Source organism: Dasypus novemcinctus, chromosome 10 (assembly GCF_030445035.2).
Source record: "Dasypus novemcinctus isolate mDasNov1 chromosome 10, mDasNov1.1.hap2, whole genome shotgun sequence".
In the NCBI taxonomy this organism is placed as follows: Eukaryota; Metazoa; Chordata; class Mammalia; order Cingulata; family Dasypodidae; genus Dasypus; species Dasypus novemcinctus.
The window spans coordinates 94908205-94980293 of record NC_080682.1 but is presented as its reverse complement, the minus strand read 5'-3'; the positions used below and the strand labels follow the sequence as shown (position 1 = coordinate 94980293).

The 72089-nt window shown below is 36.7% G+C and overlaps 2 protein-coding genes across 2 annotated transcripts; both read right to left on the bottom strand.

Moving 5' to 3' along the window:
* Window positions 1-53997: 53997 nt before the first annotated feature.
* On the bottom strand, window positions 53998-54948 carry LOC101444580 (olfactory receptor 52A1). Its single transcript, XM_004477756.1, has one exon. The coding sequence runs from the start codon at window positions 54946-54948 to the stop codon at window positions 53998-54000; it is 951 nt and encodes a 316-aa protein (XP_004477813.1).
* Window positions 54949-65344: 10396 nt separating this feature from the next.
* Window positions 65345-66295, bottom strand: LOC101444119 (olfactory receptor 52A5). The gene has a single exon (XM_004477755.2). It carries the CDS (start codon window positions 66293-66295, stop codon window positions 65345-65347), a length of 951 nt encoding a protein of 316 aa, XP_004477812.2.
* Window positions 66296-72089: the final 5794 nt, after the last annotated feature.

Genomic DNA, 72089 nt, shown 5'->3' with positions numbered 1-72089 from the left:
CCTATCCCCCATTTTATCCCTTCCTTGTCCAATACTTACCTCCAGCTTATCATAGATTTCACCCATGTAGGTGTCAGTTTACATCCTTCCTCTGTCCCCAATTTCCTTTATGCCTATCATCCAGTCTCTAGCTCTCTGAGGCAACTTGGTTTACTTATTTCATATCACTGAGGTCATGTAGAATTTGTCCTTGAATGCCTAGGTTGCTTCACTCGACATTAGGTCCTCAAGGTTCATCCATGTTATCATATGTGTTTGTAGGGTATTCATTCTTAAAGCTGATTAGTATTCCATTGTATGTATATACCACATTTTATTTCTCCATTATCTGTTGATGGGCATTTGGGTTGATTCCAACTTTTGGCAGTAGTGAACAATGCTGCTATGAACATTGGTGTGCATATATCAGATTGTGTTCTTGTTTTCAGTTCTATTGGGTATACACCCAGCAGTGGAATTGCTAGGTCATATGGCAAATCTATAGCTAGTTTTTTGAGAAACCACCAAAGTGTTCGCCAGAATGGCTGGATTCTTTTGCATTCCCACCAGCAGTGGATGAGTGTTCCTATTCCTCCCTATTCTCTCCAGCATTTGTAGTCCTCTGATTTTTCATGGCTGCCAATCTTATGGGAGTAAAATAGTATCTCATTGTAGTTTTGCTTTGCATTTCCCTGATAGCTAGGGATTTGGAGCATTTTTTTCATGTGCATTTTAGCCATTTGTATTTCTTCTTTGGAGAAGTGTCTGTATAAATCGTTTTCCCATTTTTTTAAATGGGTTGTTTGGCTTTTTATTTTCAAGATATAGGAGTTCTTTATATATGCAGGTTATAAGTTTCCTATTTTTGGTATAAGTTACCAAATATTTTCTCGCATTGTTTAGGCTCTCTTTTCACTTTCTTGACTAACTCCTTTGAGGTGCAGAAGGTTTTAATTTTGAGGAAGTCCCATTTATCTATTTGTTCTTTTGCTGATCGTGCTTTTGGTGTGAAGTTCATGAAGCCATTTCTTATTACAAGATCCTGTAGATGCTTCTCTACACTGTTTTGCAAAGTCTTTATGGTATTGGAGCTCATGTTTAGGTCTTTGATCCATCTTGAGTTGATTTTTGTATAAGGCATGAGTGGTAACCCTCTTTGATTCTTTTACATATGGATATCCAGTTCTCCAGGCACCATTTGTTGAATAGGCCATTCTCTCCTAGTTGAGAGGGTTTAGTGGCTTTAGCGAATATTATAAGACTATATATATGACGATCTATATCAGAACTCTCAATTCGGTTCCATTGGTCTGTGTGTCTCTCCTTGTGCCAATACCATGCTGTTTTCACCACTGTAGCTTTGTAGTATGATTTGAAGTCAGGTAGTCTGATTCCTCCAATTTCATTATTCTTTTTCAATATGTCTTTGGCTATTCGGGGCCTCTTTCTTTTCCAAATAAATTTCATAGTGAGTTTTTCTAGTTCCTTAAAGAATTTTTATTGGGATTGCATTGAATGTGTAGATCAGGTTTGGTAGGATAGACATCTTCATAATATTTAGTCTTCCTATACATGAACAGGGAGTATTCTTCCATTTTTTGGTCTTCTTTGATTTCCTCGAACATTGTTGTGTAGTTCTCCGTATATAACTTTTTCACATCTTTAGTTAAATGCTTTCCTAGGTATTTGATTCTTTATTTAGCATTTTAAATGGTATTTGTTTCTTGATTTCCTCCTGAGCTTGCTCATTATTGGTGTACAGAAATGCTACTGATTTTGAACATTGATCTTATAACCTGTGACTTTACTAAACTCGTTTATGAGTTCGAGACGCTTTCTTGTAGACCTCTCAGGGTTTTCTATGCATAGGTTCATGTCATCTGCAAATAATGAAATTTTGACTTCTTCCTTTCCAATCTGAATGCCTTTTATATCTGGTTCTTGCCTCAGTGCTCGAGCAAGTACTTCTAAGACAATGTTAAATAGAAGAGGTGAGAGAGGGCATCCTTGTCTTGTTCCTGATCTTAGAGGGAAAGATTTTAGGATTTCACCATTGTAAATCATGTTAGCTGTGGGTTTTTCATATATACTCTTTATCATGTTCAGAAAATTTCCTTGTTTTCCAATCTTTTGCAGTGTTTTTATCAAGAAAGTGTGCTGTATTTTGTCAAATGCTTTTTCTGCATCTATAGATATAACCATGTGATTTTTTTTTTCTTCAGTCTGTTTGTATGGTGTGTCACATTGATTGGTTTTCTTATGTTGAACCATTCTTGCATACCCGGAATGAATCCCCTTTGGTCATGTGTATAATTCATTTAATGTGTTTTTGAATATGGTTAGCAAGTGTTTGGTTGAGGATTTTTGTGTCTAGGTTCATTAGAGAAACTGGTCTGTAATTTTCTTTTCTTGTGGTGTCTTTCTTTGGCTTTGGTACTAGAGTAATGTTGGCATCATAGAATGAGTTAGGTAATGTTCCTTCTGTTTCGATTTTTGGAAGAGTTTCAGAAGATTGGCCTTAGTTCTTTCCAGAATGTTTTTTAGAATTCACCTGTGAAGCCATCTGGCCCTGGGCTCTTCTTAGTTGGGAGGTTTTTAATGACTGATTCTATCTCTTTACTTGTGATTGGTTGGTTGAGATCATCAATTTCTTCTTTCGTCAATATAGGCTGCTTATGTGTTTCTAGGAATTTGTCCATTTCCTCTGAATTGTCATTTTTGTTGGAATATAGTTTTTCAAAGTATCCCCTTAAGATAGTCTTTATATCTGTGGGATCATTGGTGATATCTCCTTTTTCATTTCTTATTTTTATATTTGCATCTTCTCTCTTTTTTTCTTTGTTAGTCTAGCTAAGGGTTTGTCAATTTTATTGATCTTCTCAAAGAACCAGCTCTTGGTTTTGTTTATCTTTTCAAGTGCTTTCTTATTTTCTATTTCATTTAGTTCTGCTCTTATCTTTGTTATTTCTTTCTTTCTTCTTCCTGCGGGGTTACTTTGTTGTTTTTTCACTAATTCCTCCAAAATGTGCAGTTAGTTCTTCAATTTTTGCTCTTTCTTCTTTTTTGACGTATGAATTTATGGCTAAAATTACCCTCCCAGTACTGCTTTTGCTGCATCCCATAAGTTTTGGCATGTTGTGTTATCATTTTCATTAGTTTCAAGGTAGTTATTAATTTCTTTTGAGATTTGCTTTTTGACCCACTGTTTTTCTAAGAGTATGCTGTTTAATTTCCATATCTTGGTGTGAAATATTGGCCTCTGGCCCTTGCAGATTTCCAGCTTCATTCCACTGTGGTCAGAGAAATTATTTTGTATGATTTCGATCTTTCTGAATTCATTGAGCCTTTCTTTGTGGCCTAGTTTTTGGTCTATCTTGGAGAATGATCCATGTGCACTTGAGAAAATTGTATATCTTGGTGTATTCAGGTGTAATGATCTATATATGTCTAATAGGTCCAGCTCCTCTAATATACTGTTCAAAGTTTTTGTTTCTTTATTGATTCTCTTTTGAGATGTTCTGTCCAAAGTTGATAGTGGTGTATTAAAGTCCCCCACTATAATTGTGGAGGCATCTATTCTTTCACTTTGTTTTCCCAGTGTTTTCCTCACGTATTTGGAGGCGCTCTTGTTAGGAGCATAAATATTTATGATTGTTCATTCTTCTTGAATGATTATCCCTTTCACTAATATGTAGTACCCATCTTTGTCTCTCACAATCATTTCACATTTAAAGTCTATTTTGTCTGATATTAATATAGCTACTCCTGCCTATTTTTGGTAATTGTTTACTTGTAAGATTGTTTTCCAGTCATTCACTTTCAACCTCCTTGAATCCCTGGGTCTAAAATGTGTTTCTTGTAGACAGCATATAGATGGGTCATATTTCCGTATCCAATCTTCCAGTCTGAATCTTTTGACAGGTGAATCTAATCCATTGACATTCAGTGTTATTACTTTCAAGGAATGAATTATTTATGTTAGCTATATTTTCTTTGGATTTGTGTTTGTCATTTTTTGTTTGTTTTTTCCTTCTCTTTTTGTTTTTTTTTGTTGTTGTTGTTGCTCTGGCACTCTCCTCCAACTCTGCCTCTCCTGTCATTTTCTTTCTTCCTGCAGAACTCCCTTTGGTATTTCTTGAAGGGCAGGGTTCCCGTTGGCATACTCTTTTAATTTCTGTTCATCTCTGAATATTTTGAACTCTCCATCATTTTTGAGTGCTAGCTTAGCCGGGTAGAGTATTCTTGGTTGGAAATTTTTTTCTTTTAGTACCTTGACTATATTATACCACTGCCTTCTTGCCTCCATGGTTTCAGATGAGAAATCAGCACTTTATCATATGGAGCCTCCCTTGTATGTGATGGTTCTCTTTTCTCTGACTGCTTTTAGAATTTTCTCTTTATCTTGATCATTGGATAATTTGACAAGTATATGTCTTAGGGTAGGCCTGTTGGGATTTCTGGTGCTTGGGGTGCGTTTGTGCTTCCTGGACATGTACATCCATCTCCCTCAGTAGATTTGGGAAGTTTTCAGCCATTATTTCCAACACACTTTCTGTCCCCTTTCCCTTCTGGGATGCCCATAATGTGTATGTTTGTGCATTTTGCATTGTCATTCAGGTCCCTAAGTTCCTGCTTGTTCTCTTCTATCTTTTTATCAACCAGTTCTACTATCTGTTTGATTTCAGATGGACTGTCTTCCACGTTGCTAATTCTCTCCTCTGCCTCTTCTAATGTGCTGCTATTTGCTGAGAGTATATTTTTGATTTCTTGAACTGTGGAGTTCATCACCATCATATCTGTTATCTTTTTGTGTATGTCTGCAATTTCCTCTCCAAGTGTTTTCTTCATATTGTTAATCTCTTCCCTTACTTCATTAAGTTGGTCTCTAATATATGTTTTGAGATCTTTAATTACTTGTCTGATGTTCTGCTCCTCTTCCTGGTTTTTAGCTTGTTCATTGGATTCGGCCATGTTTTCCTGATTATTGGTTTGGTTTGTAGTTTTTTGTTGCTGTCTGGTCATCATTTTATCTTGATGGGTTTAATCAGTTGCTTAGCTTCTTTGTCTAGTCTTGGGGATTAATCAGTGGTTGTTCTTGTGTAAGTGTTACGTCATCTCTTTGTCACTTTGCTCTTCTTACTCTACTTCCTTGTTGCTGACTAAGTTCACTTTGAAGGGAAATATTAGGGCCAGGGAAAGCAAAATGAGTAAGAAAAGAAAATGTATAAAGTAGTATTGGTAATAAATGTTAACAGAGCAACAATGTGAGATCTAGGAGAATGGATATTAGACTCATATAATTTGTGTAAAGTTATAGCAGTAAGTAGAGTACCTATAAGGAGATAGCCAACTGAATATGGGGAGGAATATAGTATGAATTAAAAGTCCAGAGTTTTCCTGAGAGAGGGAAAGAGAAAAGAAAGACAATAATATCAAGAGTGGATAAAAGACATAAACCAGAACAAAGGTACCAGAAATAAAAAGTCAGGCAATTTGGGGGCCAAAGAAAGGGAGGTGGAATGTAAGAGAAACAGTAGATGATGGAGGATAGAAAGATGTAGGGGAAAGGGAAAAGTGTAGGTGGCCAAAATCAATACACACACAAAAGAGGAAATGGAGGGTGAGGAAGCACAGCAAATGTGAAGCGCTCCCTGCAGCACCAAGTATATAAAGAAAAGAAAATAAAAAAGAAGAAAAAGAGAGAAAAGAAAAGAAAGAGAAGAGAAAAGGGGGGGGCAAAGAAAAGGGGGAGAAACAAGCAAGAAAAAGAAGAAGAGAAAATAAAACTAAGTAAATGAAGAAGAACCTTGGGGGATAAAACAGGAGAAAAGACCAGGAGACAATGCAATATTAGCAACCATGACAAAAACAAACAAACAAACAAAACAACCAATGTTTCAAGCTAGAAATCCTCTTTGCAGTTAAATAAAATGCTTAGGGATCTGACATTCCCCCTTTCTCCCTTCCTCACTTCTCTCTCCCCCAGGGCAGCATGAAAGCTCCCTGAGAGGTCTGGTAGGAGATTCAAGTGGGTCCTTGTGGAACCAACTCAACACAGAAGACCATGACTCTTTATTTCAGGCATGAGAGCACCTACACCTCACCAGAATCCCCAAATATGCTATTGGAAGCTTGGATAGCACCTCCTACAGTCCCTCCCCCTTAGATGTGCTGGGGGAGGTCTAATTGATTTTCTGACTCCACTTTCTCCCAGACCAAGTTTCCTATCCCAGCACATTTAGGTAGATTGGGCTTTCTCAGCAGATTCGCCTCTCCTTTCTTCCCAGACTCTCCCCAAGTGAGCTGCTACCCTTCTCCAAGCTCAAGGAGAGAGAGAGAAAAAAAACAACAACAAAAATCACAGAGGGCTAGGGTAATCAAGGACTTCTGATGGACCCCAGGGCATGGTGGATTCGGGGATGGGAAGCCCGTGATATTGTGGGCTCAAGGTGTGTGAATCTCTGGAGTGTGTGCCACCAGGGTTTAAGGGATACAGATCTGGGAACCACGCATCTGGTTAACACAGGGCCTGGGAACATCGCAGGACAACAAAGCCTTTCAGGCATTGCAGTGGCTGGGCCACCAGCCCTAGGGAGAGCGGCCTGCCCACAACTTCTGACCTCCATGTCAGAAACCCAAAATTCCACCTCTCACAAGAATCTCTTCTGTCACTGTCTCACCAAATCGACATCCAGACACCTCCTGCCCTGCAAGCCCTCAAACAGCCTGCTCACATTTTGGGAACCCTGCAGCACAACAAAGCCTTCAGGGGTCACTGTGGCCAGGCCACCAGCCCTAGGGGAAAGGGTTTCACCTACAACTTCTGACTTCTGTGTCAGAAACCCAAAATTCCACCTCTTGCAAGATTCTCTTCTGTCACAGTCTCACGGAATCGACATCCAGACACTTCCTGCCATGAAAGCCCCTGAAACAGCCTGCTCAGGGTTTGGGAACACCGCAGCACAACAAAGATCCCAGGGATTGCTGTGGCAGGGCTGCCAGTCTCAGGGGGAAGTGTCCCACCCACAACCTCTGACCTTCATGCAAGAAACCCAAAATTCTACCTCTTGCAAGAATCTCCTCTGTCACTGTCCCACCAAATCGATGTCCAGACACCTCTTGCCCTAGAAACATCCAAAGCAGCCTGGTCCAGCAGGACTCTAATCCTACACAGCCGCTTCTTTTAGTAGAGATTATGAGGTGCACTCACTCAGGCACCATCTTGCCCTGCCTCCTGAAATTTCTAATACTCTTTTCTCCCACGAAATTTTCAGACCCTTGTGTTGCCTACTTTATTTTTCTCATGCCTTGTCTGATTGTCAAAACCTCTGTCATTCATATGCCCCTCAGCAGTAGTGCTCTGTGGAAAATTCTGAATTTTCAGTCTCTTGTCTTACACCTAGAAATGAGAAAAAGTCACCAGAAAAATGTGGCTTTATAAAGTCAGCTTTTTCTATCCTCTGATATCCTCCAAAATTGTAATTCTCCAGCTCTTCACAGCCTTCAAACTTATTTTTAAATATTTATCTAGCTTTTTTACTTGCTCAGTATTGAAACTTAGCTATCAAGTCCTTCCTAACTTTCTTGTGTTTCTTTTCATTTGCATTTGATACACAAACATTTTTATCAACCTTATTTTAAAAATTATTAATGTGTTTGTGTTAGCTTAGAAAATGTGGCCAATCACAAAGTTTATAGAGTGCTTTTTAAATATAGAAAAGTATTTCTGATGCCTATTTATATGAAAGAATAATTAACAAGTTAACCAAAAATATGTCACATACTATGAAAAATCCAAAGAACTTTCCCCTTTGAATAATACATTTGTATGTAAATTGATACATTTTATTGTAAAAGCTCAAACAAACCAAAGTGTTTCTTTCTCTCCCTTCCATTGTTTCATCAGAATTAACCACTGTTAAGTGATATGATATTCATCCATTTTATATACCTGAATTCATGTAAAGATATTTTAAATAAAATAGGATCATTTCATGAGCATTTTTTGCAGCAATATTTCAGCTAATGTTGATGATCATTTCATGAGCATTTTTTGCAGCAATATTTCACCTAATGTTGTAATATGGACAACACTGTAAATTAAAACTGTTGGGAACTCATTTTTAAAAATTCTACCATATTGTATATAAGAGAAATATAGTGACTAATTTGATCATTTTCTTTTTAATACTAAGTTTCACTCATATTAATGATGCAATAAACATTTGTGTATATCCACAGCTGTCTAAGTATTTTTGCTTACTGTATTAATAGAATTAGAATTTGGATTAAAAATCTGTCCTGTAAATTTCATAGATAGTATCATTTCATCTAAGATATTTTACATGCTCAAACTTCCATAAACAAAATTCTCTATTCTGTATTATCAAACTTAAGAAAAATAATAATTTTGTTAGTCACAGTTTGTATCCCATTGTCACAAAACCAATGAATTTTATCACTAATCTTTAATTCATATAAGGTTTTGTTTTTGTTCAACAACTGAACAACGCTAATTATTTATTTCTAAATAGAGCTTCTAAGCAATTTATTTCCTTTTCATAATATCCTGGGTTTTTTTTTCATTTAATATGTTACCACAAATACATGTGTAATTTCTGTTCTTATTTTCTGACTTTTTTTCTCCCAACCTTCACTCTTTAATTATTGCAGGTCCATAGAATATTTTGATAATTTAAAGCTCATATAGTCCATATGTATTGGCATTTGCCATTGCAGCTCATAATTCTGAGACAAAACTGAATTGACTATAGTAGTTCATTTTCCAGTAATATTCCCTGAAGACCAATTAGATAGGGCAATAGATATCAATTAGTACCAACTGAGATGTTTCTTTAGTTCTTGTGAGGTTTATAGACCCCACTAAGAAAATACCTAAAATATATATATATATAATAAGAAAAATGAAGAAAATCAAAGTGGAACAGTAAAAATTCAAAGTAAATAAGACCTAAAATAAAGCAGTAATGTGTGTCTCTTTCCTTATTGATTATCTGTTTTTATAGTTCACAAAGAGGACAGGGACTCAAACTCAGTTGCCCTAACAACCCAACATGGTTGAATCAAAATCCTACCTTGATTTTAATCAAGTACATGAAAAGTCTTTGAATTTGAATCAATCAAAAGGTATCATGCCAAGAGGAACAGACAAGTTTACAAACATAATATTTCTTTTTAGAATTGAGAAACAATATCAAACTGCCACAACATGTAAAATGTTATTAATAGGGAAGAATGGAAGGGTTCATATATGGGAAACCACTATATTTACTATGTGGCTTTTTTGAAGCCTAAAGCTTCTTTGGAGCTAAAGTGACAAAAATAATACACTGGGAGAAAATATAGAAGAAACTGTCACTGTACATAAAAGATAACAGAACTTAAAGTGGTGAACAACACAATGAAAAATTATTAAAATTTTATTATTTTTTGTGTTTTGTTATTTTTATTGTTACTAATTTATTTTTATTTGTTGTTTTGGCCTTGTTTATGGGGAAGTTTTGGGTCACAGAAGGGTCACACTGGCAGGGAAAGATCACTGGCTTGAGGTGTCAGTGATGGGAGTATGTGTGGGAAGAGTGCAACTGGGTATGCCTCTATGCCCTATGAATATGTTTGAGTGGTCATGGGGCATAATCTTGGTGGGTAGAGATGCAACAATAACTGAAAGCATATTTTATTCCCCTTCTGGGAAGTCCTGCTACATTCTTTAGTACAGAGGCAAAAATCCACAGAGAATGGTCAGTGCCTAACAATGGAGGACAGACGATTATGCCAGGCCATTGATATTGATGGTTGCAATTATGAGGCTTTTCTTATGAAACTAAAACTTAGCCTAGTATTATATATTGCCTAAGAGTTACCTCTTGAAAACTTCCTTGTTGCTCATATGTGGCCTCTTTATAAGCCAATCTCAGCATATAAACATACTACTTTCCCCCAGCATGTGACATGACTCCCAGGGATGAGCCTCCCTTGCACCAAGGGATTATTACCATGTATTAATGAGCAATGTATTTGGGAAAAAAAAAAACCTTGAACAAAAGGGAAAAATATTAAATACAAAGGAGTTTATATGACTAAGAGATTTCTAAGTGAGTCAGGAGTCATTCCAGAGGTTATGCTTATGCAAGATTAAGAAGGATCTCATTGACTGCCACAGTAGACAGTGTCTCAAACAATGGGGCTCCTGAGAGCTCTGGAGACATCTACAGTACAGGCAGGACTGGCAATCTCAGGAATTCAGCACCCTGTCAGTGGGCCTTACCTTGGAATATATGTTCCCCATTGTATCAGAGTTTCCCTACATATGGTTCTTCTACCCCTTTTATTTGAACTTGTAATTAGCACAACACTTAATAAAATGTATGTCCCAGAGACTTAACTCTTTGTTCTGTTCATATGCTGGTTGAGCCCTAAATCTCAGCAGAGTTGCAACACCTATTCTCCATTTCATTGGGCATGCCCAGGACAACTAACAAAAGGATGATGATGGAAGCTGCCCATCCCCCCCAAAAGAAGAGCATATCTACAACTGCAAACAATACAGTTGCATCCATCTTCTCCATAGGATCTAAGTCCTCTCTCAATTAGAAAAAGACTGGACATCAACATCCCCAAATCCTCAAGATTGAGGAATGAACGAATACAAGGATGTCTTGAAACTATTGACTTTTATTATTCTAGCAATTGAAGGACATTTTATCATTGATATAAAGATAGTGGTCACGAGAAGTTCTGAGGGGAGGGAGAATTAAGACTAGATGGGGCATACGGGCATTTTTTGGACTTTGGAATTGTCCTGCATTATACTGCAAGGATGGGTACAAGCTATTGTACACTTTGTACACCTATAAAATTGTGGAGGACAAAGTGTGTACTATAATGTAAATTATATTCCACAGTTAGTAGCAATGCCTCAATATGTGATCATTAATTGTAACAAATATACCACACTAATATAAAATGTTAATGTGGGAAAATGTGCGAGAGTCACAGAGGGTATATGGGAACCCCTATATTTTCAGCATAACAATTATTTAATTTAAAGCTTTTTTAAAAATTAAAAAGTAAATTTTAAAAAGAGCCAAATTTAAAAAAAAATAGTTTTGCCTGAAGTGAAATAACTAGTTTTTCACAAAAGAGAATATGGTATAGAAATCAAGATTCAAATGGATATAAAAAGATGTAGAAAGTTTGTGAAAGCTTGCATAAGGGAGTATATTTTGTCCTATAATAAATGGCTGGTTTTCATAAAATCAGGTGGAAATATGCAGTATAAGAGTTGAATGGGTATGGAAATTTGTAGAAGAGTTAGAGGAAATTAATTGCATAAGCTTATTGAAAGTTGACATTTGTCTTAACCCAATTTTTAAAAATTACTCATCAATTTTGAGTTGTAAGATATCACACTACTTTTGTAATAATCTATATATATACATATTAAGAACAAAGAATCCGTACCTTAACAGAATGGCTTTGTCATATCCTTCATGGTATTTGAAAATATAGAACCACTGCTATTTTGGAAGTTAAGTCATTTTCAAATTCTACTAACTTGTCATTGTTAAATATTTAAATACATAGAGGGTGTTTAAATATAATGTTCAGAACTGAAAACTTTTAATATTCCAATAAAATATTTTAGAATATCTTTTATTTGTTCTATCACCTTGTAAAAACTGAGGAGCTTAAATATGTATACTTATGAAAATTAATGTTATCTATATATTTTAATTTACAATGGAAAAATATAACACTTGTGCAAACTGTGGAAAACTTTAAATGGTATGTTATTTTAACATTTTTAATTTTTTTTAATTTTTAAATTTTTATTTAACTGCCATTTTTGTAAAGATATGTAGATCAGAAAAATTGTTACATAAAAATATGAGGTTCCCATATACTCCCCACCCCACCCCACCGCACTACCTCCCACATCAGCCACCTTCATCACTGTGGCACAGTCATTGCATTTGGTGAATACATTTTGGAGCAGTGTTACACTGCATGGATTATACTTTACATTGTAGTTTACACTCTCCCCCAGTCCATTTAGTTGGTTAAATTTCAGTCACAATTTGTTCTGCTCAGAAATTTGTTATATGTGTGTGTCTTCAATTTTTTTTTTAAGTTTATTGAAGTATATCACTCATACATGAACATACATAAGCAATAAGTGTACAGTAATAATGTTTACCTTTTGTACAAAAAAATCTGGTTTGTCATAAAATACAGTGCATAATTATAGTATTTATTTCCTAAGACTTTTGCAAATGTATGGACTTATGTTTACCACTAAAGGAAATCACTTAATACTTACAAAGATCCATTTTAATTTATACTCTGACATTTTAAGGAATCGCTCTCATTGGTGAAAGTAATATATTCTTAGGGCCAGGATATTAATGTTCTAATAAACATGTAAACATATTCAGATGGTGATAACAATAGTAATAGGAAGATAATCTTGATTAAAAGCCAGGCATAAGGCCTGAACAAGCTCTCTTGCTCTCTTGTGCTCTTTTGCCTCTGGACCTGGACTCCAGCTGCCTCTCCCCTGCTTGGATCACCAGGCAAGTAAAACCTGGGCATTTATAACCTATAATGGGAAAGTGTAGCCTGTAAATCAGCCTTCTTTATGACTTTTCAGCTCCTTCCTCTCTACCTGGAGCCCCTGATTGGTTTTTTTTCTTCCATTTATTTTCTCTCCCTACCTAAATTAATTACTGCCCTAATTCACCTGACATGCTCTTGAAATTCATTTCTCTAGCACAGTCAAAGAACCTAAATAAATTCCAGTAACAATAGAAACTCCCAATTGACTGAAATAGTGGCACTTCGCATGATAAATCTTTTAAAAAGAAACATGCCAGTAAGTGAGCCCTGAATTTCAAAGCTTGTACTCATGAAAATTATTTCTGCAATAAGAAAGCTAAACCTAAAAATAATTCATGCCTAAAAGTCATCTCTAAAGAGCCTCTTTATTTCTCAAATGTGACCTGCCTCTCTAAGTCAAACTCTATGTCTATACATAGACAGGACTTCTATGAATAAAGTTTTTTTCCCCCTGGCAGCATAAGAATTAACTTCCAGAGGTTATTTCTGGAAATGTAGGACTTGACAACTCTCAGGGATGTTCCTCCCAAAAATGTGGGATTAGACTGAAGGGGGAAAAAAAATAGGGCAGGATAGTTTTGCTACCAGATTTTATTTAGGTTCTTGGCTGTGCTGCAGAAATTAATTTTAAGAGCATGCCAGGTGAGTTAGCTCAGTAATTTATTCAGGTAGGGAGGGAAGAGAAATGGGAGAAAATAACAAAGCAGTGGTCCCAGGTAGAAAGGAAGGGGGTGAAAAGGGATAAAGAGGGCTGATTTACAAGCTACAACTCCCCATTATAGATTATAAATCTCCAGGTTTATTTGCAGGGCCACATGATAGAGGAAAAATGGTGAGAGTGGCACACAGAGGGCAGGAACAGGTCCAGGGGCAAGAGAGCAGGGCAAGAGCATGCTCAGGCCTGTAACAGGCTTTTAAACTGTTAATTATTCCACCCCTTAGCTAATGGCAGGGTAGCAGTTCTAGCTGTTTGCTGTTTTGATTGACTACCTCACCCATCAATCCCCTAGTGAGGACCCAATGATAAAGTCCCTAGGGAACATCTGGGGCTTTTCTTTGCATCCAGAAGAAGTCTTTGTTCTGGATAGCAGAATCCCGAGAGTAGGCGTCTTCTAGCAGCCATCTTGGGGGTTACTGATATCCATGTGGACTTTTGCCAGGTTCCAGATCCACCTATTAATTCCCTATCTTACTAGCCTGCTTCAGTTTTAATGGCTAAGAGATTACAACTAGAGTTATAGAGTTGAGAAGTTATTCTTGAGGTTACTCTTATGAAGGTTTCAGCCACTACATGAAAAAAAAGAAAGAAAGAAAGAAAGAAAGGCATAGCAGAAGAGACTAAAACAATTCTTCTGAGCTTCAGCTAAGAAAAGCTATAATATCATTTCCCCAAGGTAACATGGTTATTTAAATCTATAATTCTCAATTTCTCTATTAAGTTTATTTTTAAGTAAGTCTCTCAATTACTCCCACGTCAGACAAGCCATGAAACCCAGAGGTCAAAATGACAACCAGCTTCCTCTCTCCTCCATAATGTCCATGCCCCTTCTCAGCATGAAGAAGCCAGAGAGATCCCATGTTTAGATTATCACCAAGATTTACAATTTTACAAAACAGAGGGGGAGGAGTTGTAACTAAGGGTTAAGAATTAAAAAACAATTATGATTACTAAATCATTATATAGATGCCTTTATATTATAAAATAGCAAAAGGTTAAACCTGAAATACTGAAGCTGGCTAGAGTGGTTCCAACCCTTTTCATGGTTGCCTAGACTTAACCTCCCCCTTGTGTATGCTAACTCTTTTGATGACAATTTTAGTTTGAACTCACCATTGTGTGTACTTACTACTGAGACGGTAACCACTCCCCACCTCTGTTTAATTTCCATATGAAAGACCTTGTAACTGACCTTTTTTTGCATTACTCTTTCCTTGTTCCTTGTGACTGACACTGGTATGTTACCCCACCCCGATCCATCCTGTTCAGCCCCTTAATGTTTATTAATGAAGGAATCTGTGCTCAGCTCCATCCCAATTATTCATTAGCACCCTAATGATATAAAACATTAGAATTTCCACAAATCAGAGAGTCAGTTTTGGGCCAGAAAGCCACTGTGCTCCATTGTTTATGCAACCAATGAAACTCTCTCTTTGAAACCCTCACATCTCAGGAATTGGCTTTAAAGATGCAGCAGGAGAAAATAATCCACTTTTTCTTGGTATCAAATACCCCAAAATCACTCATGTTTCTATACATTGGCCATGAATAATTGGAAAAGAAATTAAGAAAATTCAATTTACAATAGTGTAACCGGATTATGTCTAGGTTCTTGACTATGCTGCAGAAATGAATTTCAAGAGCATATCGGGTTAGTTAGGTCAGTAACTTATTATGGTAGTGAGAGAAGAGAAATGGGAGAAAATAACAGATTATGTATCCCAGATAGAGAGGAAGTGTCTGGAAAGTGGTAAAGCAGGCTAATATAAAGACTATAATTTCCCATTATGGATTACAAATTCCCAGGTTTTATTTGCATGTTGATCCATGCAAGAGGACATGGTAAAAGCAGGGTACAGAAGGAAAGAACAGGGGTGAAAGGCAAGAGAAAGCAAGCTCAGCCTTTGCACTTGATTTTTAAACCATTAATTATTCTGCCCCTTTGCAAATGGTGAGCGAGGAGTTCCCAACTGTTTGCTGTTTTGATTGATTACCTCACCATCAATCCTCAAGGAGGTCACCATAATAGGGATCCTGGGGAATATCCAGGGCTTCTCCTGGCTTCCTGAGGAAATCTTGTTCTGAATTGGATTACTCATGAGAATATTCCAGCAGACATTTTAGGGTTATTGATGTCCACATGGACTTCTTGCCAGGTTCCACATCCATCAATTGATGTCCTATGTTACTACTGGTTTCAATAACATCCAAAGATAAAAGATAACCAATGAGGTGATAGACTTTTTATTGAAAATTACAAAACACTGATGAAATAAATTAAACAAGACCTAAATAAATGGAAAGTTGCTGCATAATTATGGATTGGACAATTTAATATTGTTAAAATGTCAGTACTACCCAAACTGATCTACTGATTTAACACAAATTCCCTCTCAAATTCCAATGAACTTCTTTGAAGCAATGGGAAATTCAGTTTTCAAATTCAAATGAATCTTCAAGGGACCCTGAACAAGGTGTCCTTCAATAGGTGAACAGATAAGCAAAAGGCAATTCCATAGAATGGAAATTAAATGTAATTCAATGACAAAAAGAAATGCCATAATAAACAATGAGACTACATGGAGGAATCTTAACTGCACATTGTGATGTGAAAGAAACCAGACATTATACATATGTCAAATCCGACTGACCTGTACAACACAAAGAATAAACATTAATGTAACCTATGTACTTTATAAAAATATTGTATAAATATAAATACATCAATTGCAACAAATACACCACATGTTATTAGTGGGGAAAATGTGGTGGGTAGAGAAAGATGGGATATATGGAAGCAATGTTATTTCTCAGCAATTAAATTAAAAGGAATATTAAGGTGTTTTCTGATATACACTAGGAAGGTAATAATAATAAAAAAGAAAGTGTGGTTTCAAACGCTGAGCAGGCTATTTTGGGAGCTTGCAGGGCAGGAGGTGTCTGGATGTCAATTTGGTGAGACAGTGACAGAAGAGATTCTTGTGAGAGGTGGAATTTTGGGTTTCTGACATGGAGGTCAGAAGTTGTGGGCAGGCCCCTCTCCCTAGGGCTGGTGGCCCAGCCACTGCAATCCCTGAAGGCTTTGTTGTCCTGCGATGTTCCCAGGCCCTGTGTTAACCAGATGCGTGGTTCCCGGATCTGTATCCCTTAAACCCTGGTGGCACACACTCCAGAGATTCACACACCTTGAGCCTGCAATATCACGGGCTTCCCATCCCCAAATCCACCATGCCCTGGGGTCCATCAGAAGTCCTTGATTACCCTAGCCCTCTGTGATTTTTGTTGTTGTTGTTTTTCTCTCTCTCTCCTTGAGCTTGGAGAAGGGTAGCAGCTCACTTGGGGAGAGTCTGGGAAGAAAGGAGAGGCGAATCTGCTGAGAAGGCCCAATCTATCTAAATGTGCTGAGATAGGAAACTTGGTCTGGGAGAAAGTGGAGTCAGAAAATCAATTAGACCTCCCCCAGCACATCTAAGGGGGAGGGACTGTAGGAGGTGCTATCCAAGCTTCCAATAGCATATTTGGGGATTCTGGTGAGGTGTAGGTGCTCCCATGCCTGAAATAAAGAGTCATGGTCTTCTGTGTTGAGTTGGTTCCACAAGGACCCACTTGAATCTCCTACCAGACCTCTCAGGGAGCTTTCCTGCTGCCCTGGGGGAGAGAGAAGTGAGGAAGGGAGAAAGGGGGAATGTCAGATCCCTAAGCATTTTATTTAACTGCAAAGAGGATTTCTAGCTTGAAACATTGGTTGTTTTGTTTGTTTGTTTGTTTTTGTCACGGTTGCTAATATTGCATTGTCTCCTGGTCTTTTCTCCTGTTTTATCCCCCAAGGTTCTTCTTCATTTACTTAGTTTTATTTTCTCTTCTTCTTTTTCTTGCTTGTTTCTCCCCCTTTTCTTTGCCCCCCCCCCTTTTCTCTTCTCTTTCTTTTCTTTTCTCTCTTTTTCTTCTTTTTTATTTTCTTTTCTTTATATACTTGGTGCTGCAGGGAGCGCTTCACATTTGCTGTGCTTCCTCACCCTCCATTTCCTCTTTTGTGTGTGTATTGATTTTGGCCACCTACACTATTCCCTTTCCCCTACATCTTTCTAACCTCCATCATCTACTGTTTCTCTTACATTCCACCGCCCTTTCTTTGGCCCCCAAATTGCCTGACTTTTTATTTCTGGTACCTTTGTTCTGGTTTATGTCTTTTATCCACTCTTGATATTATTGTCTTTCTTTTCTCTTTCCCTCTCTCAGGAAAACTCTGGACTTTTAATTCATACTATATTCCTCCCCATATTCAGTTGGCTATCTCCTTATAGGTACTCTACTTACTGCTATAACTTTACACAACTTATATGAGTCTAATATCTATTCTCCTAGATCTCACATTGTTGCTCTGTTAACATTTATTACCAATACTACTTTATACATTTTCTTTTCTTACTCATTTTGCTTTCCCTGGCCCTAATATTTCCCTTCAAAGTGAACTTAGTCAGTAACAAGGAAGTAGAGTAAGAATGACAAAGTGACAAAGAGATGATGTAACACTTACACAAGAACAACCACTGATTAATCCCCAAGACTAGACAAAGAAGCTAAGCAACTGATTAAACCCATCAAGATAAAATGATGACCAGACAGCAACAAAAAACTACAAACCAAACCAATAATCAGGAAAACATGGCCGAATCCAATGAACAAGCTAAAAACCAGGAAGAGGAGCAGAACATCAGACAAGTAATTAAAGATCTCAAAACATATATTAGAGACCAACTTAATGAAGTAAGGGAAGAGATTAACAATATGAAGAAAACACTTGGAGAGGAAATTGCAGACATACACAAAAAGATAACAGATATGATGGTGATGAACTCCACAGTTCAAGAAATCAAAAATATACTCTCAGCAAATAGCAGCACATTAGAAGAGGCAAAGGAGAGAATTAGCAACATGGAAGACAGTCCATCTGAAATCAAACAGATAGTAGAACTGATTGATAAAAAGATAGAAGAGAACAAGCAGGAACTTAGGGACCTGAATGACAATGCAAAACGCACAAACATACACATTATGGGCATCCCAGAAGGGAAAGGGGACAGAAAGTGTGTTGGAAATAATGGCTGAAAACTTCCCAAATCTACTGAGGGAGATGGATGCACATGTCCAGGAAGCACAAATGCACCCCAAGCACCAGAAATCCCAACAGGCCTACCCTAAGACATATACTTGTCAAATTATCCAATGATCAAGATAAAGAGAAAATTCTAAAAGCAGCCAGAGAAAAGAGAACCATCACATACAAGGGAGGCTCCATATGATAAAGTGCTGATTTCTCATCTGAAACCATGGAGGCAAGAAGGCAGTGGTATAATATAGTCAAGGTACTAAAAGAAAAAAATTTCCAACCAAGAATACTCTACCCGGCTAAGCTAGCACTCAAAAATGATGGAGAGTTCAAAATATTCAGAGATGAACAGAAATTAAAAGAGTATGCCAACGGGAACCCTGCCCTTCAAGAAATACCAAAGGGAGTTCTGCAGGAAGAAAGAAAATGACAGGAGAGGCAGAGTTGGAGGAGAGTGCCAGAGCAACAAAAAATAAAACAAAAAGAGAAGGAAAAAACAAACAAAAAATGACAAACACAAATCCAAAGAAAATATAGCTAACATAAATAATTCATTCCTTGAAAGTAATAACACTGAATGTCAATGGATTAGATTCACCTGTCAAAAGATTCAGACTGGAAGATTGGATACGGAAATATGACCCATCTATATGCTGTCTACAAGAAACACATTTTAGACCCAGGGATTCAAGGAGGTTGAAAGTGAATGACTGGAAAACAATCTTACAAGTAAACAATTACCAAAAATAGGCAGGAGTAGCTATATTAATATCAGACAAAATAGACTTTAAATGTGAAATGATTGTGAGAGACAAAGATGGGTACTACATATTAGTGAAAGGGATAATCATTCAAGAAGAATGAACAATCATAAATATTTATGCTCCTAACAAGAGCGCCTCCAAATACGTGAGGAAAACACTGGGAAAACAAAGTGAAAGAATAGATGCCTCCACAATTATAGTGGGGGACTTTAATACACCACTATCAACTTTGGACAGAACATCTCAAAAGAGAATCAATAAAGAAACAAAAACTTTGAACAGTATATTAGAGGAGCTGGACCTATTAGACATATATAGATCATTATACCTGAATACACCAAGATATACAATTTTCTCAAGTGCACATGGATCATTCTCCAAGATAGACCAAAAACTAGGCCACAAAGAAAGGCTCAATGAATTCAGAAAGATCGAAATCATACAAAATAATTTCTCTGACCACAGTGGAGTGAAGCTGGAAATCTGCAAGGGCCAGAGGCCAATATTTCACACCAAGATATGGAAATTAAACAGCATACTCTTAGAAAAACAGTGGGTCAAAAAGCAAATCTCAAAAGAAATTAATAACTACCTTGAAACTAATGAAAATGATAACACAACATGCCAAAACTTATGGGATGCAGCAAAAGCAGTACTGGGAGGGTAATTTTAGCCATAAATTCATACGTCAAAAAAGAAGAAAGAGCAAAAATTGAAGAACTAACTGCACATTTTGGAGGAATTAGTGAAAAAACAACAAAGTTACCCCGCAGGAAGAAGAAAGAAAGAAATAACAAAGATAAGAGCAGAACTAAATGAAATAGAAAATAAGAAAGCACTTGAAAAGATAAACAAAACCAAGAGCTGGTTCTTTGAGAAGATCAATAAAATTGACAAACCCTTAGCTAGACTAACAAAGAAAAAAAGAGAGAAGATGCAAATATAAAAATAAGAAATGAAAAAGGAGATATCACCAATGATCCCACAGATATAAAGACTATCATAAGGGGATACTTTGAAAAACTATATTCCAACAAAAATGACAACTCAGAGGAAATGGACAAATTCCTAGAAACACATAAGCAGCCTATATTGATGAAAGAAGAAATTGATGATCTCAACCAACCAATCACAAGTAAAGAGATAGAATCAGTCATTAAAAACCTCCCAACTAAGAAGAGCCCAGGGCCAGATGGCTTCACAGGTGAATTCTAAAAAACATTCTGGAAAGAACTAAGGCCAATCTTCTGAAACTCTTCCAAAAATCGAAACAGAAGGAACATTACCTAACTCATTCTATGATGCCAACATTACTCTAGTACCAAAGCCAAAGAAAGACACCACAAGAAAAGAAAATTACAGACTAGTTTCTCTAATGAACCTAGACACAAAAATCCTCAACAAAACACTTGCTAACCATATTCAAAAACACATTAAATGAATTATACACATGACCAAAGGGGATTCATTCCGGGTATGCAAGAATGGTTCAACATAAGAAAACCAATCAATGTGACACACCATACAAACAGACTGAAGAAAAAAAAATCACATGATTATATCTATAGATGCAGAAAAAGCATTTGACAAAATACAGCACCCTTTCTTGATAAAAACACTGCAAAAGTTTGGAAAACAAGGAAATTTTCTGAACATGATAAAGAGTATATATGAAAAACCCACAGCCAACATCATTTACAATGGTGAAATCCTAAAATCTTTCCCTCTAAGATCAGGAACAAGACAAGGATGCCCACTCTCACCTCTTCTATTTAACATTGTCTTAGAAGTACTTGCTCGAGCACTGAGGCAAGAACCAGATATAAAAGGCATTCAGATTGGAAAGGAAGAAGTCAAAATTTCATTATTTGCAGATGACATGAACCTATGCATAGAAAACCCTGAGAGGTCTACAAGAAAGCGTCTCGAACTCATAAATGAGTTTAGTAAAGTCACAGGTTATAAGATCAATGTGCAAAATCAGTAGCATTTCTGTACACCAATAATGAGCAAGCTCAGGAGGAAATCAAGAAACAAATACCATTTAAAATACTAAATAAAGAATCAAATACCTAGGAAAGCATTTAACTAAAGATGTGAAAAAGTTATATACGGAGAACTACACAACACTGTTCGAGGAAATCAAAGAAGACCAAAAAATGGAAGAATACTCCCTGTTCATGGATAGGAAGACTAAATATTATGAAGATGTCTATCCTACCAAACCTGATCTACACATTCAATGCAATCCCAATAAAAATTCCTTAAGGAACTAGAAAAACTCACTATGAAATTTATTTGGAAAAGAAAGAGGCCCCGAATAGCCAAAGACATATTGAAAAAGAATAATGAAATTGGAGGAATCAGACTACCTGACTTCAAATCATACTACAAAGCTACAGTGGTGAAAACAGCATGGTATTGGCACAAGGAGAGACACACAGACCAATGGAACCGAATTGAGAGTTCTGATATAGATCGTCATATATATAGTCTTATAATATTCGCTAAAGCCACTAAACCCTCTCAACTAGGAGAGAATGGCCTATTCAACAAATGGTGCCTGGAGAACTGGATATCCATATGTAAAAGAATCAAAGAGGATTACCACTCATGCCTTATACAAAAATCAACTCAAGATGGATCAAAGACCTAAACATGAGCTCCAATACCATAAAGACTTTGCAAAGCAGTGTAGAGAAGCATCTACAGGACCTTGTAATAGAAAATGGCTTCATGAACTTCACACCAAAAACACGATCAGCAAAAGAACAAATAGATAAATGGGACTTCCTCAAAATTAAAACCTTCTGCACCTCAAAGGAGTTAGTCAAGAAAGTGAAAAGAGAGCCTAAACAATGCGAGAAAATATTTGGTAACTTATACCAAAAATAGGAAACTTATAACCTGCATATATAAAGAACTCCTATATCTTGAAAATAAAAAGCCAAACAACCCATTTAAAAAAATGGGAAAACGATTTATACAGACACTTCTCCAAAGAAGAAATACAAATGGCTAAAATGCACATGAAAAAAATGCTCCAAATCCCTAGCTATCAGGGAAATGCAAAGCAAAACTACAATGAGATACTATTTTACTCCCATAAGACTGGCAGCTATGAAAAAACAGAGGACTACAAATGCTGGAGAGAATAGGGAGGAATAGGAACACTCATCCACTGCTGGTGGGAATGCAAAAGAATCCAGCCATTCTGGCGAACACTTTGGTGGTTTCTCAAAAAACTAGCTATAGATTTGCCATATGAACTAGCAATTCCACTGCTGGGTGTATACCCAATAGAACTGAAAACAAGAACACAATCTGATATATGCACACCAATGTTCATAGCAGCATTGTTCACTACTGCCAAAAGTTGGAATCAACCCAAATGCCCATCAACAGATAATGGAGAAATAAAATGTGGTATATACATACAATGGAATACTAACCAGCTTTAAGAATGAATACCCTACAAACACATATGATAACATGGATGAACCTTGAGGACCTAATGTTGAGTGAAGCAACCTAGGCATTCAAGGACAAATTCTACATGACCTCAGTGATATGAAATAAGTAAACCAAGTTGCCTCAGAGAGCTAGAGACTGGATGATAGGCATAAAGGAAATTGGGGACAGAGGAAGGATGTAAGCTGACACCTACATGGGTGAAATCTATGATAAGCTGGAGGTAAGTATTGGACAAGGAAGGGATAAAATGGGGGATAGGGTTATCTTTTTGTGGGGCTTTGTGGGCTTGAGGTGGTCTAGGAATGGGAAGATGGGCAATATTGCCCAAGAAATTGGGGGTGGAGGTGGGGGAACATATGAACATAGGAGATTGTCAGATATTTGGTTGTGAGTAAATGCTGAGAAAACGTTTTCAAAAATATAATAAGGAAGGTCACTGGTTTAAGATGTTTAATGGGGATAATCTGACACAGAAGAGGCTCCTAGGAAGTTTGTGGGTGCTCATTTTGCCATAGTGGGTTATATCATTGGATAGAGAACCATATAATGCGAGTGAAGGTATACCCACATCCTGGGGAGGACTGATGTTCTCAAATAGAGGGAATTGTATCTCTCGAGAGAATTGGTGGCTCTCAATGCGTTAGGGCAGTTGAGCATGTCAAGGCCTTGACATTGTGGCAAGTATGTCTGAACATGGTCTTTCAAGCAATGAAGATTGAATGTCACAGTGGGCCCTAAGGGGAGGGGTAGAGAGGTATTGAATAGATGGAATCAATGTAACTGTGTGGGCAGTAGAAGTGTTCCACAAGAGTACGCATAGATGGATATAAGCCATGTTAAATTACACCAAAAATAGGGGCTGATAAGCTAAAATGTAAATCATAATGTAAAATATAAGATAACTAAAAATTTAGAAAATTGTATAGTCTAAAGTATAAACCAGAATGTAAACCCAAATGCTACCTTGTTTGAAAGCTATTGTCTCAATATCTGTACATCAGTTTCAGTAAACATAGTATGAATATGTAAGAAGATTATTGCTGTGGAAGGGAAAAGGGTTTTATGTTGGATATGTGGGAGTACTATATATTGTACATATGAATTACTGTGATCTAAAACTCTTGTGAAGATAAGGTCAATAATTAGGAAAAAAGAAAAAGAAAAAGAAAGGACGTAGACACCGAGGAAATGATGGAAGAAGTTGCCTTGCCAATTCGCATACAGGGCAACACTTACTGCAGTAATGGAAGGCAAAACATGAAACACAAAGCTTTTGCATTTTTAAATTTTTTGATACCCCATTTTATTTTTACCTTAATTTTTCTAAATTAGTGTGTATTCTATATCTAATCTTTAAACTCATCACTATATTCCATCTTACTATTAATGGAACCTGGTAATATATTGGGCTTCATTTCTGAAGAAGTTTTGGATCACAGACAGGTTCAACAATGGCAGGGGAGGAATACTGGTGTGGGATGTTATTGACAGGGGACACATGGTTGGCAGGGAGTTCTCCAGGTCATATATCCAGGGTACACAAAAATGTTTGGATATTTTCATAGTGGTTACAATTAAAAACAACAACTGAGGGAGTGCTGAGTTCCTAGCCAGGGGAGCTCTATCACAGTCTCTAAAGGAACAGCAACAATCCCCCAAGTGCAACGGCAAAGACCAAAAAAGAAGGAAGGTCCAACAATGAGACCTTGCTATTAATGACGATGCTTGTAAGCCTGTGCACCTGAAATAAGAACAAGCCCTAAAGCTGCAGGGTGCCTAAGAGTTACCTCCTGAGAGCCTCCATGTTGCTCAAATGTGGCAAACTCAGCATGTAAATGTATTTCCTTCCCCCCAGCATGTGACATGACTCCCAGGGATGAGCCTCCCAGGCACCGAGGGATTACTACCATTGCCAACTGAAGATGTAACTAGAAAATGACCTTGAATAAAAGGGTGAACACGAACCAGCAGAATATCTCAGTCTACATATAATACCAGGAGTTAAAAATGCTTTTTGACCTGATCAGAAGGGGGAAATGGAAAGGACAAATGAGTTTGTATGGCTATAAGTCTCCAAAAGGAGCCAGGAGGTTATCAGAGAGGTTGCCCTTATGCACCCCTCAGCAGAGTCCCAGAGACAGGTAAAGTAGATACAACCTCAGGTATTGGTTCTTCTGAGGGATACAGGAACCCACAGGTTCTATGGTCATGGTAGATGGAGTTCAGTACCATGTCAGTTGGCCCTATTTTGGAGTTTGTGCTTCTGTGTGATGGAGCCGGACTTAGATGTGATCTTTGTCCACAAGCCTCTCTGGTTACTTTTACAGGAACTGTAGTTGGTGCTGCAATTTGATGTATACCCAGGGGACCTGAATCTCTGGACTGACCATGTGATAGCCAGGCCCTGAGCCTCAGCAGACTTGCAGCTTCTACACTCTGATTTATTGGACTTACCCCACTCAGCTAACATGGAGGTGAAGAAGGTCAGCCACCACACCGGGGAGCCAAGAGTGCCTACAGCTGAAGGCAGGAGAATTGCATCCAGCATCCATGTAGAATCTAAGCCCCCTCTTTATATAGATGTGGAGTGGACACAACCATTCTACAGTCCACAGTATGGAGGAATAGAGTATGGGTTAGAGTGGACTTACTGATATTCTATTCATGAACTATTGTGACTAGTAATCAAAGAAAATGTGGCATTGGTGTGGAGAAAGTGGCCATGGTGGCTGCTGAGGGTGGGAAGTGAGAGGAGGAGATGTGATTTGGGGGCACTTTCAGGGGTTGGAGTTGTCCCGGGTGGTGCTGCAGGGACAGTTACCGGACATTGTACGTCCTTTCATGGCCCACTGGGTGGACTGTGGAAGAGTGTGGGCTATGATGTAGACCGTTGACCATGAGTTGCGGCGGTGCTTAGAGATGTATTCACCAGGTGCAGTGAATGTCTCGTGATGATGGAGGAAGTTGTTGTTGTGGGGGCAGGAGAGGGGTGAGGGAGTGGGGGGTATATTGGGATCTCATATTGTTTTAATGTAACATTGGAGAATCAAATAAAGACCAAAAATTTTTTTTTAAAAAATAGAATTTAAGGAAGTCAGAAACATTAAAAGTAAAAGTATCCTAAGAAAGTTATGGGACTCCTACAAGCACACCAATATACATATTATGGGAGTCCTAGAAGTAGAAGAAAGGAGAAAATGGTAGAAGAAATAATAAAAAAGAAAAAAAAAATGACAGAGAACTTCCCAAACTAACAAAAAACATGAATGTGAACATCCAAGATTCAGAGAACTCCGAACAGGATGAACATAAAGAAACATGCATCCTGCCATATATTCATTAAATTACCAAGGGATGGGTTCAAGGAGAGAGTTCTGAAATATATGAGAAAAGCAATGTGTTATGTATGAGAGAGTCCCAATTAGATTGAGTGCTGATTTCACATCAGAATCTATGGAGGAAAGAAGGCAGAAGGTTGAAATACTTAAAGTGCTGAAGGAAAGCAACTGCCAGACAAGAATTTCATACTGGTTTAACTTCCTTTTAAAACTGAGAGTGAGATTAAGACAGTCTGAGATTAAAAACAAACAAACACACAAACAAACAAACACCTGATTAAGTTCATCTCCACTAGACTAGCCCTACAAACAATCCTAAATGGATTACTTCAGACTGAAATGAAAGGACACTAGACAGTGGTTCAAAGCAGCATAAATAATAAAGGCCTGAAGTAAAGGTTATCATTTGGGTAATTATAAATGCCAGTCTCATGGCATTTATAAAACCACATACCCATTGTATATAACCAATGGGTTACAGGAAACTTCTTCAACATGATAAAGGGCATTTCTGAAAATCCCACTTCTAATATCCTACTTAATGGTAAAAGACTAAAAGTTTTCACCCTAGAATCATGAACAAGACAAGGAATTTTAGTATAGGATTTCCATGTGACTTGGCAATTCCACATCTAGTTATATGCCCAAAAGAATTGAAAGAAGAGGCTTGTACAGATATTTGCACACTGATATTCATAGCAGAATTATTCACAATTGCCAAAGGATAGTAGTAACTCAAGTTTCTCTCAACTAATGAACGGATAAATAATGTGTGATATATTCACCCAATGCAACATTGTTCTGTTGTGAAATAACAGAACAGAAAAAAATAAGAAGTCCTGATATATACAACATGGCTGAACCTTGAAGGCATTATGTTGGGTGAAATAAATCAGATATGAAAGGTCATATATTGCATCCTCTCACTGATTTGAAATAATTCATATATGCAAACTTACAGAGTCAAAATCTAGTACGTAAGTTAGCAGGGTGGGGATAGGCAATGGAAAGTTAGAGGTTAAAATGTACACGGTTCCTATCTGGAATGATGGAAATGTTTTGGTAATGGATGGTGGTGATAATAATACACTGTTGTGAAAGTCCTGAAATATATATTTGATTATGATTAAAAAGGGAAATAGGTTATATAGTATCAGAATATTTTTTTTTTAATTCATGGAACTACATTACACGAACAGTTAAATCATCGACTAGTACAAATATAAAAAAGTGCTGCTATCAATTGTAAAAAATGTGCCACAGCAATATCAGTTATTGATGTTGGATTTGCGTATAGGAATCCTGGATTTTATGCATGCTTGTTCTGTAAACCCACCACTTCACTAGAAATGGGAAAAATAGGTCAGTGAGATGCAAAGTATTAATAGGATAATATTAATATTATCCTATGCAAAATATTAATAGAATAAAAGAAAAAAACACAATAATCTCAATAGCTGCATAAAAGTGTTTGATAAAATCCAGTATCTTTTTGTGACTAAAAATACTCAATAAATAGAAATATAAGTAAACTTTCTCAACTTGATAATGGTACATAAGAATTGCCTAGAGCTAAAATAATATTGAAATAGAGTTACCCGCTAATTCCAAGGAGAAGTTAAGGATATTTACTCTTCCACTTACATTTCAACATTGTTCCTGAGATTCTAGGCAGAATGAAACATTTTGAAAATGCAATAACGAAGAACTAAATAACTGTGAAGATACTGCCTATGCATGGATTCAATAATGATATTAAGATGAAAACACCCCAAAAGTGAGCTACAGATTCAATGCAATACCTATAAAAATTCCAGATGGATTTTTTTTTTCAGAAATTGAAAAGTTTCTCCTAAAATTCAGAGAAATGCAAGTGACCTCAAAATAGCCAAAACACTTTTGAAAATGAATACAGGGATGTGGATGTAGCTCAAGTCATAAGGCCTCCACTTACCATTTGGGAGGACCTGCATTTGATCTCTGGGCCTTCTGGTGAAAAATAAGAAGAAAAGCAATGCCCGGGTGGCAAGCCAGTTCCCGTGTGGTGAGTCAAGTACCCATCCGGTGAGCCAAGTGCCCACACTGCGAACCAAATGCCCATGTGGGTGCCCACATGGCAAGCCGAGTGCCTGTGTGGTGGTGAGCCAAGTGCCCATGTGAGCGACCATGTGGCAAGCCAAGTACCTGCTCAGTAAGCCAAGTGACTGCATGAGTGCCCGCATGGTGAGCTGAGTGCCTGCCCAGCAAGCCGAGTGCCTGTGTAGTGAGCCATGCAGCAAGATGATGCAACAAAAGAGAGAAAAGGGGAGAGTCAAGGTGAAGCACAGCAGAGAGCAAGAACTGAGGCAGCACAACTGACAGGAAATCTCTCTCCACATCAGGGCTCCCCAGGATCGAATCCCTATGAATCCTAAAGGAGAAAGATGAGAAGAGAAGACAAAAGAGAAGTAGATACAGAAGACCACACAGCGAATGGACACAGAGAGCAAATACAGAAGGATGAGGGGAAGAGGAAGATAATAAATAAATAAATAAATAAATAAATAAATGTGTGTTGGAAACTAATAAAAATACTGAAAAAAAATTCTTAAAAAATAAAAGAAAATGCATACAGTTGGTGGACCCACACATAATGGTATCTAACTTACCTCAATGCTGTAATAATTAATACAGTGTGGAAATAGCGCAAATATATAGTTAAATGGAATATAACTGAGAGTCTGAAAATGAACATAAACATCAATCATCAACTGTTTTTAGAGAAGAATGTCAAGACCATTCCATGAGGAAAAGAACAATTTTTAAATTAATGGTGCTGGGACATCTTGATTTCCACATGCAAAATAAGTTTGGACCACTGTATCATACACAAAATGTATCAAAATCCAAAATGTAAGATCATAAAATATAAAACCTTGGAAGAAAATGTGGATATGCATCTGTGTTACCTCAGATTAAGCAGGTTTTCTAAGGCATGATGCTTAAGCAGAAGCAACCAAAAAAAAAAAAAAAAAAAAGCAGATACACTAGACTTGATCAAAGTAAAAAACTTTTGTTTCAAAAGGTATTATCAAGAACGCAAGAAAGTCAAAAGGGAAACCAGAGCATAGAAGAAAATAGTTTCAAATCATCCATATATCCAGGATGTATAAAGATCCATATATTTGATCCATATATCCAGGATGTATAAAGAATACTTATAATTTAATAATTAAAATATAAATATGTTACTTTTAAAATGCACTAAATTTTAAATACCCATATCTGCAAAGAGGTTATAACAATGGATGATATGAACAAGAAAAGATGTTCACCATCACTAGTCATTAGAGAAATGCCAATTAAACCAGAATAAGATACTACATCCTACCCACTAGGATGGCTATCATCCAAAAATAGCAAATAACAAGTCTTGCTGAGGATGTCGAGAAATTGGAACCTTTATACATTGCTGGTGGGCATGAAAATGGGGCAGCTGCTGTGAAAAACATTTTGGTGATTCATTAAAAGGTTAAACATATAATTATCATATGATCCAGCAGAATTTAAAAACATGCATCGAAACAAAAGCATACGTGCAACTGTTCATAGGAGCACAAGTCAAAGTAGTCAAAAGGTTGGAACAACTAATGCTCATCAGCTGACGAGTGGATAAACAAAATGTGGTATATCCATATAATGAAATATTATTCAGCTTAAAAGGAATTAAGTACTGATACATGCTACAACATGAATACTCTTTTAGAACCTTATGCTTTTTGAAAATAGTCAGACACAGAAGACCACATTTTTTATAATTTCCTTTATATATATGAAATTTTCAGAATAGGTGAATCCATTGAGACATAAAGTAAGTTAGTGGTTGATAGGGGCAAAGGTGTGGGTGCTAGGGAAATGAGTACTAACTGGGCATGGGGTTTATTTTGGTGTAATGAAAATATTTTGAAACTAGACAGAGGTGATTTTTGCACAACATCGTGAATGTAGAAAGTGCCATTATATACTATAAAATCATTAAACTTATATTGTGATTTTCCCAATGAAATAAGAAGTTCAGAAGATTTAATATAGAAAGATGTCCATATCATATAATTACCTGTAAAACTGCTGCAGAACCATGTTCGGTTTATGATCCCATTATTATTTAAAATAACTCTATACATTCAAGAATATAAAATGTTTGAATATCACACCATCTTACAGTGGATAATGCTAATGAGAGTCTGGGAAAGGAAGGACAGAAAAAAAACATTTTGCATTGTTTGCATTTTTTAACAACAAATATACTGCCTCAATTTACGTACAAATGGATTTATTGAGAGGAGAAAGTTCTATAGATTGTTCATGGGATGTGGCCTAATTTTGATTAACTTAGTTGTTTTTTTCATACATAAACAGCTATCAACAAGAGTTTCATATATGTAAAAGTCCCTGTATGATCTTTACCATTACCAAAGTTTTCTAAGCATAACAAAAATTCATTAAAAAGAGGAAAAGAAACTAATAAAAATGCCTTGTGTAAAAATCAAAATTAAAATTTTGTCAATAAGGTTAAGAATGAGTAATTAGAGGTAAAGTTTCAGCAGTGAACAATTAAAAAGGATACATAAAAAACTGAAAATAAGTTTCCAAGCCTTAGAGTCCTTCTAAACCAAAAGATTGTCAGGGAGGAAATTGGAGAGGACGGAAAAAGTTGACTTTCTGAAGCTTCCCTTGCGTGGAGGCATTTGCCCTTTCTGGGTATGGGGCAAGGAAATAAGAACGCAAGATTTTCCTGCTAGAGAGCCACTGCTCAGGGTCAGAAGAACAGAGTTTGGGGAAGCCAGTGAGGCCATTAGAGAAGAAAGTGACACCTTTAGGGCTGAGATACAGGTGAAGAAAGAAAAACAGGGCAGAGACCTAAGCCTCATGCTTTGCTAATTTTCCTTTCATATTTGTGAAATTTTGAAGCTGTGTGGAATGGTAGATGAAGAAACTCAGTGGAAATCATTTGAAAAACAGGAAAATTTTTGGCTGTTTTGAATCACTGGGTGCAGAAGGATTATAATCCAGGAGGTTGGAGCTGTGTGAACACGCCAAACTCTCAATTGAAAGACCAAGTGGGATAACTGCTCAGGCAAGCAAGACAGTACGGCTAAAAATGGTAAAATAGACCCGAATCCGGACAAATCCTGGATTACATAACACTAAGAAGTCCTTGCAAAAGGTTTAACACAAAGGACAGGGTGAGCTATCTGTGGAAGAGAACAATTTCATTGGTTCTTCATTTTGTAGACACAAAGTTGACATTCTAGCAGAAATTACTAGACAGAAAGAAATAAGAGAGGAAACACAAGAAGAAAATTGAATATCACTGGAAACAGAAAGTTATTTTATATATTGGCACTGTTTTCAAAGATTTTCCAATAATGTGCAATGATTCAAGAGTAACAATGGGACAAAAATAGTGAAGATGGGGAAATCAGAGCCCTGGAATTTACCAGCTTTTAAAACAAAGAGAAAGGGAGAGAAAAAATGAAAACCATAAATTTGAAGTGCTAAACCTAGTAATTCGGAATGGCAGAATTTCAGAGAGTAAGTCAGCATCAGTGAAGTAGATGACAGGTTCGTAGTAAATAGCAAAACGTAAATTTTGTTATAAAAATTTTTATTGGAGATTAAAGAAAACAATTCATAATGGTAAGTCAATCCAAGTAGGCCCCGCTGCTTCTCCTCGGCCAAGTGGGTCTCTAGGGCTGCTCCAGGTCTTGGCGGCGGCTGCAGAGGAGGGAGAGCTCGGAGCTCCGCTCCGCTGTGAGATGGTGCAGGGGAGCGCCCTGGCCTCCGCGGCGTCGTGGGCCCTCGCCCCGGGGCCTCGGCGGGCACCAGTGGTGGGAAACCCTAGTCCTCCCGGCGCCGGGCCTCAGCCACCCCCGCGTTCTCAGGCGCACTCTCTCTCCTCCCCCTTTCCTCCCTTAGCCTCCCCCTTCTTTCAGCTCTCCTTTAGGGCAACCGAGCGGCTATTCCTCATCAGGCTTGAGGCGCCTGGCGCCCCAGAAAGGAGGACGCAGCCGGCGGCGGCGAGAGAGGCTTCCCCCGAGGGCACCTGCAGTTGGCGCGGACAGGCTCCACTTCCTCAAGGGCTGCGTGCCCCTGTCGCATCAGGTGGCCAGGCACATGTATTAGAAGAACAAAGTGGCTTGTCTAGGCTCATCCTGGACATCAGCATGCCCTTTGAGAATTTTTGTGTGTACCTTGATTTCTCAGGCATACTGCAACATCTGGATGACACAGTTTCGATGCACTTACAGCCCTCCCCACGGGATCCTAGAGAGCTGGAATTCTGTAGCACGGTATATATGCTGCTGAATGTAGTGACAGTGTTCTTCTACAGCTAAGAAAATATCTAGCAAAATACTTTGGCATCTGGTCAATTCTCACTGCACCAAATGATTTACATCTAAAACAGGAAGATGTGACTCATAAATTTAATAAGCCCTGTATAATGGATTTAACGATAGGGCAGAAAAAGTATGATCCTTTTGCTTTATCTGAGAAGATTCTGCAACAGATCAGCAAGGACTCATTAATGGAAGAGATTTTGTGTTCGGTCTAAACTTGCCCTCACACTGATAAAAAAATAAACAGACATTAGAGTTTTCCTAAGTACAAATGATAAAAGGAAATGATCACTTAAGAAACAATCCCCCAAAAAGCACAATAGTATATGCTGTAGTCCTATCTTTGATAATATTTGACATGAGCGAGATATTTAAGAGAGGTATCGATGAGACAAAGAAATAGGAAAGGAGATTTATAATAATTGGAGCGAGTATGTGGAGGGACTCAAACATTACACGCGGGAGGCTGATCTGATGATCTTTATAAAGAGGAGTCAATGTAAATATCATTCTCCACTATGATCTGCAGAAAGATCTCTAGTCCTACCTTCATGTGATGAGGAGGATCATGTATTCTGACATATGCCTAAAGGTGGGGATTTAATCATTCAGCATTTTATCTGATCCTCACTTTGAACTTCTTCTGATTTGCTTTTTTTAAGATTTTTTATTATCTTTCTTTAAAAAAAAAAATACGCTGATCACACACAATGTTACATTAAAAAATATAAGAGGTTCCCATAAGCCCAACTTTCCACACCCCCCACTCCTCCCACATCTTTCATTTGTGTGGTACATCGTTGCATTTGATGAATACATTTTGGAGCACTGCTACACAGCATGTATTATATTTACATTGTAGTTTACACTCTCTCCCAGTCCATTCAGTGAGTTATGGCAGGATCTATAATGCCCTGCATCTCTCCCTGCAATATCACTGAGGACAACTCCAAGTCCCAAAAATGCCCCTATATCACACCACTTCTTCCCTCTCTCTGCCTTCAGCAACTCCCATGGTTACCATCTCCACATCATTGATACAATTTCCTCCATTGCTAGAGTCACAATCATTCTATAATAGAATACCAGTAAGTGCACTCTAATCCATACTTTATTTCTCCATCCTGAGGACCTGGGATGGGGATGTCCACTCCACTTCTTAATCGAGAGGGGGCTTAAAATCCCCCATGGCTGATGGATGGGATTCTCCTGCTTGAAGTTGCAGACTCACTCAGTTCCCTGGTGTAGCGGTTGACCGTCTTCACCTCCCTGTTAACTGACCTGGAGTAAGTTCAATGAACCATAGAGTAGGTGTTGCAACTCTGCTGAGGCTCAGGGCCTCAGCAGAGCTGGCACGTGGACCATCCAGAGATTCAAGTCTCTTCAGCATACACCAACCCCAGTACCAAACACAGGTATAGTAAATGTTTCAAAAGAGGCATGTATAGAGAAGTCACATGAGTAAAACTCCACCACACTCAGGAGCACAAAGTCCAAAGTAGGACCCACTGAATTCCAAAGCCATTTACCATGACTGTAGAACCTGTATATCTCCATAGTCCTCAGGAGCACCTCTGCTGGGGATTGTATCTATTTTGGCTGTCTCTGAGATACTGCTGAGACATGCATAAGTTTGACCCCTCTGATAACCTCCCGACTCATTAAGTCTTTTTGCAATGTAAACTCATTTGTCTTTACCATTTATCCTTTTATTTAAGGTTTTTTCTTTTTGGTGCATCACCAGCCAGAGCTTGGTAGTAATCCATCCGAGCCAGGGAAGTTCATCCCTGGGAATCATGTCCCATTCTGGGGGGAAGGTAATGTATTTACATGTTGAGTTTGGCTTAGAGAGTGGCCCAATTACAATAATCTCTGGAAATCTTTAAGATATTTAAGTTATTTAACAAGCATGACACTGTGAACCATTGCCTATTGATTCAGATCCCATGTCTCATAAACCCACAAAAGCAGCTATTTCAATCAAAATTCAAGTCTGGTATTTGGAACAAAGCAGCTTTACTGCCTGATCTCAAATCTTCGGTCTTCACCCCATAGACAAAGGGATTGAGGAAAGTTGGGACAAGGAAGTAAAGATTGGACAAGGTGACATGTATATACAATGGGATATAAGATACAGTTCTGAGTAAAAAAGGAAAAAAAAAGCCAGGAGATAGAATTGGAAGAAGACACATACGTGGGGAATACAAGTATTAATTGCTTTAAGATGAGCCTCCTTCTGGGGCAAATGGACGACAGTGATAAATATTTGGATATAGGAGAGAGTGATGACCATGCAGTCAAATCCACAAACAAGGAAAGCTGCAAGAAGCCCATAGACTTTATTGATGGGAATATCTTCAGTGGCAAGCTTCACAAGGGCCATGTGTTCACAATAAGTGTGTGATATTACTTTGATTTGGTAAAAATTCAGGTGGCATTTTATGAGAAATAGGCATGGAATTAACAGAAAGACAGGTCTCAATGTCATGCCAACACCAATATGAGTGACTCATTGGCAAGTGAATATGGTAGCATGCCACAGAGGATAGCAGATGGCCATGAAGTGGTCCAGGGCCATGGCTAGCAGGACTCCTGACTCAGTATCCTGGAATGTGTGGATAAGCCACGTCTGAAAAAGGCAAGCACCAAAATAAATCTCTGGCAAGTGCAACCAAAAATTTCCAAGTGTCTTGGGCACAATGCTGGTGCTAAGTGCAATGTCTGTGGCTCCAAGCATAGCCAGGAAGATGTACATGGGTGCATGGAGGCTGCATTCAGATATGATGATGATCAAAAGTGGAAAATTTCCAATCAAAGCAATGATGTACATAGCAAAGAACGGAATAACAATCCAAGACTGTACAAATTCTAAACCAGGGATTCCAATTAATGACAAGACAGAAGGCATAAACACTATTCCATTAGTAAAAGGCATAGCAGTCCAGTGCATGTTTGCAAGGGGCAATGTTTGTTAATCTAATATTTTCTGCACACTTATATGTACTGTCCTCATATATTAACGAATTTCTTGAATAACAGAATTAGGATAGTCAACTCCTACAGCTTATTTGTCAATGTTTAAAATTAATGAGACACAATTAATAATGGAATCCCATTAAATTTTAATAATCTGTACTTTGACAAAATTATCCAACCACTGTCATTCGTTTCCATCATATGAAGCCTGGATATTGGATACCATCTCTGTGATTAGGCCAAAGTATCAGCATATTCTTTCCTCTCATTCTACCTTCTCTTTTCTCTTCTTACCTTTCTAGAAAATCAGAATGAAAAAATTCAAAGTGATATTCCAGATCATTACTGGGGAAGAGGGAAAAGGGTTTGATGTTGGATATATGGAAGTTGCCTCTATTGTATATGTGACTTTACTATGATCTAAAACTTTTTTGAAGAAAAAATTAATAATTAAAAAAAAGAATGTAAATATTGAGGAAGGAATGAAAGAGATTGCTTTCCTACTGTATATACAGGACTATACCTATTACAGTGATGAAAGGCAAAATGTCAAAATGGTCTATTATATTTTTTCATTTTTTAATACCCCAATTTATTTTTACTTTATTTTAGTTTTTTTTTTAATTAGCATCATTCTATTTCTAATCTTTAAACCTATCATTATTACTTCATTTTCCTACTAATTGAATTTGGCAATAAATTAGGCTTCATTTTCGAAGAAATTTTGCATCGCAGACAGGTTAAAATATGGCAGGGGAGGAGCACTGGTGTGGGATGTTATTGATAGGGGATGCATGGTTGGGAGGAAGTATATATAGAGAGTATATAAAAATGTTTGGATATTCATTGGTAGAGTTAGAAATGACAACAAGGGAGTCCTGAGTTCCTAGCCAGGGGAGCTCTGTCACATTACAGAATGGAACAGCAACAACCCCCAAGTGCAAGGGAAAAGCCCAGTGAAGAAGGATGGTCCAATGATGAATCCTTGATGCTGATCCTATGCTTATGAAACTGTGTGCATGTAATTTCAACTAGGCCTAGAGCTGCAGGGTGCCTAAGAGTTACCAACTGAGAGCCTCCATGATGCTCAAATGTGGTCACTCTCTAAGCCAAACTCAGCATGTAAATGCGCTACATTCCCCTCAGCACAGGACATGACTCCCGGGGGCACTGAAGGATTACTACCAATCACCAGCTCGTGACGCAACTAGAAAGAAGACCTTGAATAAAAGGGGAAAATGGTGAAGACAAACCAGTTTATATGGCTAAGAGACTTCAAAACAAGTCAGGAGGTCATCAGAGGGGTTGCAATTACGCATGTCTCAGCAGGATCACAGAGATAGCCAAAGTAGATACAACTGCAGGTACTGGTGCTCCTGAGGGTTACAGAGACACACAGGTTCTATGGTCATGGCAGAAGGCTTTTGGAATTCAGTGCCTTGTTAGTCGACCCTACTTGGATTTGTACTCCTGAGTGTGATGGAGTTAGACTCAGATGTGATCTTTCTACACATGCCTCTTATGTTACTTTTACTGAACCTGTGGTTGATGCTGGAGTTGGTGTATACTCAGGAGAGTTGAATCTCTGGACTGGCCATGTGCCACCTGGGCCCTGAGCCACAAGAGAGTTGCAACATCTACTCTCCAGTTTGTTGGACTTACCCGGGTCAGCTAACAAGGAGGTGAAGATGGTCAACCACCACACCAGTGAACTGAGAGTACCTACAACTGCAAGCAGGAGAATTACATCCATCTGCCATGTGGGATCCAAACTCCCTCTCGATTTAGAGGTGGAGTGGACAACCCCATCCCAGGGTCCACAGGATGGAGGAATAAAGTATGGATTAGAGTGAAGTTACTGGTATTCTACTATAGAACAATTATGACTCTAGCAATGGAAGAAATTGTATCATTGATATGGACAGAGTGGCCGTGGTACCAGCTGAGGGTAGGGAGAGGGAAGAAGAGATGTGATGTGGGGGCATTTTCAGAACTTGGAGTTGTGCTAAATGATATTGCAGAGACAGATGCTGGACATTATATATCCCGCCATAACCCACTAAAAGGACTGGAGTGAGTGTAAACTACAATGTAAACTATAATGCATGTGGTGCAGCAATGCTCCTTGTATTTACCAAATGCGATGAATGTACCACAGTGATGAAAGAGGTTGATGATAGGGGATGACTGGGGGGTTAGGGTGTGGGGTATGTGGGAACCTCTTTTTAATGTAACAATTTTTGTGATCTACATATCTTTTTAAAAAAGAAGACAATTAAAAATAAATAAATAAAACTAGAAGGGAAAGTTTAAAAAAAGTGATATTCCACACAAAAAACACCTGAGTCCCCAATGCCTTCAGCCTTACCTCTCTTACCATGATATCTCCCTTCTCTTGAGAACAGCAGGAATGACTAAATCTACATTGTATATTAATACTCCTCTGATAATATATCAAATTGTTTTAGGCCTTTGTTGAGGGCTATACTCTACTACTAAAACCACCTCTCCTTACCCTGCCCTTCCTTCTGACAAAGTAATTTTTAAACTTATATTTCATACAGGACACAATCTCCCTCCAGATATTGATTTCAGTTTCATAGTTATGGTGTGTTACCATAGATTGATTAGTAATCCAAATCTGGCATAGACTCTTCAGGTAAAATTGCATGTGTAAAACCTCAGTCTAAGCTTTTTCCCACACATATGAATTTTAATGACAGATTGAAACATTATTGAATAACAGTAAATGGATTCAAGTTTACCTGTTATAGGAAAAGAGAGGGCTTGGGTTCTTCCCACAATGGAACAATGAGGAAGATGTTGTGAGGGATAGAGTTAAGGTAACATGAATGACTATGGACCCTCAGTTTCCATTCAGAGGAAGCTTCGGGAAATATAATCATTATATAGATATCAGGGTTGCTTACTTATGTAGAGAGGTAGAAGTTCAAATTTTACATACTCTTGGACAACTGAAACAAGAAAAAATATGAGAGAGTGGGATCTCTTGAGAAATGTCCAAGGGATTCCATGACAAAACAGATACATTCAGATGTAAGTGACTTAGCATGCAGCAGAGACAGAAAAAGAAGACTTTAATCCAAAATTTTCATTGCCGTAAAATGACTGTTGCTCAGGACATTTTCACATTTTCCACTAACTATACACAAGCAGTTTTAGGCCTGAGAAGACTATGTATCAATGAATATTTATTTTACAAATAAAAGCAGATAAGCTATCTAGGTGATGCCTAGTCATAGTAGAAATCAAGCCTAAAAGTAAAATTCATAAGTGTTGTTCTAAACATTACTAAGCATTTTCCCATAAATCAAGTGTTCATCTCTGGATGTCATAGAGACAAATTCTTTTTCACAAATTTTAAAGTTGGAATGATTTGAAAACTTAAAAAAAAAAATCACCTCCTTCAACAAAAGGAGGATTCTTTAGTGTGGCTTCTTGTCAACTATGTATTTTGATGCCCTTCCCATGCCTAAGTTTCTAAATTACTAATGATTGTCTCTCTCAAAAGTACCTTCTTTGTATTGAACCAAAATATCTTCCCACCATCTTTCCCCTTTCATGTTATACATTTTACACGTAATGACACAAAAATTCTATCTTTCTTGGTCTTTTCCTCTTTCAAGTGAAACGTTGGCCGGCTTCACCACTTCAACATAGCATGCTGTTCACTGTCCTTAACCTCTGAATACTCCTTGGCAGAACCTCCAATTAATCATCCCTGTTCTTGGTTTGTAGATTCTAGAACTCCAATGTCAGACCCTGTCTATCAAAAATATATTGATACTGTTTACTAATATGGCTATACAAGTGTTTTACATCAAGGAATACTAGGCCACCTTAACTTATCCTTGGTAAACATTCCTAGATCTATATACTTACTCATTATCCAGAAGCAACAGTGGAAAGGACTGCTTCTGGGAAAAGTTGCACATTGCTGACCCGGAAATGAGAGATTTGTATTTTCTAACATATTTTCCCCTGCTGATTAGTTTTAGCAGCCTCTGGCAAGTCCTGAGAGATATTATGTATTCCCAAAAGACAAGAAAGATGTTTAGGCCAGAGGAGCAGCCACTATTTTCTTAGGGATATTTCCTTGCTGAATCCCCATGGACCATGACTTTCTGGAGATTTGGCCAGGAGACAGACACATCTTAAATACATTTAATGTATAGTTCATTGAAAAAAGATATATTAATTTGTGCTTTTTACTTGCTCATTGTATAGTGGATGAATTTAAAAATAGAAATACTGTAATATCTATAATCCTACTACCTTAAATCAAGTATTATTAATTTTTGGTGCACTACTGTTAATATTTTAAATGGTTATTAAAAATAATGTTGCTTTGACTTATTGGACTTACTCCACTCAGCTAACATGGAGTTGAAGAAGGTCAACCACCACAACATGGAGCCTAGATTGTCTACAACTAGAAGCGGGAAGAGTGCATCCAGTACCCATGTGGAATCTAAGCCCTCACTTGACATAGGTGTGCAATGGACACAACCAATCCAATGTCCACAGAGAAAATGTGGAATGGGTGTGGGAACGGTAGCCATGGGGGCTGCTGGGTGTGGGGAACGGGAGGAAGAGATGAGATGTGGAGGCATTTTCGGGACGTGGAGTTGTCCTGGATAGTGCTTCACGGAAAATTACGGGACACTGTAGATCCCCCCAGGGCCCACTGGATGGAACGTGAGAGAGTCTGGGCTATGATGTGGACCATTGACTATGGGGTACAGTGATGCTCAGAGATGAACTTACCAGGTGCAATGGATGTATCACGATGATGGGAGAGAGTGTTGCTGTGGGGGCAGTGGGGGGCGGGGGCGGTGGGGTTGAATGGGACCTCATATATATTTTTTTAATGTAATTTAAAATAATAATAATAAATAAATATTTAAAAATAAAAAATAAAAAAAATAAAAAATAAAAAAAAATAATGTTGCATTAAATGTTTAGCTTTCATTTAATATTTTATCATTGTTATTTATACAATTTATAAAATCTTAGAAATCTTCATTAATTATATAATATTTGTTATGAGAAAGGCCCTGACTACTTTAGATATATAAACATTGGACACTCTGTTATTTTAATTTTTCAGATAATTCTGTAATGATATTACTTATACTTGACTATACTATTGAGTATAAGAACTGTGCTTTCTTTATGATCTTTGCTTTATCCCAAATTTCAATCACAGTTCTCCAAACAGAATAATCTTAATAATGTTCATTAAAGAAAGCAAAACACATTTTAGAATATTTTTAGTATGGATTGGAAAACTATAGCATGTACTGTGTTAAAATAACTGACTTGTCAGGGATATATGCACATATGTTTTTATAAAGTATATTATATAAAAATTATATAAAGAGAAATGGAATGATGCATAACACCTAAAAACTCATATCACGCACCGTCCACATTGTTTGCTGGGGCAATCATCTAAACAGTTGAAGCACATTCTACACTCAGCTCCAATAGCATTTCTCACCCTTCCTCCCACTGTAATCAATATCCAATTCATGGAGATTTTTCCTTCCAATTACGTACTGTTACTTTTACTACGCATATTGATGTTTGCAGCTCACTTTCTTTCATTATAATTCCCACAATGCCTTGGCATGAAGATGTACACCTAATGTCTTTATCTTTCCCTATTTTCACTATCCTTCACTCCTTTATAGTCTCATATCCCATCTTACTTTGATGAACTGCTCTATACTTGTTAGAGAACTTAACTGATGTATGACCCACTGTCCTCACAAAGCAAGATGACTTCCAGATTGAACATAAATTAATTGATTCCCTTCTAAAACAAAATTTCATCAAATTGCAAAGACATATCACTGGAGAAATAATTACATTTTCAGCAAACACCACAGGGACAATTGGATATACGTATGCCAAAAATAAAATAATACTAATATCAAGCCATTTCTCATGTGTGATTTATAATTGATCATAGACTTACATTTCAATTCTAAAATTATACAACATCTAGAAGAACAGAGGAGAAAATCTTTGTAACTTTGAGTTGGGCAAGTACCTTTGTGAAATAATATTGAAGCATAATACATAAAAGATAATATTGAAGCATAATGACTTCATGAAAATTAAAAATTCTTTTTCTCAAAAAAAAAAAAAAGTTGAGAAATGAAAGTAAAATCCAGGTCCCAAGAGAAAATATTTTTTGCAAAACCTATTTCTAATAAAGGATTTGTATCAAGAATGCTTATAGAAGTCTCAAAACTTGGTAACACAGTAAAATGGACAAGAGAAGTAAACAAATATCTTAAGAGAAAGATATTTCTAGAAAGCAATTGAGAAGAATAGATAGTCACCATTGTTAATCACTGATGAAAAGCAGTTAAAATATATTACTTTAAAAACGCACAAAAATTCGAATACACATATTTGTAAGAAGTTATACCAATGGATAATATGAACAAGAAAAGATGTTCACTAACATTAGTAAATACAGAAATTCCAGTTAAAGCACAATGAGATTCTACTTCATACCCACTAGGATGGCTATAATCCAAAAATGGAAAATAACAAAACTTTATGAGGATGTAGAGAAATTGGAACCCTCATACATTGCTAGAGGACATGAAAATGGGGCAGCCACTGTGAAAAATAGTTTGAGGATTTGTTAAAAAGTTAAACATGAAATTATTTTATGATCCATCATGCTACTACTAGGTATATACCCAACAGAATTTAAAAACATGCATCCGAACAAATATTGGCTGGGAATGGCACATATACTGTACTCTCATTAGAGCAGCATGATGAATCAATGAACAAAATGTACTATATCCATGTAATAAGATATTACACAGCTTAAAAAGAATTAAGTATTGATACATGCTATAACATGAATAAACCTTGAGAACATTATGCTTCGCGAAAATAGTCACACATAAGACCATGTATTTTATGATTTCCTTCATATGATATTTCCAGAATAGGTGAATCCATAGAAACATAAAGCAGATTAGTGGTTGACAGAGGCAAAGTGTGTGTGCTAGGGGAATGAGTGCTTACTGGGCATGGGGTTTAATTTGGTGTGATGAAAATATTTTGGACCTAGACGGAGGTGATTTTTGCACAACTTTGTGAATGTAGAAAGTGTCACTATACAACTTAAAACCATTAAATCTATATTAGGTGAGTTTTTTCCCAATAAAATAAGAAATTCAAAAGTTTTAATATAGAAAGATGTCCATATCACATAATTACCTGTAAAACTGCTGCAGAGCCATGTTCTGTATATGCTCCCATTTTTATTTAAAATAACCCTATGTATTCAGGAAATCAAATATTTGGATATCACACCATTTTATAGAGTTTAATGCTAGAGAGAGTCTGGGAAAGGAAGGACAGAAGGTAACAGTTTGCATTGTTTGCATTTTTTAACAATAAACACAATTGCTTCAATTTACATAAAAATATATTTATTGAAAAGAGAAAGTTCTATAGATTGTTCATGGGTATGGCATGATTTTTATTGTTTTTTTTTAACAAATAGATATTAACAAGAATTTATTTATACATGAGGCCCTATATGATATTTGCCATTGCCAAAGTTTTTTAAGCATAAAAAAATGTATTAAAATGAAAAAATGAGACTAATAAAAATGCCTTGTGTAAAATCAAAATTAAATTTGGGTCAGTAAGTTTAGGAATGAGCAAGTAGAGGTAAAGTTTTAACAATGAACAATGAAAAATGCCAGATAAAATTTGAAAGTAAGTTTCTAAGCCTCAGAGACCATCTAAAGCAGAGAGGCGATCGGAGAGGACAGAAAAAGTTGACTGTCTAAAGCTACATTTGCCTGGCAGCATTTTCCCTTTCAGGATATAGGACAAGGGAATGAGAATTTAAGATTTTCCTGGTAGGAAGCCCCTGCTGAGGAACAGTAGAGCAGAGTTTTGGGAAGCCAGTCATGCCATTAGAAAAGAAAGTAGATACTTCAAGGTTTGAGAAATATATACATACATACATACATACATATATATATAAAGAGCAGTGACTTAAGCATCAAACTTTGCTAGTTTTCCTTTCATGATATTTGTGAAATTTTGAAGCTGTATGGAATGTGAGACAAAAAAATAAGTGGAATTTTTTTTTCAAAGAAGAGCAAAATTTTGGTTGTATTGAGTCACTGGGTGCACAAGTGTTATAACCCAGAATGTGGGAGCTGTGCAAACACACCCAGTTCTCAGGTAATGTCCCAGTGAGAAAAGTTGTTTAGGCAAGAAACTAATTTCCCCACAAAATAGTAAAGTAGACATCAATCCAGACAAGTCTTTGATAACATTACACTGGTAGGCTTTGAACAACGTTTATCAAAAAGGAAAGGGTGACCAATCCTTGGAAGAAAACAACTTCATTGGTACTTGATTTTTTTATGCACAAAGTTTGGCATTCAATCAGAAATTGCTAGACTTAAGAGAGAAATAAGAGAACAAAAAAAGAGGAAAATTAAATAATTTCTAGAAACAGAAACAATTATATTATATATTGGCATAAGTTTTCAGAGATTTTCTAATAATATGTATTTTTTGTCTTTATTTATTTTTTTAGAGTTACATCCAAAAAATATGAGGTCTCCATATACCCCCCTTCCCCTCACCCCACTTCTCCCCCCATAACAACAACCTCCTCAATCATCATGTGACATTCATTGCATTTGGTGAGTACATCTATGAGCACCACTGTACCTCATGGTCAATGGTCCACATCATAGCCCATACTTTCCCACAGTCCACACAGTGGGTCATGGGAGGACATACAATGTCTGGTACCTGTTCCCGCAACACCACCCAGGACAACTCCAAGTCCCGAAAATGCCCCCACATCACATCTCTTCCTCCCACTCCCTACCCCCAGCAGCCACCATGGCCACTTTCTCCACACCAAAGCCACATTTTTCTTTGATTACTAATCACAGTACTTTATGAATAGAATATCAGTAAGTCCACTCTAATCCTTACTCTGTTCCTCCATCCTGTGGACCCTGGAATGGTTGTGTCCACTCCACATCTATATCAAGAGAGAGCTTAGATTTCACATGGATGCTGGATGCAATTCTCCTGCTTTCAGTTGTAGGCACTCTTGGCTCCCTGGTGTGGTGGTTGACCTTCTTCTCCTCCATGTTAGTCAAGTGGGGTAAGTCCAAAAACCAGAATGTAGGAGTTGCAAGTCTGTTGAGGCTCAGGGCCTAGCTATCACATGGTCAGTCCAGAGATTCAGGTCCCCTGGGTATATATTAAACCCCAGCACCAACTAGAGTTCCAGTAAAAGTAACAGGAGAGGCTTGTGGACAAAGATCGCATCTAAGTCCAGCTCCATCACACAGAAACACAAACTCCAAAGTAGGGCCAACTGTCATGGCACTGAACTCCATCTGCCATGACCATAGAACCTTTGGGTCTCTGTAGTCCTCAGAAGAACCAATACCTGGGGTTGAATCTACTTTATCTGTCTTTAGAACTCTGCTGAGGTGTGCATAAGGGCAACACCTCTGATAACCTCCCAGCTCTTTTTGGAGACTCATAGCCATATAAACTCATTTGTCCTTTCCATTTCCCCCTTCTGATCCGGTCAAAAAGCATTTTTACCTCCTGGTATTACATGTAGACTGAGCTATTCTGCTGGTCCGAGTTGACCCTTTTATTCGAGGTTATTTTCTAGTTACATCATCAGCTGGTATTTGGTAGTAATCCCTCGGCACCAGGGATGCTCATCCCTGGGAGTCATGTCCCATGCTGGGGTCAAGGCAATACATTTACATGTTGAATTTGGGTTTGAGACTGGCCACATTTGAGCAACATGGAGGGTCTCAGGAGGTAACTCTTAGGCACGTGTAATTGATTCAAGAGAAACAAATGGACAAAAGCAACGTAGATGGGGAACTTCTTCAGAATATTAGGATTTACCAACTTTAAAAATAAAGAGAAAGGGAGAAAGAATTAGATGGACTAAATTTAAGTCCTATATGTAATAATTTAGAGCAGAATTTCAGAGCATAAGACAGGATCAGTGAAGCAGATGACAAGTTTGTAGAAAATAACAAACCTGAAATTTTTAAAATAAAAATGCATTACTAAAGATTAAAGAAAATATTGCAAAATGATAAAAAGTCAATCCAGAGGGACTTCTGGGAAGATATCATTGAAGTAGATAGGCAGGCCTCAAATCTATCGAAAAAATAAACAAACAAAAAAAATGAGGAAAAGGGCATAAAACTGCCTGAGGGAGCTGCTTTGGGAATCTGCAGACCGGGAAAGTTGTGCACATCATCCATGAAGGAGAGAGAGAGAAAGACAGAGAGGCCAAATGAAAACTGAGAGTTACTCACACTTGTGGCTGGAAATGGCCCATACCTCACCATCAAGGAGAAAAGCTGTGGTAAATTCCCTGGCTCTTTGCAACCAACTGAATGGGAAAGAATATTCTCTTCCTTAGAAGGAAGAGGGGCCTGGCAGAGGGTGGTAAGTGGCTTCTCTTCAATGAATTTGGCCAACTGGGTCCCCATTGATTTCTTCTTAAGAGAGCCCCCTGATAGCACTGAAATGGCCCCAGGGAGAGGGGAGGGGGACTTGATCAAGCAGGCACGCCCACCCAACCACCTGGGAGAGAGAGGATCTAGGCCAGAAAGGGGGCAGAGCCAGGTACGTAACATGCCCTGGCTCCAGGAAACTATTCAAAACCCAACTCCCCTGAGGGCACTGAGGTGGGGAGAGCCAGATAAGCTTCCAGAAGCCTACCTATATTTCTGGAGTTGGTGTAGCTCCATGAAGAAACAGTCATCTCACATATAGTAAGTCCCTGGTTCAATTGTAGTACCTCCTCAGAGAAGAATTCCAGAGATGACTCACTGGGTTGTTGGGCACCCTCCCAGTAATCTATGACAGAGAACTTAAGGTTTTTTGATCTATTGTGCTTTATTTTTTATCATTTCAATTTTATATTTTTTATTCTTTATTTGCTAAAATGGAGTACCTTGCCTATGGAGGAGAGGCTGCAAGGTGATTGGATGTTGAGTACTGGCAAATTTAGATGGTTCCTAGGAGCCTAAGAGGGAAGCCTGTTACTCCTGTTTTTTGTTGTTGTTGATGTTTGTTTGTTGTCTTTTCTCCTTCATTTCCTTATTTCTTTTATTTTTTTCTCCTTAGTTTCTTTCCTTCTTTTCTTTCATTCATTTTCCCTCTTCCATTGCTTTTCTTTCATTTCACCTTTCCTTGTTTCTTCTTCTTCTTTTTCTCTTCTTCTCATCTTTCTGATCTTCTATTTTATCCTATTATTGTTCTTGTTTCATGCCACCATTTAAATTCTTATTCCTCTGTATTTTTTATTTTCCAGTCTTATTGCTTATTTATTTTCCTGCCTCTTTTATGGTTCCTTTTCTACATGTTTTTAAAAATCATTATTATTCTTTGTCTCTTCTTTCTTTTCTTTTCTATGGTCTTAATATTTTTTCAAGGGAACACAGACAGCTACAAGGAAATAGACTAAGTTGAACCAAGTGTCAAAATGGAAACTTAACATAAGCAGAAATTTCCCCAGTAGAGTACAATAGAAAGAGAAGCTAACCATATGCATAAGCCCATCAAGATAAACAGATGCCTAGATGTCAACAACAACAAAAAAATACAAGCCATATGAAGAACCAGGAAGACATGACCCAGTCTAAAGAACAAAATGAAAAAGCAGGAGGAGATGCAGAATGTGGAACAACTAATCAAGGATGTCCAAGCAATTATCATTAAGCAAATTAATGAAGTGAGATAAGGGATATTAAGAAGGCATTTATATACCATTTATGCCATCTAAACTTTCTTTAAGATAAAAAGAAAAGAAGACACTGGGGTAGCATACTAAAGAAATTGTAGGTATACATAAAAAAGATAACTAATCTGATGGAGATGAATGACAATTTGCAAGAAATAAAACATGTGCTGCAAGCACATAACAGCATATTTGAACAAACAGAGGAAAGAATTAGTGGCATCAAAGATAGTACATCTGAAATCAGACAGAGAGTAGAACAGATAGACAAAAATATAGAAAAAAAATTGGCATGGACTCAGGGAATTGAATGGCAATGCAAAATGCACAAACATATACATTATAAGCATACTAGAGTGACAAGAGAAGGGAAAGATGGCAGAAGGAGTATTGGAGGAAATAATGGTTGAAAATTTTCCAATTCTTTCGAGGGACATGCTTGTACATGTCCAGGAAGCACAGTGCACCCAAAATAGTATTAACAGTATAAATCCTAAAAGGCCTATCCTGAGACACATACTTTTGTCAAAGATTCAAGGCAAAGTCAGAATAATGAAAGCAGCAAGAGCAAAGAGATCTATCACATTCAAAGAAGCTCCATAAGATTGAGTACTGATTTCTCATATGAAACCATGGAGATGAGAAGGCAATGGTATGACATAGTTAAAGAGCTAAATGTAAAAAAAAAAAAAAAAAAAAAAAATGCCTCTAGGCAAGAATTCTATATCCGACAAAGCTGGTATCCAAAAAAAAAATAAGAGAGAGTTCGAAATATTCATAGATAAAGAGAAATTAAGAGAATTTGTCAATAAGAAACCTGCCAGTCAAGAACTAAAGGGAGCTTGGCATGTTGAAATGAAAAACAGGAGAAAGAGGGTTGAAGGAAGTTCAGAAAGGAATATTATTAGTAAGAACAATTAAAAACATTAAAAGAAAAATAAAATACAAAATATGACTTATATAAACCTTAGTAAATATGGGTAATGTAAGTAATCTCTTGAGAATAATAACATTGAATGTTAATGGATTAAATTTTCCAATCAAGAGACATAGATTGGCAGAATGGATAAGGAAATATGACCCATCTATATACTGTCTACAAGAAACTCACTTTAGACCAAGGGACACAAGGAGGTTGCAGATGAATGATTGGAAAAAGATTTACACACAAACAATAACCAAAAAAGTGCACGAGTAGCATTATTAATATTGGAAAAATTAGAATTTAAGGGCAAAATTATTGCAAGAGACAAAGAATGACATTATATATTAGTAAAAGGGGTAATCTATCAAGAAGAATGAACAATCATAAACATTTACGCAACTAACCATGGTTCCCCAAAATGCATGAGGCAAACATTGGAAAAACTAAGTGGAGAAGTAGATGCCTCCTCAGTTATCATGAGGGACTTTAAAACACATTATAACCATTAGACAGAGCATTTCAACAGGGGTATATGCACTCCATTGTTCATAAAGACAGTATGCACTATTTCCCAAAGTTGGAACCAACCCAAGTGTCAATCAACAGATGAATGGATAAGCAAATGTTGATATATACTTAAAATGAAATATTACTCAGGTGTAAGAAGTTATGCAGTATTAACACATAGGACAACATGGATGAATTTTGAAGACTTTATGTTGAGGGTATAAGCCAGTCACTGAAAGACAGATTTTGCATGATCTCTCTGATAAGACATAAGCAAATTGAGCATATTCACAGAGCTAGAGGCAGAAGATAGATTATCAGGAGACAGGATGGGAGTAGAAGGTGGTGAGGTGATGCGCAATATTGGTACAATCTATGAGAAGGGGAAGGAGGTGGTTGGCTAGTGGATGGGGATGATAGTGGTGCCGTGATATGACTGGGTTCAAAGGTGCTGGAACATGAGGAATAGTGTGGGGAGGTTGGGTTGTAATATCCATGGAGCTGGAGCAAAGGCTGGAGGAAAAAGAAGGCAAAATCTGGGATTTTGTAGGTTTGTGGTTAAAACTACAATGGTGGGAATGTTCTTTTGAAAAATATGGCAGGTGAGGGCTACTGGTGCTGGTCATTGTGGATGGGGGGGATATGCAGGATAAAGTGCACCTGTGGCCTGCTTCTATGGGATATGAAAGTGTTCATCTTATCATAGTGTATTATCTCAGACAGTGGTGACCCAAAAAATAAATAAAAAGATATCAAACTCCATCTTGGCAAGTCCTTCTATGTTCTCAATTAGAGGGACAAGAATCTCTCAAGAAAACAGGCAATGACTAATAAAAGAAAAGAGACCAATATGCCAAACCTTCTATATTGTTGAATGTAACTATGGACCTTATTCTTCAAACATTGAAAGTTAGTGTTTACCATAGGTTCTGAGGGGAGAGGGAGAGAATAATTAAATAGGACATTGACGTTGCTCTGCATGATCTTGCAAGGTCACTGGCAGACCATTATAATTTTGTCAAGCTTTTACAAATGTACAGTGGAAAATATAAACCATAATATAAACCATTGACTATGGTTAATAGCAATTCTCCAATATTCTCCAATAATATATAAATTATAACAAATGCACCACACAGTGAGAGAAAGGGAGGGTGGTGGGTATATGGGAATCCCTATAATATTTTATCTGATTTTTCTATATCCTAAAGCTTCTTTGAAGATAAAGTGAAAAAGATAAGTCACTCTAGGAACATACAAAATAATTGTCAGTGTACATAAAAGATAATAGATCATACGGTGATGAAGGAAACATTGAAAACTTTTTATTGTACTTTATTTTTATTTCTTATTTTTACCTCTATTTTTCATTCTTTTTATTTTTAATTTTTGTATTTTTGTTATTATTTTAGGTTCATATTATTTTTATTTGTTTATGTTTTAACTTTGTTTTGGGGCAGACTTTGAAGCACAACTGTGGCAGGGAGAATCACTGTTATGGGACATTAGTGAAGGGGGATATATGCCAAGGGATCTGTAGCACGCTCCATGGCATATGAATATGTTCAAACGGTCATGGGCCATTGTCTTGGTGGGTGGAGACCCTCACAATAACCAAAGATATTGTATTCCATCCTAGGACATTGTCCTACATTCTCTCATAGAACAGAAATAATCCGCTGAGTATATGGCCAGTACCTAGCAAAGGAGGAGAGACAATTAGGCTCGGCTTTTGATATCGATGGCTGTAGTTATGATCCTTTTCTTGAGAAACTAAGATTTAGCCTAGTATTATATATTGCCTAGGAGTTGCCTCCTGAAAGACTCCTTGTTGCTCAAATGTGGTTTCTATAAGCCAAACTCAGCATATAGATGTGCTACCTTCCTCTCCCCTCCACCCCCCAGCATGGGACATGACTCCCAGGGATCAGCCTTCCTGGCATGGAGGGATTATTGCCAAGCACCAACTAGCAATGTATTTGGAAAAAAATATTAAATGAAAGGGAAAAATTTCAATACTAATGGGTTTTATGGCTAAGAGATTTCCAATGAGTAGGGAGATCATTCTAGACATTACACTCATGCATGTCTCAGCAGGATCTCAATGACTCCCTCATTAAGCTGCCTCAAACAGTAGGGCTCCTAGGGTTGTACAGGCATCTAGACATTATAGGCAGGGAAGATAATCTCAGGAAGTCAGTACTATGTCAGTGGGTCTTACTCTGGATTATATGCTACCTAACGTATAAAAGTTAGACTCATTTATAACTACCCTACAGATGACCCATCTACCCCTTTTATTTGCACTTATAATTAGCAGATACTCATTAAATATATGTACCAGAAACTTAATCTTCAGTCTGTTCGTAGGCTGGTTAAGCTCTGAATCTCAAAAAGAGTTGCAATACTTAGTTTCCAGTTCATTGGACTCACCCAAGACAATTAACAAAAGGATCATGATGGATAACACCAATTCAAAAAAAAAGAGAGTATCTACAACTGTAAGCAAGACAGCTCCATCCATCTGACCCATGGGACTGAGACCCCTCTCAATCAGAAACAGAGTGGGTATCACCACCTCAAAATCTTCAAGCTTGAGGAATGAACAAACAAGGGGTAATGCAAATATGGAATTTAGTTTCCTAATGGTTATTCTAGCAATGAGAATTTTTGTATCATTGATATAAAGGCAGTGGCCAGCAGAGGTTCTGAGGCAAGGAAGAAGGAAGAATAGCTTATAACATGAGGTATTTTGGGGACATTGGAATTGTGCTGCATGATATTGCAATGACAGATTCAGGCCATAATACATTTTGTCAAAACCCATAAAATTGTGAAATGCAACGTGAAACAATAATGAAAACTATAGTTCGTGGTTAGTAGCTATGCTTTTATGTGTTCATCAATTGTAACAAACTTATCACAGTAATGAAAGATGTTGCTAATGGGGGAAAATGTGGTAGGAAGAATGGGTAGGGTATATGGGAATCCCTATAATTTTTGATGTAGCATTATTGTAATCAAGAGCTTCTTAATAAATAAAAATTAACTCAAAGGAAAAAATGGGCAAACATAAATAAGTTCTAATATAATACTCTTTAAAAAGTCAATACCCTGGGAAAATATGTTAATTTAAAATCTTTATGCCTCTAATAACAAGATTAATAGTATACAAAGTAAAAAAGCAACAGAACTAAAAGTAGAAATAGGCAGCGGACTTGGCCCAGTGGTTAGGGAGACCGTCTACAATATGGGAGGTTGCAGTTCAAACGCCGGGCCTCCTTGATGGGTGTGGAGCTGGCCCATGCTCAGTGCTGATGCACGCAAGGAGTGCCCTGCCACGCAGGAGTGCCCTGCCACGCAGGGGTGTCCCTGTGTAGGGGAGCCCCACGCGCAAGCAGTGGTCCCTGTAAGGAGAGCTGCCCAGCGCAAAAGAAAAGTGCAGCCTGCTTAAGAATGGCACCACCCACATGGAGAGCTGACACAACAAGATGACACAACAAAAAGAGACACTGATTCCCGTGCCGCTAACAACAACAGAAGCGGACAAAAAAGACAGCAAATAGACACAGAGAACAGACAACTGGGGTGGAGAGGGGAAGGGTAGAAAAATAAATAAATAAATAAATCTTTTTTAAAAAAGTAGAAATAGGCAAATCTACAATCATAGTTACATATTTTAACACATTTCTATCCAAGTTGTTAGAAGAAGTGTACAAAACGTCAATAAAACTATGATGATAAAAACACAGTATTAACAAACTTAAGTATATGCACACAAATAAATGGATACATAAATAGATGCAGATATAGGCAACATAGCAGTCACTATAGAATTCATTCACAATTTCTTTCAATTGAACATCGCGTCTTTACAAAAGGTGATAACAGACTGGGTTATAAGATATACTTAAATTTTAATTTTTTACTTTAAACATATTGATAAACTTAAAATACAGGCATAACATTTCTACTGAAAAACAACAGGAATGATGATTTCCATAATGAAAGCAACATAATACCACACGTTGACATCATAATGAAAACAACAATGATAATGTTGATGATGATAGCTCCTCATCTGTACTGAATCTTTACCATCGCATAAATTAATCATGAAATTATGCTATATCACCCAACTGCTCTACTTCCCAATAAGGCATCTGTTATTTTTATATATTTTATGCATTTCTGCTAAATTTGTGACAATAAATTGCTTTCATGGCATTCACTGTCAGTTCAGTTTGAAAGTGACAAAATAAAGTTGAACCCATCTTGTCTTGACTCGAGCACATTTATATAAACAATTTTCTCAATGAGTTTTTGACAAAATTTGATCTATTTTTACTTCAAATATTCATGCCAATCATTGGATGACTAGCCCTCCATTATTGTTTTATTAAAAATACACTTACTCTATCAAATATTACCATTAATATACAAGTACTTTAAGGCAGAATGAAGTTAACAGTGTTTTATTAAAATACAATTCTTATTTAACCAGTATAATGATTATCCTAACCTGCAAGCTTTTGTCCAGGCTTCTCAGACTTTCAAGAATCTTTAAGCCAAAGAAGTTTGTTTGTTGAATCAAGAATTGGATTTATGAGACCTTAAGAAAATATTGTCTACGATAACTCTAATACTTGCGCTCACACTCATAATGAAACTAGATATCAGAGCTTTTCTAATTACAAACGATAAGAGGAAATGAACACTTAAGAAACCATCCAAAATAAACACAATATTATATGCTCTAGTCTAGTACCTTTCATGTAGAAAACATATTTTGTGGGACAGATAGATCCTCAATTTGAACATAGCTTGACTAACATAATCAGGATAAGTTTCATGAAGAGTAGATATTTCTTTCAAACTTGATAATATTTGACATGAAGGACATATTCAAGAGAGATTTTGATGAGAAAAAGTAATAAGAAAAGAAGATCCATAATAATTGGACAGAGTATATGTGGAGGGACTCAAAAATTTCACAAGGGAAGCTAATCCAATGCTCTATACAGAGAGAAATCAATGTAAGTATCATGTTCCACTGTGATTCGCAGATGGGTCTCTAGTCCTGGCTTCATGTAATGAGAAGGATCATGTGTTCTAACATTCCTAGAGGCAGGCATTTAATCTTCCAGCATCTTATCTGCTCCTCTCTTTCTTTCAACTTCTTCTGATTTCCTTCTGACCAGAAAATTGACTTAGGTATTTTAAAGAAACCCCTGGAATTCTTTAAGATATTTAAGTTATTCAGCAAGCGTGACACTGAAATCCATTGTCTATTGATTCAGATCACATAGGGTCAAAAGATGAGCCACTAAACCCATAAAAGGAGGTATTTTAATCAAAATTCAAGACTGGTTTTTGGAACAAAGCAGTTTTACTGCCTGATCTCGAATCTGCTTTGTTTTCACACCATAGACAAAAGGATTGAGAAAAGGTGGGACCAGCAGGTAAAGATTGGACAAGGTGATATGTATATATGATGGGATATAAGATCCACTTCTGTGAGTAAAAAAGGAGAAAAAAGCCAGGAGATAAAATTGGAGGAAGACACATATGTGGGGAATACATGTATTAAATGCCTTAAGGCGAGCCTCTTTCTGGGGCAGGTGGAAGACTGTGATAAATATTTGGATGTAGGAGAGAGCGATGACCATGAAGTCAAACCCACCAACAATGAAGGCTCCAAGGAGCCCATAGACTTTATTGATGTAAACATCCTCAGTGGCAAGCTTCACAAGGGCCATGTGTTCACAATAAGTGTGTGATATTACTTTGGTTCGGTAAAGTTTCAGGCGGCATTTTATGAGCAATAGGCATGGGATTACCAAAATAGCAGGCCGCATTGTCATACCAACTCCAATATGAGTGACTCGTTGGTGAGTGAATATGGTAGCATGCTGCAGGGGATAACAGATGGCCACATAGCGGTCCAGAGCCATGGCCAACAGGACTCCTGACTCAATACCCTGGAATGTGTGGATAAGCCACATCTGAAAGAGGCAAGCATCAAAATAAATCTCTGGCAAGCGGAACCAAAAAATTCCAAGCATCTTGGGCACAATGCTGGTGCTGAGTGCAATGTCTGTGGCTCCAAGCATAGCCAGGAAGATGTACATAGGTTCATGGAGGCTGCGTTCAGATTTGATGATGATCAAAAGTAGAGAATTTCCAATCAAAGCAGTGATGTACATAGCACAGAATGGAATCCCAATCCAACACTGTACAGATTCTAAACCTGGGATTCCAATAAATGTAAGCACAGAAGGCATAAACACTGAGCCATTGGTAATATGCATGGCAATCTAGTGTTCTTCTTAGGAAATGTGCAAAATTTTCCAATCTGTGTTTCTTTACTCTCGTATATCCTATTCTCATACAGTCACATATTTATTATAAAACAGAATTGGAGGAACCAATGTTATCACCTTATTCATCATTGTTTTAAATGAATGTGAAAATACCAATATGGAGATCCATGTACAGGTTCATCACTGTGACCTTTGGCAAATTGTTCACCTTCCCTCCTTGCTATCCACTGTATAAAAACTGGGTATTTGAACACCATCCCTGTGATGACGCAAATTTGATTATCCTGCTTGTTGTTGCTTCCTTTCCTCATCCATTCCATCTTCTTTTTCTGCCTCTATCCTGTTCATGGAAATCATTTTAAAAAATTGGAAGTAAGACTTTAGACAGAGGAAAACTGATACGTGATGCTGTTTGCCACACATTTTTCGCTCACCTCACTACATTTTTGTTTGTTTCTCTTTCCTCATGAATGTCCATTCACTTTAGCCTAGCAGGAAAACATATTTCTATAATGATGCCAACACTTCTTTGATAAAATACCAGGTGAATAAAATTCTTCCTAGTACTGCAGCTCTAACCTTAAAATCATGGTTCCTCACCTTTGACTTCAGCATATGCCAAGTAATTTTCAAATTTGAGATTGACATAGGACCCAGTCTCCATTCAGACAGAAAATTGGAGTTGCATAGTTTTGGTTCGTTACCAAGCAAGGTATATCTGTCTAAGAAGACAAAGTCTAATATATGAACTCTTCAATTAAAATGCACATCTACAAAAAATGTAAAAAATAAAAATATATTTTTTTAAATGTGTATCTGTAAGTCCCTCAGGTCAAGCTTTTTCCTCATACATGGTGCAGAAGGTAAGAATGAAAATATTTTATAAAATAAGGAGATTCATGGATACCTATTGTAGAGGAAGCAAGACCTTGGTTTTCCCTGTAGAAGCACAAAGAGGAAGATGCTTTAAATTTGAAGGGAAGGTTAAGTTTATGATGATGGAAGCCTAGGTTACCATTTGGAGACAGCTTTAAAAGAGATCATCTTTTTTAAAAATTTTTTTTAAATTTTTTTTAATTATTTTTTTTTATTATTTTTTTTTTCTTTTTTTTTCTTTTTTTTTGGGGGGGGGTATGTGGTTTATTTTTATTTTTTTTAATTGACTTTGTAATAATATTACATTAAAAATATATATGTGAGGTCCCATTCAACCCCACCACCCCCCCCTGCCTCTCCCCCCCCCCTCCCGAGCAACACTCATTCCCATCATCATGACACATCCATTGCATTTGGTAAGTACATCTCTGGGCACCTCTGCACCTCATGGTCAATGGTCCACATCATGGCCCATACTCTCCCCCATTCCATCCAGTGTGCCCTGTGAGGATTTACAATGTCCAGTGATTGCCCCTGAAGCACCATCCAGGGTAGCTCCAAGTCCCAAAGACGCCTCCACCTCTCGTCTCTTCCTGCCATTCCCCATACCCATTAGCCACTATGTCCACTTTTCCCACTCCAATGCCACCTTTTTAAAAGAGATAATCTTTATATAGAAATCATGACTACATACTGCTGATGGTATATACAAAGTTCTAAGTTTGCATCTGCTGGGAAAGCTGAAACAAGAAATATAAAAGGAAGTGGTTCTCCTATGAGAAACATCCATGGGATTACATCAAGAATAACTGACAACCACAGAGATACATTCAGGTGAAAATGCTTTGGGATGCAGCAGAGACAGAAAGAGAAATCTCTAAAACAAATTTCTCATTGCAATATAAAGGGTATTTTGGGAACACATCATACATTCCACTAACCATATTCCAACAAAGAACAATAGTTGCAGTTGTAGACCTGGCAAGAGTATGTATCAATGAATATTTATTGAGAAAATGAAAGCAGGAAAGTTACTTAAGCTATTAGTTGTTTAAGTTTAAATCAAAATGATCTTCAGGTTTTTAAGTGTTGTCCTAAGCATTCCTGAATGTCTTTCTACAAATCACCTCCAAATCTTTTTCTGGGTTCTTCTATGACCCCCAGAGACCTTAAATCTACTCATACATATTAGATTGGAAAGCTTGGGAGATGTTTCAACCAAATTGCCTTTCCTAAATGGGATTCTTTAGTGTAGCTTCTTGTCAAGTGATTATATGTATTTTTATACCTTCCCCACACCTACCTACATAATTGTGGTACGACTCTTACTTTCAGAAAGAACGTATTTGAATTGAGCCAAATTTCTTCTGTATTCTCTCTCCCCTCTGTGTTACGTATCTTCAGATAAAGAGCACAAGTTTCAATCTTTCATGATCCTCGTCTCCTTTAACTGAAACCTTTTTTGTCTACAACTCTTCTTCCTTAGCATGATGATAGCGATCCATTCAAGTAGATTCTTCAAGTAATCATCACTGTTCTTGGGTTGTAGTTTCTAGAACTTCAAAGTCAAACTCTGTTTATCAAAAATATATTGATCCTAAAAATTGCAAAATACAGAAATGTATTGATAGGTTTGGATTTTTTTTTTTTCCTGGAGTCTACTCTTATTGGCTGTACACGTGTTTTCACCTCAAAAAATACCATGTCACCTCCACTTGTCTTTGGTACCCATTTGTAATTCCATACACTTACTCATTATCCAGAAGCAGCAGTGGGAAGTGACTAGTTCAAAGAAAAGTTGGTCAGTGTTGGCCCGACTAGGGAAGATTTGTGTTTTCTAACATACTTTCACCTGCAAGTCAGTTTCATCTGCCTCTGGCAAGTCCTGAGGGAAAATGTTTATTACTTGTTTATTCCCAAGGGCCGGGAGAGATAGTTAGTCAGATGAGCTGCCACCTTTTCTTAGAGCTATCTATGTATCTAGTAGTTTGGCCAGGAGATGGCACCTTATCTTAGTTAAATAAGGCAATAGAGCTTTTCACAGAATCAGATATCAGAATTCATCTTGTTTTTACATACGTAATAGAGAAATGGGTCACCAAAGGCAAGAGAATACATAGAACAAGGTTCCATTCCTTTCCTGAACAAACTGACGTCACTTTACCCCATGATTTTTAAGGAAAGGAATTTGAGAACTTTACAAAGAATTGACTCTTTGTATGTTTAGTCTTAGGCATCCAACAGAAAATCAAAGGGTATCCAGAAGGTAATATAGTGATTGTAGGGAGAAGATGTTTGTTTGGAACAGGATAGGAAGGACAGGAAAAAAAAACTAAGTCTTCCGAAATTAGCAGGGGAAAAAAATCATCTATGCATAGATTTACTTCCTTTCTAGGAAGGCATGGAATAAGGGAAGATAGTTCTTCCTGGAGAAGATCATAGCATTTTTCAGTAATTCCTTTATTCTCAGAACTTGCCTACACTTTAGTTTAATATATAGTTTAATTGAAAATATACCTTTATTTGTAAGTATAAAATTAATTTAATGAATAAATGAAATAATACCCATATCCTACCATTTTGACCTGCTGAGCTCACTGCCTGTTTCCATCTGTCCAGCATACACACTGACTGAGGCTCTCAGGAAGTGAGCTGGGCCCCTTTCAGCGCCTCTCTCTTAGCTTTTTACCAGCTGAATTTTGAGCTTGCTGTGAGTCACCTGTTTACCTATACACCTGTGTATGTCTGTTATGTTTGTTATTATAATTATATAAGAAATTAAATATTAGATAAAAAAGGAATAACAATCAATGTCACCATGTTAATAAAATAAAGAGCAAAACTCATATGATCATTTCAATAGTTGCAGGGAAAGCAAATGAAAATTTCAATATCATATAAATATCAATATCAGAGGGCAGCAGATGTGACTCAAACAGTTAAGCACCTGCCTCCCACATGGAAGGTTCTGGGATAGGTTCAATCCCTGGCCCTGGTACCTCAAAAAAAAAAAAAAAAAAAAAAGAACCAGGAGTGGTTAACTTCTTTAAGATTACAAAAGGCTTCAGTGAAAAATTACAGCTACTATCATGCATAATGGTGAAAAACTGAAGATTTCACTATTAGATTGGGAACAACCCGTGAGTCCACTGTCAATACTGCTATTCAACATTGTATTAAGGTCCTAATAATAGCAATAAAGCAGGAAAAAATAAATAAATTATATAAAGATCAGAAGATAAGAAATAAAGCTATCTTATTTGCATATGATATGATTGTTTATATAAGAAACCCCAGAGAATCTACAAATCACTTGCTAGAACTAATGGGTGAGTAGCAATTCACAGAATACAAATTTAATTTAAAAAATAAATTGAATTATTAAAGGCTAGCAACAAACAATTGAAAATAGAGATTAAAAGTGTATTTACTGTAGCAACAAAACATACAAATATTTAGGAATAGATGATTTAAAAGACACTTAATATCTCTAAGGTGGAAACTATAAATACTGAAGACAAAATTAAAGAAGAGCAAATGAGCAAATACATTATGTCCATGGATTAAATAACACAATATTTTTAATTTATTTCCTCCATAAATTAAGTATAATCCCAATCAAATTTTCAGCAGGCACTTTTAGAGATATTGACAAGCTAAATATTTATAAAATTCAAGTGGATATGCAAAAGACATAGGAAAAATACCCAAAACAATTTTTAAATAAAAGACCTAGGAGACTTTAACCAACCTAATTTCAAGACTTTCCATAGAACTGCAGTGATGATAACAATTTGATATTGTCAGACACATACTTATTGATAAATAGTCAGTGGATTTTCAACAAAAGTGCTAAGGTACTTCATTAGGGGAAGGGATGTGTTTTCAATAAGCGATGCTGTATCAACTGGAAGTCCATATGGAAAAGGAAAATAAATATGAAGTCTTATTTTACATAAAAATGTACTCAAAGAGTTTCATTGACCTAAATGTAAAAGCTGAAAGAGTAAAATTCTAGGAAAAGAAGCAAAGGAGAAAATATTTGTGACCTTGGTAGTAGGAAAGGATGTCTTAGAAATACAACCTAAAACATAAAATGTAAAAGAGAAATTGATAAATTTGTATTTCATTAAAAACCTAAAACCTTTGTTCATTTGTTCTTTCAAGTATTTTTCAAGTATCTTTCAAGGTATCATTAAGAAAACAAAAAGGTAAAAGAGACAGAGAGAAATTATTTACAACACTTATCAGAAAAAGGACTTGGGTCTAGTATATAAATATAAAGAGCACTTAAAACTGTACAGTAAGAAGACAAACAATGCAATAAGAAAATAGGCAAAGGTTCATAAAGAAAGATATAAAGTAGGCCAATACACAGAAGAAAAAATTCTCAGTACCAGTAGTCATCAGTGAAATGCAAATTAAACCCATAAAAATATAATATTACAAACAAATCAAAATTGCTAAAAATGAAAAGACTCATTGAATTATTGGCAAAGCCTGGAAATCTCTTGAACTCCTGTAGGAATGCAAGGTATTACAACTTTGGAAAATGGTTTGAAAGGTATAACTGTTTCACACTTAGGTCTACACCCAACAGGAAAAAATGTAGGACATCTCAAAGATTTGTGAATAAATGTGCATAGGAGCTTTATTAGTGATAGCCCCAAAATAGAAAAAAAAACCTGAAATGGCCAAGGAGAAGTGAATGAATAAACAAATTGTGATAAAGCCACATGATGGAACGATACTATTTAGCAATAAAAAGGAACTAACTATTGATAATGAAACTCAAAATAATTTTGCTAAGTGAAAGAAACCAGATAAAGAAATCAATGACATTTGTAAGATTGCATTTAAGATCTAGATTGCATATAAATTGCATAAAAAATTCTAGAAAATGCAAACTGAACTTTAGGATGGCAAGCAGTTAAGCGATTGCCTAGAGACGGTACTAGATGGAAGGATGGATTCCAAATGCACATGAGGAATTTTAGGGAGTGATCGATATATTTAGTGTGTTGATTGTGATGATGGTTTCACAGACAGGTGATTATTTCAAAATTCATCAGCTAGTACACTTCGTATCTCACAATAAATTTGCAGAAAAAAATGCAGTAGCCTCTATGTCACCTATAAGTAAAAAGCAATTCTAACTGTATTTTACATCTAAATATGAAAGAAAAACAATTAATAAGGTGAATATGTTCATATTAAAGGAAAAAATAAAAGCATAGAAAGCACATGGAATTATTGGGAATTCCTTAAAATTCAGAATGCATGTTCTTCCACCTCCATTGAGTGTGAAAATATACACTACAGAATGGAGTATATTTTCAAGATGTATGAAATAGAAAAGGATTACATTCAAAATACATAAAGAATACCTACATATTCATAAACCATACACACCAGTAGAAAATGGACGCAAGTCTTTAATTTGTCAAAAATACCATCCAAGCAGGCAGGAAATATGTGAAAATTGGATTCATCTCATTAGTTATCAGGGAATTCCAATTAAAATCACCAACATTTATAATTATATACGTACTAGGTGGCTAAAATGACAAAGGCCAATAGTAAGTGTTGGAAAAGATGTCAAATCATGCAGATTATTTGATCTGTTGGTGGATTTATTTGATGCAGTCATTTTTTTTTTCTTCAGAAATGTTTTAAATTATCTCCTAATGTTGAAAGTGGTTAGAACCCTATGAATTAGAAATTTGACTCTGGGTGTAGAAATGAACATTTTATTTTCACAAAATATATATACAAAAATGTTTATAAATATATTCTTCGTAATTGAGTCTTTTCAATGCCCAGCAACATAGGATGGATAAATAAATATATTGTAGTATATTTATACCATGGTGTATTATTCAGCAATAAGAATGAGCACACTAGAGACACAAATAGTAAACTGTATAAAACTCATAAAATGACGGGTACCCCAAAATATATATTGCACGATTACATTTATATAAATTTTTTTTTAAATAGACAAAACAAAACTATAAGGTCTTGTGATGCACTCTTGTGTTATAAAAGTATACGGAAAAGCAAGGAAACAATAAAAACAATTTATTACCTTTGGAAGGAGTAAGGGATTGTGACAATAAAGAGACAAAGGGGACTTGAGAAGAGATCGTGATGATTTATTTCTTCACCTAGTTGGTTAGTTACATGGATGTTGACTCTATAATAATTAGTTATTTTCACTTTTCTGTACATGAATAATATATCAAAAAACAAAGAAAAATGCACCTGTGATAGTGACTATTTTATGTATTTTTTCTAATTATCTAAAACAAATGCTACATGGTAACTACCTGCTCATATATAAGGGAAGGTTATTACCTTGCTTGTATTTTCTACTAAACTTCATACGCATTAATTTATACATGTCTAATCTTGTATTTGGGATGCAAAAAATAGTTGCAAAACTACCACACCCTGTTATTATTCTCCTTAATTAATTACTTACAGGATTAAATGGTTTGACAGCTCACCCACAGTCCTTTATATAGAGAGAGCTACTAGGGGCTGGTGAATGAACCCAGTTAACTCATATGTGGGAAGCTGAGCCACATCAGCTTCCTTGAGTTGGTTTTTATGGTTTTTTTCACTAACGGTGGACTGTAGTTACACTATAGTTTGCATTCTATCCCACACAATTTTGTAGGTTATGACACAATAAATAATGCCCTGTATCTGTCATTGCAACATCAGCAGCACAATTCCACCCGCATACTACCTGTTCTTCCCTCTCCATCCCCTCAGAACTCCTGGTGGTCACTGCCTTTACATCAATGATAAGAATTCTTCCATTGCTAGAATAACAATAAGTCTGTAATAGAATAATAATAATCTACTTTAGTCCATTGTTCATTCCCCAATCTTGAAGATTTTGGGATGGTGATGTCCACTCTTTTTCTAATTGAGAGGGGACCTAGGTATCATGGTGCAAATGGATAGAACCTTCTTGCTGACAGTTGGAGACAGTCTCTGTTCCTTGGGATGGGCATTGTCCATCATCATCTCCTTGTTAGGTGTCCTGGGTGAGTCCAATGAACTGGAGAGTAGGTGTTGCAACTCTGCTGAGATTCAGGACTCAACTGGCACATGAACCAACCAAAGATTTAAGTCTCTGGGACATATATTTAACAAGTATGTTATTTACAGGCTCAAATAAAAGGGGCAGAAGAGCCATATGTAGGGAAAATATGGATGAGTCTAACCCTCTTACACTGGAGAACACAAATTCCAGAGTAAGGCACACTGACAGGGTGCTGAATTCCTGAGCTTGATTGTCCTGCTTACAGTGTCTGGATGTCTCTACAGCCCTCAGGAGCCCTGCTTGTGTTTCCTTGTTATTTGTTTCCATTTTCCTTAGGAAGCACCAGGAATAGAACCCGGTACCTCCCATGTGGGAAGCAGGTCCTCAACCCCTGGAGCCGCATTTGCTCCCCTACACCATATGTTCTTTATTTTAAAATTCTACTTCCATTTCATATTGCAATTGGTTGTTCACCCCTCCCCACCACCACTTTATCCAGAGCATAAATGAAACAATGTATCCCAAGAACATATGTGTTTCTTTTTTGCCTGACATGTAAAGTTTGATTTTTTCTTTTCCATTTGATTTATTCAAAAGTAAGTGTTTTCATTTGTGTGCTTTGGTGCATTTTTATCAATAGTACTTTCAAATATGGTCTTCGTTTCACTCATGATTAATCTGTTTATCATCACATTTCATTTGTCTATGCTTCTTGTTAAAAAAAATATCATACACATATCATACACTTCTCTGAAAGAATTCGTGTATATACCACTTTCTTTTCTTTGAGCGTTGATGTCATCATCAATCACTCAAATTTTGTACTGTTGATGCCACAATTTACTAAAAATTTAATGGTCTGGTGCAGAATTAAAATGAGTTTTTAAAATTATTTTCTATTTTCTCATCTCATTCAACATTTTTTGTATACTTGCCTACCAACCTACATGATATTTTATCAATTTTAATTTTATTTTTAATTTCTTGCTTCATATAGTTCATGTTAATATGGCTTTTTAAAAACAAGCATATCATGAGAAATTGAGTTCTGATTTATTGGAAAAGTTTCTTTTTTCCCCAAAAATTATCCTAGATGCAGCCTATAGAATTATACGGTTCCTTCTTTTTTCATAGTAGAATATTTTTTGGTTTATTTCTTTCTCTGACTATGCATATTTCCAAAATTAGAAATCCAAGTGTATCTGTCTACTTAGCTTCCTTAAAATTATTTAATTGGTGTTTAATTTTAAGATTGGTTGAAGAAAATTTAAACTTAATCTCCAGTGATGCAGCATCCTGCAGAGGCTGAAGGTATGTGGGCAATGGAACAGAAAGCATGAAGAAAGATCTGGGGTTGGTGCTTTAAAACTCAGTTTCTCATATGCCAGGTTTGTGTTTGGTTCTTATTTTTACTGTACATAGTGATTATTTTAAGTCTTCATTTCTGCTTACTTTAAGAAGATTGAAATAAAACTCCCTAGTATGCAGATTTTCTCCACAGTGAGGCTGCCTATGACCTTAGACCCTCTATATTTGTTGGTTTTGAATAACACTTATCAGCAACAAGAAGTGTTTTAATGCTTAATTTAGCTTTCAATATCATTTTTACCTAGAGTCTAAGAAGTTTTATCTATTGCCCAATATACCACTGTTACAAAGGTAAATAAGATACAGTGATGTATGCAAGATGTTCATACTAGCTAATTTCTAAATGCAGTGAAATTTACATGAGCTAAATTATAGAACTCCAATTTTGGGGTTTAGAGTGAGTGTAGAAGGACTTTTTATTCTTATGTCTCAATCACCTTTTTGTTTGTTTGTTTTCCTAATTAGTATATGTGAAAATATGCTTCATTTTTCCTGTAATCTTTATCTTGATGGATTTCTTATGCAAATTCCCCAATGTGGGTTGCATCATTTAATTTTTTATATCTGATGCTGGTATTCCTATTATATTATTCATATTTCAAACAGTGTTTCAGGGAAACTAGATAAGACAACAGATAAAACATTCCAAGTTTGATACTAGAAAGTGGGGCATAGTGATTCTTAGAGTTATAGGAGGGCTTAACGGGTTGAGAGTATTGACATGTGATAAGGGCCTAGGCAGGTACCTAGACTAGAGTACTGTTTTCTCCAGTTTTTTTTCTACATAAGCCTAAATGGTATCAGGAGGAAAGTCTAGCTTTAAAGGGAAAAGCAGAAAGAGAAGGAAAAACTTAAACAATTTGAAATATCAGCATAAAAACGTTTAAGTCTTTATCTGGGTAGCAAAACAAAGATATTGAGTATTTAAGAATTTATTAAATATCTTCTAGAACTAGCAGCATTTGAATTCAGTTTCAAGGGTTCTTTGCAGGATGCACACATTTAGGAAAACATAACTATTCACAGTATTCAAGCTGTTTCTCAGAATCAATGTAAAATCCTTACAGAGGAGGCCACTAATGGTCAAGATATTTCCTTGGACAAAAATATTTTCAGGATCTGGTCACGAATTTGTTTGGTCTTTACCCCATAGACGATTGGGTTGAGAAAAGGTGGGACTAAGAGGTAAAGGTTTGACAAGAGGATGTGAACATATGGTGGTATGTGAGAACCAAACCGGTGTGTGAAGAAAGAGAAGAAGGCAAGGAGATAGAACTGCAGAAAGACACAAATGTGGGCAATGCATGTATTGAAGGCCTTGAGTCGTGCCTCCCTCTGGGGCAGTTGAAAAACACTGATAAAGATTTGGGCATAGGACAAGGTGATGAAGATAATGTCAAACCCTAGGATGGCGAAAGCAACAAACAGACCATATATCTTGTTGACCCGGATATCTTCAGCAGCCAGCTTCACAATGGCCATGTGCTCACAGTAAGAATGGGAGATGACTGTAGTTTTGTAGAGTTTAAGGCGCCATTTGATAAGCACTATAGATGGTGCAACCAAAATGGCAGCTCTAAGTGCCACCCCAACTCCAATATACAACAGGAGTTGTGGAGATAAGATGGTGGCATGTCTCAAGGGGTCACAGATGGCCACATAGCGGTCGAGGGCCATTGCCAGCAGAACACCTGATTCAATAGCTTGGAATGAGTGAATAAGCCACATTTGTAGCAGGCAGGCTTCAAAATAAATCTCTGGCAAATGAAACCAGAAAATGCCTAACATTTTGGGAAGAATACATGTACTAAGTGCAATGTCTGTGGCCCCCAGCATGGCCAAAAAAATGTACATGGGTTTATGGAGGCTGTTCTCAAATTTGATTATAGCTAAGATTAGGGAATTCCCAATCACAGCAATGAGGTACATGATGCAGAATGGAATTCCAATCCAACACTGCACAGACTCCAGGCCAGGAATCCCAATGAGTATTAGTACAGAAGGCATGAAGACTGAGCCATTCACTGTCATCATGGTGATCTGGTCAGCAGAATCGAGTAATGGACCTGCCTTGTCATCTTCCATTCCACCTCAAGTCTTGATGAATTAAAAATAAGAAGGAGTTAATTTAATGTAGCAATATATACTTTAGTTACATTATGAGTGTATCATGTTACATTTTCTATTCCAACTATTACTCTCCAGTTTTCTCCCTCCTTTCTCATGAATTTTTGAGAGACCACCCATCAATTACCATGTTTATTTATAACATTAATGAACAAAATTAAATGGGATTTCTGTCCCATGACTGGATTAAATAAATTCCCTTTTTCTATTGTTTTCTCCTAATCACCTGTGCTTCTTTTCTCACCTATGTTTACTGGGAAAAATAAACATGTTATGCAAAGTCATGATTTCTCAAGAAGCAGATTGCATGTAAGGTGGACAAAATGATGCAAAGTGATGGTATACTATTCCTCTGGATTAAAACTGGAAGACAACTTTGACCAGATTTACTTCTGTCTTGCAGCTCACTAGCCAGCTATCATATGTTACTCTCTTCATAATCTGAATTCCATCTTGAAGATTTTCTCACCCATACTTTCAACCTAATTTTTTCAGTGCCTTCCTAAAACTCAGTCCTATACATTGTACCTTTACCTATTTTCTGAAAAAAATTGTTTTGATGTACAGAGCTTTTCTTCAGGAATTTTTATCAGGGTTTATTCTCAAATGTCATGACCAATTAATTATATGCACATAACTTTAATGATAAGGAAACAGCAGAGCAGAGGGCATAAGTTCACATTTTATATCAATTTTCTTTATCAATAGAATTATTCCTTCCTTAAGGCCAAAACAGTCCTTTCTTCCTAAACATAGGAAATACATGGAACTTTCTCTGAAATGTATTTTTCCATAACATAAAAGGTATATAAATCTTCTATCCACTGAAAATTCATTGATTTCTAGAAGTCAACTTTTTTCTTGACAGGGTTTTCCATAGAAATAATTTCAATTTCATCCTTTTTTATTTCTTCCCTTCACAGATCTCTGTACCACATGGCATTAAAATATGCACATGGCAGTATTCAAAAGAGTGAAATAATTTACAAATTAAATTTACCTTCTTTTAGAAATTGCAAAATTCATCTTATGAAAGTATTTAAGCAGATAACTAAAAGGATAACTTCAATTAGGACAGTCTAAAATAACAGATTAGGGATATAGAATCAGCTCACATTTTCCTCTCCCTATCATCCTGCAAGGATTTTATCCTTGTAAACCTTCATCGTTGTAGGGACAAAGGATAACTATAACCTACCGTTGGTTAATTTCAGGAGCACTTATTCCTTCTTTCTTTAACACATCAAAATTCATACAAGGCTTTCTTTCCTGAGATCCAGTGTTCTGGAACCCTTCCTTTTAGTAAAGACACAATATGCAAAACTAGATCTTTCTCACTTCAGAAGGTAACATTACTACAGAAAAATCACTAGTCTATTTTCTAATCATTTCATTCAACAAACATACATTAGGTAGCCACTATTTTCTAAGTACTGTTTGAAGTAATTTGGGAATTACATAAATTTATTTCATCTATATTTGAGATATCTACATTGTGGTTGGTACTGGTAATTCAGAAGGTAGTATCAGAGTTTCTGTTCGGGATGATGAAAGTTTTGGTAATTGACGGTGGTGGTGGCAACATATAATGTAAATGTAATTGATACCACTGAATCATATACTTCAAAGTAGTTAAAATGGGAAATTGTGCCTGTAATATATGATACCATAATAATTTTTTTTAAAAAGCACCTACCATTTATTATATTTGAATAATGTTCACCTTTATGAACTTTATTTTAGCTTATTTTACCTTTCCTTGCTGGTTGTTAGAAAGAGATAATGGAGAAAGGCATCTCAAGAAGAAGACAGATCTTATACAAAATCACAGAAGCATGAAATATACTTTGTGATTAAGAGTATATAAACATTTTAAATATATAAATTGGTTTATAAGCAAAAATGACAGGAGTTTAGGCTAATGAAAAATGTGGAAGATCAAATGTGAATTTATTTAATAAACTAAATAATTGAAACTTTCTAGGGGGTAAGAGAGTCCTTTTCTCTTTTAAAAATTCAGTCTGCTGGTACATTGGTGAATGTTTTGAAGAACATAAAGACTAGGGAAACCTTGTTTGTTATACTCAAGAAGAAATAGTGTGAAATAAACTGACAATATGGGAAGAATAAAAGGAAGCAAAACCTGCGGTTCTCAATTTGGAGGAGGGGAAATTGAGCAAGATGGGCATAAGAGAGTTCTTGGATCCAGAGTAAAAGGACTGTGACAAAAGGCATGGAGGAGAGCAATATTCTGTGCACAAATATGTATGCATTTAAAAGAAAGAGTAAAGTTTTCTTATATTCTTAAAATCCTTGAGCCAAAGTAAATGATCTGGAAAACTGAATCTTCTATATAGCATAAACCCTGAACCACTAGGGTTACCTGTAACTCCAGTTCTGACTCTAGCTGTGCTTCCCAGAATCTCAAAGTGTTAAGGACTTTCAGAGTCAGCTACAAATACTTACCTCGAGCTTATCATAGATTGCACCCATGTAGGTGTCAGCTTACATCCTTCCTCTACCCCCAATTTCCTGTAAGCCTATTATCCAGTCCCGAACTCTCTGAGGCAGATTGGTTTACTTATTTCACATCAGTGAGGTCATGTAGTATTTGTCCTTCAATGCCTGGGTTGCTTCACTCAACATAAGGTTCTCAAAATTCATCCATGTTATCACGTGTGTTTGTAGTGTATTCATTCTTAAAGCTGAGTAGTATTCCATTGTACGTATATACCACATTTTATTTATCCATTCATCTGTTGATGGGCATCTGGGTTGACTCCAACCCTTGGCAATAGTGAACAATGCTGCCACGAACATTGGTGTGCATATATCAGTTTGTGTCCTTGTTTTCAGTTCTACTGCGTATGTACCGAGCAGTGGAATTTCTGGGTCCTACGGCAATCTATAGCTAGGTTTTGAGAAACCGCAAAACTGTCCTCCAGAATGGCTGCATCCTTCTGCATTCCCACCAGCAGTGGATGAGCGTCCACATCCTCTCCAGCACTTGTAGTCTTCTGTTTTTTCTATAGCTGCCAATTTTATGGGAGTAAGATGGTATCTCATTGTAGTTTTGATTTGCATTTCCCTGTTGGCTAGAGATTTGGAGCATTTTTTCATGTGCTTTTTAGCCATTTGTATTTCTTTTTTGGAGAAGTGTCTGTTTAGATCTTTCTCCCATTTTTTAAATGGGTTGTTTGTCTTTTTATTCTCTAGGTATAGGAGTTCTTTGTATATGCAGGTTTTAAGTCTCCTATCAGATATATGGTTACCAAATATTTTCTACCATTGTGTAAGCTCTCTTTTCACTTTCTTGACAAACTCCTTTGAGGTGCAGAAGGCTTTAATTTTGAGGCAGTCCCATTTATCTCTTTGTTCTTTTGCTGCTCGTGCTTTTGATGTGAAGTTCATGAAGCCATTTCCTATTACAACGTCCTGTAGATGCTTCCCTACACTGCTTCCAAAGTCTTTATGGTCTTGGCTCTCATATTTAGGTCTTTGATCCATCTTGAGTTGATTTTTGTATAAGGTGTGAGTTGGTAATCCTTTCATTCTTCTACATATGAATATCCAGTTCTCCAGGCACAATTTGTTGAAGAGGCCATTCTCTCCCAGTTGAGAGGGTTTGGTGGCTTTATCGAATATTATATGACTATATATATGAGGATCAGAACCTCATTCCCTCTCAGAGCTGAATAATTTGCTGTTTTTATATATATATATATATATATATATATATGCATCTTTTGGAAATTGTCAACAATGCATCTATGAACATCAGTGTGAATTATCAGTTTGACTTCCTATTTCAATTTTTTAAAAATTTTATTGCTAATATTAATAAAGCTTAAGTCTGTCCAAAGTGTAAAAAAAAAAAAAGAGTCAGCTAATCCACACTCCCCACAAGTCAGGAATTTCTTTCTTGTTTGTCCTCTCTGACACTGACATTCACCATTCAATCTCTGTCTCAAATCCTCCAGTGACAGACAGCACCCTTTTTCTTGAGAGAACTCCAAATGTCTGAAAGGCGTTCTGTGCATTGAGCCCCAAACTGCCTTTTCATAATATCATATGGAGTTCCAGTAACAGACACTGGCAGTGGATCATGGTGGTTAATTACACAGGACTTGAAGTTAGTCAACAATGTTCCAATCCTGATCCGCCACTGCCTGGCTTTGAATGCTCTTGAACGAGTTTGAAACTGGTTTTTAAGGCCTCAATTTCCTCATTGTTAAAATATGGTTAAAGGTAGAAATACTTTGCAAAGTGACTGTGAGAACTTTCAAAATATTTAGAAAGAAACATAAATAATCTGACATGTATGCCTATAATGCCACACCTATTATTCCAATGCTGTTAATCCTTTCCTTCCCATGAAATACACTCAGATATTTGATGACACAAAGAATATTCTCCCTGAATCATTCCCAGGCTAAGAATTTGAAATATCCTGACACTTCCCAAATGATCCTTCCATTAAGTTATCTAACCAAATATCATTTTCTAGACATCCTTTGATTTGTCAGGCTCACTTTAAAATTTCTCATTCAATGTTTCCTTCATTATTCCAGAAATATTCTGGAAAGCATGAATCAGGCACCCTAAGACAAATCTTCTAGACTTTGAACATTCACTAATGCTAGATTCTGTTGCTTATTTATCAGCCTGGCATCCGATTATATCATGTGAGGTATGCGTTCTCTCTGAAGCCACCTTCCTTTCCCCATATTCCTAGCAGAAAATTAAACCCGAAGACTTACCAGGGATCATCAGTGGAAATATAAGGTGCAGTCATAGAGTGAGAATATTTTTGATGTTTCAGACAAAGAACAGTGAGAATTTTGTACTATAGGATGACTCTGTGTGATTGGGTAACACTAATCCCTGGTGGACATAGATTTCAGCTGGGACAAGGGTGAAAAAAGAGGTAGAACTAGAAAAATCATCGTCTAATATAAGCTATGTGTCTTAAAAGAAATGGCCGTAATCGGGTTTCCCTGGACTGGGAATGAAAATGATCCTTTTTTAAAAAAATTTCTAAGGGAATATAGTGTCCCAAGATCATAAAAAAATAGGTCAATGACACTTATTTTAAAAAATAGGTCAAATGTGGGAGGGGAGAGTATCTTGAGATATTCAAATAACTCAGTATAGACTAATGCTGAAAGAGAAATAAGAACATTTATCACATCTAATCCCAATAAAAGAAACACTGATTTCCAATTTAGGCTGATGAAAGAGACTAACTTCGGAGAGTCAGGGCTTCACTCACCCGTGATCTACTGAGTTTAGTCCACATGAACTTTGGTGACACATCTTTTCTGCATCCAAACCATCTCTCACTAAACTGCTCTAGTCATATTCAAGTTTTTGACATGATGGTAGTATTTTCCAATATTTTAGTGGCTGTCACAATGTCTAAATCAACCCTCAGCTGGAAACTGGCAATGTTTCCTACATTTACTTGTCAGAAGAAGGATTTCGTGCCTTAAGAAAAAACAATTTAAAGCTGAAGAAAAGGAAGAGGGTAGACTCCTATTTTCTGTAGAGTAGAAGAAAACAGCTCACAAGACTGGATTACTTGCACCTCCCTGAGTGATATCATGATTTTATGGGGGCTCCAACCACTTTTTACTCTGTCTGTGAGCCTAGCCCTATACAGTAACCATGTTATTTTCACTTTTAAGGAACCTTTGACTTC

Bases quoted from the DNA above. Each gene is read 5' to 3' on its own strand.
- LOC101444580 (XM_004477756.1), bottom strand. From the start codon at position 54,948: ATGCATATTACCAATGGCTCAGTGTTTATGCCTTCTGTGCTTACATTT.
- LOC101444119 (XM_004477755.2), bottom strand. From the start codon at position 66,295: ATGATGACAGTGAATGGCTCAGTCTTCATGCCTTCTGTACTAATACTC.